Source organism: Gallinula chloropus, assembly GCF_964237585.1.
Source record: "Gallinula chloropus genome assembly, chromosome: 2".
Classification (NCBI taxonomy): domain Eukaryota; kingdom Metazoa; phylum Chordata; class Aves; order Gruiformes; family Rallidae; genus Gallinula; species Gallinula chloropus.
Genome location: NC_140086.1, coordinates 155090703 through 155162791, shown reverse-complemented (window position 1 = coordinate 155162791; position 72089 = coordinate 155090703). Strand labels below are relative to the sequence as shown.

Here is a 72089-nt window from a genome sequence, read left to right as displayed (position 1 = left end):
AGACAGGCTGAGCTGAACTATATGAGACAGCAATGAATCCACATGGAAAAGCTTGTTGGCACAACAAAGGGGGAAGGAAAGTAGATCTCACTCACTGGGCTCTGTGGGGACTTTTCTTCAGTGTGAGACGCAGCGTGTGAACCCTGGGGACAGAGCAGCCTGACCTGGCTCTGTCCTCATGAGAGCATGGGCAGGAGGAATCATGGAGCATGTACAGAGGGACACAGTGTCTGAGAGGTGAAAAGGGAGCTTTGGAAACAAAACCAGGGGAGTAATGTCTTGAGTTTGCTGATGATAACAAGCTGGGTGGTGAAGTTACTGTGCCAGAGGGACGGGGTGCCATCCAGAGAGACCTGGATAGACTGGAGAAGTCAGCCCAGGTGAATCTCATGAGGTTCAATAAAGCCAATTGCAAAGCCCTGCACCTGAGACAGGACAACCTCCATTATCCATACAGGTTAGGAGATGATTTGTTGGAAAGCAGCCATGAGGAAAATGACTTGGGAGTACTCGTGGATGAGAAGCTGGACATGAGCCACCAATGTGCATCTGCAGCCCCAAAGGCCAACCGCATCCTGTTGCTGGAAAATTTTGTCCATGCTGCAGAGGAACATCTGCTGCTGCTGAAGGAAATTTCTGGGGCTGTCCTGGATACATGGGAGTGCAGGTCCTTCAGGCCAGGCTGCGCTTTGTAGCAGGAGCACTCGTAGGAAGCACCCACAACCCACTGGCCAGCTGGTGGTGCAGCCGAGAGGAGAGGTCCAGTCTCAGGGAGAGTGACACCCGTGGGGTTTGTGGCCATTGCCAACTCTAATGATGTAAAAAACCCTTTCCCTCCTCATTATCACCTCTTCCCTGCAAAAATAATCCCAAAGATTGCCTCAGTGCAGAGACACAGCCTGAGCCAGTTGTGCCCAGTGTGTCCTTGTGTGCTGAGGCAGTCCTGCCACCATCCAGGAACACCACCACAGCAGTGTCACCATTTGCCTGACCTCCAGGAGAAACATGGGGAGGTCCAGCTTCACAGGACACATCACCGGAGGCAAAAGGGCAGGCAAAGTCCTCTCTCCAGAGGGTCCAGAGAAGAGTCCTGTGCCTGCTCACGTCCAGGAAATCCTGATGTAGGTTTTGAGTCACCTACAAGTATATCTGTGGATAGGCATCTCAGTGCAACTGTCCCCTTGGCTTCTCCATGACCAGTAGAGATTGAGTGTCACTTCAGACAAGTGACAAGTGATAGGACGAGGGGAAATGGCACTAAACTGTGCCAGGGCAGGTTCAGATTAGATGTTAGGAAAAAATTCTTCACTGAAAGAGTTGTCAGGGACTGGAACAGGCTGCCCAGGGAGGTGATTGAGTCACCATCGCTGGATGTGTTTAGAAGATGGGTAAATGAGGTACTTAGAGATGGTTTTGCATAGGACATGAACGGTTGGACTTGGTGATCTTAAAGGTCTTTTCCAACCTTGTGATTCTGTGACTCTGAGTGCCTAATCAGAACGTACACCTCACTTTCCTTTCCAGGACAGCCAGGGTGTGGGGGACAGGGTAGTCCCAGCAGCCATCGCAGGCTCAGCCCAGCACAGAGCAGCAGAGCCCGGATGCATGCATGGATTTGCAGACCCCATATCACTAATGAAACAAAGCAAATAATATTATCTGGGATAGATGTTAATGTACCCCAGGAAAAGGATTTAGCCTGGCCAATGCTTGCAACACCTTTAGTCAAGCTGGCAGGACAAAGCCAGATCACTCAAACCTGACCAGATCTTCAGCAGATCCTATTTGAGACTCTGAAGACAAACTTTGTAAATCAAATTCAGCTTTATTTTCATGTCCATTCACTAGAGACCTGCTAGCCCAGCCTGGTTCATGCTTTCACTCCAAAACTTTCCTGCATCTCCAAAGTCTGTAGGAGATGGGTTTTTTGATCTTTAGTGAGAGCAGAGCAAACTTTTGGTGTTCAACATGGCCAGAGCTGTCAAAAAGTTCTCCTAGCTCTCCAAAGTCCAGCTCTTTTGTTAAATAGATGACACCTTCCTAGCCCCATGACTTCTGAATCCACCCCTACCCCCTCCACGCCCCCCCCCCCCCAACACAACCAATGAAAACAAACAAACCCCAAACCCTCTGCGTGCTGTGTTTCTATCAAAGGGTTTGCTCAAGTGGGGCTGCTCCCGGCAGTAAGGGAAAGGGCAGCCAGCAGGGAAGGGCACCCGCTGCCAGGCAGGGCTCCTGCAAGTGAACAGCATGAAATTTTCATGCCAATTTCCCACCAGGTCCTTTTGAATAAAGCTCCAGATTTCCCTGCCCTTAATGAATAAATCAGCCAGCCTCATTAGTGGAGTCTCTGGCACAAGGGCAGCAAGTATCACATTTGCTGCTGAGTTGACCAAAGAATTAACTTACAGAATCATAGAACCATTTGGGTTGGAAAAGACCTTCCAGATCATCAAGTCCAACCGTCTCTGCAGCCCTACTAGGTCCAGCACTGGACCATGTCATTTGATGAGAGATAAATGTTGCTTGTAAACTTGTGCTGACATGAAGAACTCGCCAGCTCTTAATCTCTCACACACAGCGACGCAACGTGGGGCTAATTGAGATGTAAGTGCTGCTCAGGCACCAACTTCAGCAAGATATTATTTTACTCTTAGTAGGCTAGCAAACCATTTCCAAGCTCTGAAGCACTTTAATGTGGGTTTGGGTTTTTCTGGCTGGGTATAAGTGTTTGACAAGTCTTTTGGGAACTGGAATTTTCTTCTAGGATGGTATGTGCATCTGGGAGGAGGTTTTGCACTGACCTGCCAGTTCACAGGGGCAAGTCAGTGTCCCCATGACTGCCATATCAGGGTTGTTTAACAGTTGGAATGGTCTGGGTTTTCTGGGGTGGTGTCCCTGCTGCTGGGACGAGCCATGGTCAGCACTTCCAGTCCCAGGGGGCTGCTGTTGTTTGTGCTGTCAACATCCCAGTTCCCAACACAGATGGGATTGCTGGGTAAAAATAATACTACAGGTTTGGGCATGTGCTGGTTTGTCTGGGACAGAGATAATTTTCTTTGCAGCAGCTGGTGTAGGGCTGTGGTTTGTGTTGGTGCTGAAAACAGTGCTGATGGCACAGGGGTGTTTTCGTCACTGCTCAGCAGTGCTCACACAGAGCCAAGGCCTGTCCTGCTCCCCATCCCACCCCACCAAAGAGGAGGCTGAGGGTGCACAAGGAGTTGGAAGGGGACACAGCTGGGACAGCTGACCCCAGTGTCCAAAGGGATATCCTGTACTGTGTGATGTGTTCAGCATATAAAGCTGGGGAAGCAGAAGGAAGCGGGAATGTTCATAGTGATGCCATTTGTCTCCCCAAGTCACCGTTATGCATGATAGAGCTCTGCTGTCCTAGGGATGGCTGAGCATCTCTCTGCCATGGGAAGTGGGGAATGGATTCATGGGTTTGCTCTGCTTGTGTGTGGCTTTGGCTTTAGCTGAGAAACTGTCTGTGTCTCAGCCCAGGAGTTTTCTCACTTTTACTTTTCCAATTCTCTCTCCCTTCCCACTGGGGAGAGGGGATTGAGCAATCAGCTGCTTGGGGTTTGGTTGTTTGGTGGGGTTTACATGACAGGGAACCATTCCTGGTTTTGTGAAAGCACCAGGCTAAGATACACACTAAACTTGCCATGCTCCAGAAGTTAATGATTCATTGGAATACAAAGTCCCTCAAATGGCTAATGGAGCCCTCAGGAGCTGCTGAAGAGGAACAGTGGGCATTCAGCTGGATATCAAGTTTATTAAGACAAAGGAATGACAGAACTTGCTCTTCCTGCCCTCATGTTCTTTCACTGCTGGAATTACTCCTGATGGGACCTTTCTGCTCCTGAGCATCTTGTGCTTTCTTTCCTACAGACAACAGATCCCCAAAATGTTTACCAGGAGGTCTGGCTCTGCCAGGAGCCAAAGGGATGCTGAAGTTGACTCCTGCTTGCTGCACCCAAACTTTCTCCCCTTTTTCCACCTCTGCCAGCCTGCAAAGATGGAACAAGAGATGTGGCCTGTGAGGTCTTGGGGACATCTCAACAGGGACAGAAGCCACAGCAAATCCAGCTCAGTTTAAAGTGGGAGCTGGTGCTCTGCCTGTGGGCCATCCTTCCCTACACGCAAAACCACTTCATCTTGGTTTCCATGAGAGCAGATGAATGAGATATTCATCCAGAAACTGAAGAATATTTTACAGCTGTGAATCACGATTGTGTGAGACAGATAATTAGGCAATTAGGACAATTAAATGTTAAAAAGACACCATGCCTAGAAATGAGGGCGAAGAAGAAGAGAAGACAGGAAAATTCTTTCAAGTTTGGTTTGGTTTTTTTCTCTAGAAGTTTTTCAAATGGTAGTGACATGGGAGCACACAGCTGGAGAGGAGAGAGGCAGATGGGACACTGAGCTGTGGGCTGTAAGTTTTCTTGGGCAGGACATCCAAAAATTAAGAGTTGCCCCAGTGAATTTAAGGTAGGGTTTCCTAGCTGGTTGATTCTACTCATCAAAATCATCAATCAAAAACCCACAGAGAAAACCAATTACACATTATTTGGGCTTTGGGGCCATTAAGTGCCGTTTTGCAACATCAACATTTTGATACAGTGGTGAACCAGAGTCGCTGTTCAGAGCATGGCCTTGCCTCCAGGCATCTCCCCAGGGAGCTGCGTTCCCTATCAGGCTGCAACAGCTCTTCTTCTTTGGGGGGATAAAATTTGCTTTATCTGCCTGAGGCTTTTGTGTCTCTCATGTCTCATAGGTGGCTGACCAAGATGTGCTCTTATCAGCACTGGGTAAAACTGATCACAGAGTCATTTCTCGCCTTTGGTTTTTCCAAGCTGTTAATCTGCTCATTCACACAAGAGCTTCAAGGTGAACCTTGGCTTGGAACAAACCTCAGTCTGCCACATCAAGAAAGGATTTAGAACCCTAGAATGTCCTGAGTTGGAAGGAACCCATAAGGATCGAGTCCAACCTCCTGGCTCCACACAGGGCCAGCCAAGTCAGAGCATGGGACTGAGGGCATCGTCCAGATGCTTCCTGAACTCAGTCAGGCTCAGTACTGTGACCCCTTCCCTGGGGACCCTGTCCCAGTGCCTGACCACCCTCTCAGTATAGAACCTCTTCCTGACATCCAACCTAAACCTCCCCTGTTGCAGCTTCATGCCATTGCCTTGGGTTCTATCCCTGGTCACCAAAGAGGGGAGATCAGTGCCTGTCCCTTCAGTCCACCTCATCAGGAAGCCACAGACCACCATGAGGTCTCTCCACAGCTTCCTCCAAGCTGAACAAACCAAGGGACTTCAGCCTCTGTGGGTGGTTATAGCTGGGTACAGTGGTGTGCTGGTGGGACTGCAGAGAGGTCCTCCTGGAAACAAGACAGCATAAGTACTCCTTCCCTTAGGAAGGAGCCAACATTTTAGGTACACCAACCAAGAGAAGGTGCATTTTCAGGGCTAAAGAACTTCTGAAGCTGAACACAGCAAACACCACACAGCCAGCTCTACAACTGCCCTGCCAGTCAGCTTCCCAGAAACCACTCTGCTCTTATCTCAAGGATTAGATTGGGTAGAAGTACAGAGAAGGGGCAGTGACTCTCCAGACTGCAACTGAGAGATGTTCAAAGACTGCCCCAGCTCTCTGGTTGGGGGCTTGATTTGTCAGACTTGCTATCTGGAAAATTACATCCAGAAATATGGAGCTAAGGGTTGTTTTTGGGGTTGGAAATCAGGTGCATCTTATAGTTCTCCTTCCAGATTTTTGGATGTACTTGACCACTTTCTGGCTTGTCCAGGCACTGGTGCCCACAGATGTGGAAAGCAGTACTGATTCTCCTTGTTAGAGCCCATCAAGCAAAACCACATCAGCACAGGCTGACATTCCTTTCCTCTTGTAGCAGCAGTACAAGAAATCTCACATGGCTGAATCTGATGCTACAGGCTTTTTCCAGCATTTCTCTCTCTCCAACCTCCCACCACCCAGTGCTGAAGACTGGGCACCTTCCCAGCCTTCTCACCCCGCACCACATCTCCACTTGTGCCTTCTAATGTTGCCTCACCTCCACCTGCCCCTGCCTCCACATCCCTCACTCACCTCTGCCCTGTTGCCTTGTTGACCCAGACTTTCCCAGCTCTTTGTAACACACTCAATGGAAGGAGAATAAAGCAACTTTTAAGTGCCAAGGGGCTTTTCTGGTTTTCATAGGCTCTGTTGGGTTTTGCCCTGGAAGAATCCCTGATGCTTGGGAAGGGGCTGGACTCAGCCTTTGTGTCAGCAGCACTTCCCTGCTGATGGGACTGCAGTGCACCATGCTTCAACGCTCATCTGTCCTGCCACCCTATCAGCCTCCAGGGTCAGCTGAAATAATCCCCTCTTAACCCAGCAGGCAGCCAGAAAACCATTACGAAGATCTGCTTCCCACCTTCTGTGCTTGCCAGCAGAGCAAAGGGGATGTGCAGGGCAGCTCTTCTCTTCCCACCCTGTGCCTGCTCCCCAGCCCCTCCTGCGACTGACCTTGTTTGCATGTGACCTTCTCTCTTTTGCACTGAGCTGAAACTCACTTTTCACTTTGATTTTCAAAAACTCCACAGTACCTTTCGATGAGTGCTTGCCAGCCTTTCAGGGGCATCACATCTCCTGAGCAAATCTGCCTGTCCCTTTCTCCCCAGAACACAATTCAAATCCTGGCCAAATCTCACCACGTGACATTAGACACCCTCCATGAGATATATGCCCCTTTACTGCTACCACTACACACAAGTGCCAGCCATGTCACGGTTTCCCATGGGATTCCTTGCCACCATCAGATTCTGCAGTGGTGTAATCCTTTCCCAGGTGCCCATTAACACACTTCTTTCAGTGGTTGAGGTACCTGTGCTGCAAACACTGTAAAAAGCTACTTTATTTATCCAAATTAGACTTGGAATGGAATTTCAAATCCCCAAATGATGATGTTTCAACCTCACTAAAGCAGCAAACAGGAGTTTTGGTCCTGCTGTCAGCCAAGTCAGAGTTTCACCTGGAATTTGAGCAAGGGAGCTCAGGTGAGCCAATAGTAAAATCAAGAGGGCTGGGAAAGCTGGATCTGTGATCCCAGCCCGAACCCCGCCTCCCCACAAAGGCTGCACTGCTGCTCTGCCTCTAATCTCTGCAGGAATAGCCCTCTTTCTGTCTATGTTTTCTGTGATTCCATTACTGAGTGGAGGATGCTTGTGATACAAAGGAAAGGATAAAAAAACCCCAACACCAAAACCCACACGTATCATCCCGCGTTGTGCACTTATGAAATGAGAAGGTTATTATAGCAGAGAGGAATTAAGCTACAGTGCTGATGCTCTGCCTCGCTGAGGGTTTACAGAGTGGTAATTAAGAGCAGCGCTCTCTGCATAAGAGAGCTCTTCTGCTGCAGAGGAAGAAACAACATTTCTCCTCATTTTAATCAGGCGCTGACGGATGGCGTGAATCAGTGACGATAACGTGTCAGCATCTCCCTTGTGCTACGGCTCCACAGAGCTCCCAGAGCTGCTGGGTACCCCCAGCATGCTCACATGCAGCCTGGACTGCAGCCCATGTCACTGGGGCAACACACAGCAGCTTCAGGAGGCACTGAATGCGGCCCTTGTGGGGCCTGTGAGGACAGGCAGCCACCAAACCCACCAATTATTTCTTTACTTAAACATCTCCAGCATGGCACTGACATCCCTGCTGCTTCACAGACATTAAACTCTGCCATGTGTGCAGATGTGAGCAAAGGAAAAACCCTCCCCACAGGGGAGGTTGCTTCTTCCCATCTCTGGATGGGATGCCATCCAGAGGGACAGGCTGGAGAAATGGGACCAGGTGAGCCTCATGAGGTTCAATAAGCCAAGTGTAGGTGCCTGCACCTGAGACAGGACAACCCCTGTTATCCATACAGGTTAGGAGATGATGTGCTGGAAAGCAGCCATGAGGAAAAGGACTTGGGAGTGCTTGTGGATGAGAAGCTGGACATGAGCCACCAATGGGCATCTACAGCCAAGGCGGCCACCTGCATCCTGGACTGTGTCAAAAGAAGTGCAGCCAGCACATCGATGGAGGGGATTCTGCTCCTCTGCTCTGGTGAGACCTCACGTGGAGGGCTGTGTCCAGCTTTGGAGCCCTCAACACAAGAAGGACATGGACCTGTTGGAGTGTGTCCAGAAGAGGCCACGAAAATGATCAAAGGCCTGGAGCACCTCTCCTATGAAGATAGGCTGGGAGAGTAGGGCTTGTTCAGCCTGGAGAACAGAAGGTTCTGAGGGGACCTTATAATGCCCTGCCAGTACCTGAACAGTGCCTATAAGAGAGCTGAGGAAGAGCTGTTCCTGAGGGCATGGAGCAGTAGGACAAGGGGTAATGATTTTAAACTAGAAAAGGGGAGATTTAGTTTGGGTATTAGGAAAAAGTTGAGGGTGGTGGATCACTGGAACAGGTTGCCCAGAGATGTAGTGGAGCTCCCATCCCTGGAGACATTCAAGTTCAGGCTTGATGGGGCTCTGAGCCACCTGATCTAGTGAAGATGTCCCTGCTTACTGCAGGGGGGGTTGGACTAGGTGACCTTTAAAGGTCCCTTCCAACCTAAACCATTCTGTGATCTATTTTGTTCTTTCCAGCTGCCAACAGAAAAGCAGTGGAAACACAAAGCTGGTGTCTTCCAACACAGTCAGCATGCTGTCCCCAACATGGAGCTGTGCAGGAAAATGCAGCTTTTTTTGGGATAACTGAACCATCCGTACCAAGTGACAACGCTGCACATGTGTCCTCCCCAGGGACAAGGGATGGAGGAAGAAGAAGGAGTCACATTTATCAGATTTTTAACAGTCTGTTGCAAAGTATTCCAATGCAAAAGGTACAAAGACTACAACCTTGAAGCATGAGAACAGCTGAGAACATCCTTTGCTTTCACATAAAGTGTAAGCAAAAAACAAACCCAAAACACCCTTTAGAAAAGCAGCAGCAAACAAATCCAAGGTTACTGGCCAATACACACAATTTCAAAGGCTGAATTTCTGACTCTTCCTTTTTCCTTTCTAAACCAAGGTTGAATCTCTCTCAGAGTTATTGTTTAGATTACAGCCCTGCTCTGAAACAGGATATATCTACCTTTCTGTGCCAGCAACAAAAAATGTTGCTATTCACATCTCATTGGAAGTGCTAGAAGAAAGTAAGAGCTGCCTGTAAATAAGCTGCCTCAATAATTAATTGCCAGCAGAGCCAGCACAATAGAAAAGCTCCAGAAATAAGTTATGGCAAATACAATTTCAAGCTAGCAGTGCATGAATAGCTTTTGAAAAAGCCTCCACAAAGCAGATCCTGAGCTTCAGAGATAGGTAAAACGCCAGTGATCAACTTGTCTCTCCTTCTGAATGGGAGGTCTCAGCCTATTTGACTTCAGGTGAGGCAGCACATTGCCCAGAAATGAGATCCCACCACCCTGGTCAGCAGCCCCTGGTTGGCAAAGAAAAAGGGGCTCAAGTTAGCAGGGATGAGCAAGCAGTGACATGGTGATAGGGAGCAGAGAAAAGAAGCAAGAAGTGTGGTGGGTGGGGATGAACGGATGGATGTGGTGGGTCAGCCCCAAGCAGTGGCTGAGCACCACACACCACTCACTCATTCCCAGAGGAGAAACACATAGAGCCTCCATGGGTTGGGATAAGGCCAGTTTACTGACAAAAGCACCATGAAAGGGAACAATAACAGCCCACAGCAAATTTCACTCACACACCGTGATAACACAGAGTGCCTTACTGACCTGACAGTTACAGAGGGCTGCACAACAGGAGAAGCAACCTGACACTCAAACTGCTCTGAAAACACCCAACCAGCCCCTTTTATGGGGAGTGATGTCAGGTAGTGTGGAAACAGCCAGGACTGACACAGCTCACGTGGGCTGGCTGCTGGGGAGGGTGACTCTGGCCTGGCTGGAACCAGGATAGGGGGCTGGGGGCAGGGATGGATGGATGGATGGATGGATGGATGGATGGATGGATGGATGGATGGATGGATGGATGGATGGGTAGGTGGGTGGGTGAGTGGATAGATGGGTGAAATGGATGGATGTGGCCCATGAGCATGGTCAATGCTACACCATGGTACAGAGAGAGAAGCCATATGACAGCCACAGGTATCTTCTGCCTGGGAAAGTTTCATCCAGCAGCAATGGGAAGAAGAGGAGGGTGAGGAAGGCAGCAGCTCTTTAGTCCCTGTCAGGGAGCATGGACATTATCTGCACCCTTCCTTGAAAAGCACAAAGCATGAGGCACATGGAGATGACAAGTTTTAATGGGGCTGGACTACTGCAAATGTGACCTCACCCAAGGAACATCTCAAGTGTCTGTCCCTCAAACTGTGCAACCACAGGCACACCCCAAGCTGTCTGGAGACCAGATGGGCATGGGCTGAGGATACACTTTGGCACAGATTCTGTGCACAGCAAGGCACTGGCATGGTTACACACACAGCTCTGTGCACATCCCCCCAAAAGCCAGAATCTTAGAGAAGAGGTACAGAAGAGAAAGATGGGGTGGTTGATGCCCTGAGCCTGTCAGTGTCTAAGAGTCTTTTGGACAATGCCCTTAATATTATATTGTACTTCAACTTTTGGTCAGCCCTGAAGTGGTCAGGCAGTTGGACTAGATGATCGCTATAGGTCCTTTGCAACTGGAATAGTCTAGAATATTCCATTCAATTCTCCTCTATTGTCCTCTATTTAGAACAATTCAAAACTCACTTGAAGATATCATTAGCAAGCAGGGGAGGGATAACAGAGAAAGGAAGCAGGGAGGAGAAGTTGCAAATAGAAAAGGAAGGAAAAAAATATACATCCAAGTGAAATTTATAATTCCCATATAAATGAAAGGAGAAGTAATGATGCAGATCTAACTAATGAAATTATCCTGCAAAGTGACTACTAGCTAATGAAATTGCTTACTTAGCATACATTAACTGAGCTGCAACTGGCATCTCACTGCATTCACATTAGCCAAAACTCTTCTCGTCAGCAGCAAGGAAACTGCCACAGGGGTAGGGCAAGCCAGCTTTATGTTACCCTATACCCACCACGAAGTGCAAGCAGCTTCAGAGGTTAGCCAAGGTGAGGGGTCAGCTGCAGGGGAGGCTGAGGCTCAGCTCTGGATTTCCAGCACTCCTGGGTCAGGCGTGCTCTGACTGTGAACCAAGGAAAACATTCTTCTAATCTGACAACCCTGCTCATGAGAGCTGGAGCACAGAAGTCAAATCAAATTTCTTCTGGTTCACGGGTAACCGAGCAAGACTATTTTGTGGCTGGAGATTCATTATTTAGCAATTTTGCTGAGAACAGTTAAGCTGTGTTAAGATACAGTTGCTCCACAGCTGCATGCTAATAGCTCTAAGACAACAGACCCACACACCTCTCTGTGCACACACCCCCCATGCCCAAGGTGCTTTCCTTACCATTAAAGTCTGATGGACTCCAGACAAGAATCACAGAATATTTAAGGATGGAAAGGACCTCTAAGATCAAGTCCGACTGTTTGTCTAATACCACCATGTCAACTAAACCATGTCCTGGAGTGCCACATCTACATGGTGTTTGAACACCTCCAAGGATGGTGACTTCACCACCCCTCTGGACAGCCTCTTCCAATGCCTCACCAAGAAGTTAACATACTTCAGGTTTTAAACAGTTACAAGTGTGCTTGTTGGGGTTTTATTTCCTTGGAAACAAAATGTCAGAGGTGGGCATTACCCACAGATCTCACAAGACAGTTTGAATCAGGAAGAGGAGGTGGCCAGTGGCCAGCCATGCTGGGAAGCAATCCCAAGGAGTTGAAGAAACTGTCCTGTGGTACATCCCATTTTACATCCTACTAGAGTAGGTCTGTTCTCCCATCTCTCTCTGATAAGGCTAAAAGCAAGCGTGCTGAGTGAAGCCACATCTGGTTTTTTCCCCTTCTGGAAATAACAACTAAATAACACCAACTACAGAGTGGCACCATTCAGATGGGCAGAAGGCCCTTCCTAAGGCCTTCAGAGAGCAACTCCCCCAATGGCAATTACTGCTTTTTAGAAAAGGATTAGATGTTAATGGCAGAGAAGTACCCACACAGGAGCTCAGAGCTGCTGGTATGGAAAACTCTCTCCCTGGTTTGCTTCAGTTCGGTTTTAAGGAGCCTTTGGGAGCACGATGCTGTCACTGTGCTGAAGTTCAGCTGTAGGTAAGTGCAGCATCACAGCAAATGCTTCACTTCAAAGTAAACCTCACTCCAGATTTAAGACACAGATGGGATTAGATTATTTTTTTTCTGGATTTTAATACACACATTCCCTTATCAAATGATGCAAGTTTCAATCAATAGTTTAAAGTTTTAAAGTATGTAAATGCATTGTATTTGGGGGGATATTTTTCCGTGCTTTGCAGCTAAATTGCAAACAGCAAGAAAACTTGACTGAAAAGTTCTCCATCGTGCATTTTTGGCCCTCTAAATATTGAGATTCCAGATAAAACTTTGAGAGAAGTTCAGCTAGGTGTACAACACAATGAAAAATCTCAGGCAGTCCATAAATCATGATCCTACCACACTCCTCCCCTAAAAGGGTATCTTGCAGGGAGTGATTATCACATTGGGGTTCAGCAGGTGTACCTCCAGAACAGACACCTGAATGGACCCCTCAATGATCCACAGGAAGGGTCATCCCAGTTTCCCTGCCATGGTTTTATATCTCTCTAGGTAAAGTTCCTAAAAACGCCTTTCACTAACCCCAGGGTGGTCTCTTCCATGTTACCCAACCATTTCTGAACAATCACCCTGAATTTACTGCATTTTCCAGGTGGAGAAAACAACCCTCACCCATAAACCCCAAGGGATAAGAGCTGCAACATCACACTGCGAGGCTCATGAGTCAAAGCTCCGCTCCAGCGACTCACTGAAGCATTGCACAGCAAGAGGAACACTCTCCACTTCCCACAGATCCAACGTCTCTTCAATCCAACTCCTGAAGGTCAGTCAAAGTGCTCCAAACATACTTGATAAAAGTTGTGCAGCTTTAGCTCCTGCCTCTCTGGGGCCCCAGCTCATCTGAATAGCGTGCTGTAACCTTCAGCCTGTCCTGATGTCTGATTCCCTGCTTGGATCCTATTATCATTACTCACTGGGGACGCCAGGTAGGTTTGAAGGAAGCCAAGTCTTCCAGCTTGTCAGCTCTGAAATATGTTGCCTCGGGCTGCCCAGGCTCTTGTTATTCCTTGTTCAGTGTGTGGGCTAAGGCCACCTGCAGCTTTCAGCCCCTTTGCTGTGCAGATGGATTTCTCTTTTGACCGCTTTTGCCATTTGCAAAAAGGGGAGAGATGTCTGTGATGTCAGACACAAGCAGCCTTTACCTGTATGAAACACAATGTTCTTCAGGACTGTGGTACCTCAGAAGTGACAGAGGGAGTGTTGCCCAGTGAAATCTGGCAGTGAAGCCTGTTCAGGTTCACTGCTGGTCTGCAGCTGGACATGCCTCTCAAATTCATGCCAATTCATTTATTTTTCATCTTCAGCCATCCATTTGTCACTCCTCTCACAGCACATCCCTAAGAAAAGGAGGTCTACTGTCTAATGAAAGTGTCTCCACCCACATCCTTACCCCACACCACCACGTGTCCTCCTGACGGTGGGGAAACAGGTCTGGGATTCAGCAGCCTTGTGTCTGCATCTCTGCAACAGGCCCCTGAGACACACACCGCCAGGCACGATCATCAACACCAGGATGCCTCTGCATATGGACATGTTGGGACTTCAGAGTACAAGCTGACATGCGGCTAAGAGCAGGGTTGGGAGACATGGAGGCAGGGTCTGCCAGCAAAGGGCAGTTTTTCTGGCACCCTCTTCCACCCTTGTTGGCACTGGCCACTCCAGAAGGGACAACGAGGGAGATGGACCCCAGCAGGGACACAGTCTGGCACTCTGACCCACAGTGTAGGGCTGTGCAGGCCACAGCCACGTGAGGTCATTGTGCTCTGGTGAATGCCTGTGTGCATTTGGTGGGCTGAAGCCAGGACAGAGGATATGTGTGATCCAGGTAGTCAGGCCCCCAAGTAACAGCCCTGGAAGCATGTCTGGTCTCCCTCGTCCAGGTAGATGCCTTGCCTGCAGCCAGGCACCACGCTGGAGGGACATGTGGGTGCTGTCACCCTCTCCAGTACCATACAGACTCAATGAGAAGCAGCATTTGGACACCTGAGGTCTAGGATTCCCTGCCTGGCCCCCTCTTGCCCTGGCTGCCTCTGCATGAGGGGGTACAAATGGGTGACATCTGTTCATGCTGCAATTTGAGTGAACTCAGAGGTTCCAGTTGGTGGCAAGATGCTCTCATGAACATGCAGGTGCCAAAAGCCCAGCAAGGCCCAGGGCGGCACAGGGTTTCTTTGAAGGTGATCACAAGAGTGGCGTGCCAGGCTGGGGGTACCTGCTGTAGAGGGGGTAGAGAGAGGGACACCCCAGAGGGGGATCTCTGAGGAGAGTGAGCAAGCCCAGGGACACTATACAAGGATGACACCGTCCTGTGACACAGGGCCACCAGTGCTCGTGGCTGCTCCTCCCTCAGCAGGGACTTCCAGGAAATCCCTTCATTCCAGGCTGTAGGAGGGAAGCTGCGTTTCCCTGCAAGGAAGGAGAGCTCTTCTTCACGTAGCTGGGAAATATTCCCTTTATAAAGGAGTCTCAGGAAAAGAAAATCCTCCCACGTTCGGTGTCTGCTTCCCTTGCAGCTGCTTTACAACCACATCCAAGCTGAGGTTCAGACACCACTCCATCTAGTGGAAGCCTGCAGCAAAGTGTCCTCCTCCTGCACAGGACTCCTGTGAGACCAGGCTCTGGAACACCAGTGGTGTGACACGGGGAAGGATCCAGGCAGAGACCTTCACCCTGCTGCTGGGGCCAAAGGATGCTGGCAGCCAAGCTCCAGGCTTCGTTTCCACTGCAACACCCACAAATGCTCTGGGTAGGTAAGGGAGGATGCTCAGGAGAGCTGGGAAAGACAAAGCAGGAATTTAGATCTTACTGGTGGATAGCTTTAAATGTGTTCACCACTGGACTTGAGGAGCATGTGCTCCTGGTCCATCTTGGTGCAGGCAAACTGCAAACCCTGTCTTGCTTCAGGTCAGGCAGGGATTCAAGCAAGAACATCTCCACCGTCCATGGAAGTGCTCAGTGAGCCGGGCACCACCTGCCCCTTCTGTGGATACACTGCCCTACCAAGCCTGGCCCTTCATTTTCAAAGTTCCTTTGTTTTTTGTTAAAAATGTGTGGGAAAAAAAAAAAAACAACCCAACCACAACCTAGATCAGAAAAAGTCTTTAAGCCCAGGGTAAAACCACAGTATTTCCAATTCACTGGCTGCCCTAAAACTACCCCCACCACACTAACAGCCAAACAGGTTAAAGAAGCCACAGAGTAAGAAAAATTGTCTATTCCACTAAAAATAATAAAAAAGAAGAACCGGAAGAAATGACATGGGAAAGAGAAGGAAACCAGGATAGGGGGTTACTCACGATTTTAGCTAAACAAGGCTTTGTTCTTTGCAGGTGTTAATTTTCTCATGTCTCCATCCTTTTCCCAGGCCTGACAGTTGGCATTAGTGGAGATAAAGGTCCCAAAGACACCACGCTGTGAGGTGTGCGGGAGCAGGTGCTCGGATCTACTGATAGCCTTAAATGTTCTCACCCAAAGGCCAAACTTTCACTGAGTGTCTGTGAGGGTTACACGTGAGAAAGTCCCCAGAAAGCAGGTGGTGTTTGTTCTGCTGCTCTAGAAAGCATTTCTTCCTCGTGGAGTGAGCAGAGAGGCGAGATTAGTTTTTACCTGACTAAGTAGCATCACTCTATAGTTTTAAACAGGGAGAAGTCTGACAAGCAGACCAAAACCATGGACACAAATTCATCTTGGTGTAGGATGGACGTTATAGATTTGGTTCATAAACTCCTTCTCCCCATGTCCCAGGCCTTGCACAGGTGCAAAGGCTGCTAGCTCATGGTTGGAGCTGGGCGGAGCTGAGGCTTAACATAAAAGGTTCAAATTCAGTGACAGCTCATGTGGTGTCCAGCATTCTGGCGTGGAGGTTGGTGTCAGTGCTTTGAAAGAGGTTTCTAACCTCAGGATGCTGCAGTGCTGTTGGTGGAGAACTGTGTGAGGACAGCAGAAGTGACTTAGCCATCATCTCTGTCTGTTCTTTGTGATTATAAAATAAGACACTTTCCTCAAGGAGCCTCACACACATTAATGAGGGGAGTCTCACACCAACCCTCCATGGGAAGCATTGGGGAGCCCTTTGTGGCTGCTGGGAAAACCCATGGAGATACACCAGTGGGTGAGAAGTCCCAGCTGCAGTGTGAGCAGGGCTGTGCAGCTGGGATGGGGACAGGATCCAGTCCCTGGGCTCCCACTTCACTCTTGCATCGTCAAAGGCAGAGGCTGTGCCAGCAGCTCTTGGAAGGCAGTTCAGCCTGCTCAGCTGATGGGTCTGCACTTCAGTGGGGACCCTCTTCCAAAACACAGCTCCTTCTCAGCATGCTGCCCTGGCAAGGCTGTAGCTGGAAGCATCACTTGGTGGAAGCATGAGAAGGAGTTGGGGGGTTTTTGTTTGTTTGGGGTTTTTTCAGCTTCACAATTGGCCTGGACTTTTTTATTTCCCCATGAAGAAACGGCTCGGGCAGTCCAAGCCCGCTGCCTCGCAGGGTGGCCGGGCAGAGGTGGCCTTCCACAGGCCGCTGCTGAGCTCTCCCTCGGAAGGGCTGAGCTGGAAATAACCCGGGGAGCTGGCGCTTGGAGGGGGAGAAGAGTTGGGTAACACCGGTTTTCCCGCTTTACCCCTTAGGGGTAGATCGGGTGGGCCGACCCCGTCCCTAACTGCGGCCGAGCCCGTCCCGGAGCGGGAGCCGAGCCCGTCCCTGAGTGCAGCCGAGCCTGCTCCTGAGTGCAGCCGAGCCTGCTCCTGAGTGCAGCCGAGCCCGTCCCGGAGTGCAGCCGAGCCCGTCCCTGAGCGCAGCCGAGCCCGTCCCGCAGCGCGGCCGGGTCGGCAAGCGGCGGCAGGTGGCGGCAGAGGCCGCGCAGAGCGGCCGCCGGGCAGCGCTGGGCTCCGGAGCGCTCCCGGCACCGCGTTTGCCTTTCTGGCCCCGCTAGAAGGTTCCTCCGGGACAGGCAGCAGGTCCAGCGGGCAGCACACAGCTGGGGAGCACTTTGTCACTGGGGAATGGGGCGGAAGGGGCTGGGGGGTGTCTCCTTTTTTCTTTTTCCCATTTTCATTTCATGGGTGTATTTTGTCAGGAGATTCTGTCCTTGGGGATCTCAGCATCCTTACAGTTCCAAATCCGCTTTTTCGAAGCAGAACAGTTACAAGTTTTAAACACACAGCTTAAGGAAACCTTAATGTGACCTGCAGCATCTCCATAAAAGACTAAGAGCAACCTGTGAAGCACTGTGGCAGTGCATTGGTACAAGTAAAACCACACACAAGTATGTTCTTACCATAGCTGCCGCGTACTCCTAAATTGTAGGGTACATATTATGTGACAAGACATAATTGGGAACACTATTTATTTTAATATAAGGTGTATTATTGGACATAGTACTCCAAACCCCCAGAGGTGCAGGTCTCTAAAGGAATGCATGCAAAGCAGCCTCTTCTCGCATGAGAAATCTGCTTCATGTGCTGCCTCTCCTGCGGGAAACATACTCACAGAGTAAGTAACTACCTCTTGTGAGTGCTTAGAAATGCTGCTGTGCTGGTGAACATGAGCAGGAGAGCTTTGAGGGGGTAATCTTGTTGTATCTCAAGGGTTGAATACGTGGCAGCGGAGTTTCTCAGCTCCTGACCTAACCCCTGATGACGGTGAACAAGTTTTGCTCTGCTGCTGACCCGGCTACCAGGAGATGTGTGGCTTGTCCCTTTGGATGCATGTTCCCTGTAAGTGAAGAGGGGTTTTTTTCAGTGTTCCTTTCCCAGGCTGGGAGGACGTGGTTGTGTCCACACATCTTTCACCGGTGTCAAACTGAACTTCTGTCTTACATAGAGCTGAGCTCAATGCCATCACCTGCAGCAGGGCGACACCGTAAATGGTGCATTTCATGTTTCCTGCTGTTCCCAGCCAAACAGAAAAGCAGATAAAGGAAGAACTTCAGACCCCCAAAATCTACACAGCCACTCACATCTGGCTTTCCACCTACAAATCCCGCCCTGGATGCTGCTCCCCTGTGATCAGGGTCTCAGGAGACATCTCCAGGGCTAGCAGCATCTGCTCTGCCCATCCTGTGGCCTCAAGTGGCTTCATGGTGCCCAGGCTGCTCTCAGCAGCTGCTGGGACAAGAGCAGCCAAAGTACCCAGCACAAGGCATCTCCTCAGGTAACACCACTTCTCTATAAAATGGCAGCATAAGGCCAGCTTGGGTAAGATGTCATCTGCAGGGAAATGCAGGAGCTGCAACCTAGAGAATCTGTGGTTCTGTGAATTTCAGCTCATGCTTCTGCCTGTGATTAAGCCCATGCAAGAAGATGGCACCAGTGGTGCTGTCTGCAGAGGCAACTCAGGTTCGTGTTAGCAGGAGAAGGAGAGGAGAGGGGAAGGTTACAGCACACTCCAGGGGTGTCCTTCACAATTATCTCCTGTGCTCTTGGAGCACATGGAAGCAGCATCAAATGAGCTCCTCTTTGGGTTGCTGTAATGACAGACAGAGTGCAATCCCAGCCCAGTACCGCTGCAGCAGCCTGTGACATGGTCTCTGGTGTTGCTTTATGGGTGGGAAAGGAGGAGCTGCCAAGAGCAACCACTGAGTTGTCATTTTTCTTGCATTTTCATGTCTGTAGTTACTGTTTTCTTGCAAACATGGACACTGAGGGGTCAGGCTAACCAGTCTAGTGTGAAGTCTCCCCACACCAGACACATGATCTTGTGTTATCTTGACTCCCTCACCTTTAAAAGCCCATCTGGTTAATTGGACTCAGAAACCACAGGTGTCTACCAGGTAGGTGCCAGCGCCTGGGAGGGAGCCTCGGCTGGATGCAGGTCGAAGCAAGGTGATCGTCAGAGGCATCCTTGAGTAAAACAAACAGTAAAGCACAGCAGACAAGCTGTTCTCCAGGAGTGCAGCAGTAGCTCAGCCTGGGCAGCTCTGAATTGTGTGAGGGGTTGCAAAGGGTCAGCAACAAACACTGTCAGGGCACAAGCTGGTGGGAGCAGGGATTTGTCCCTGGGACTATCCAAAGGTAGGAACAAAGCCCAGAGAAAAGTGATCTGGTAAATACGAATTATTTTCTGTGACAGGCTGAGACGTTTACCTTCAGTTCATTCCACCTTTATTAATGCTAAAACAGGAGAAAAGATGCTTAAGTGGCCCTGATAAAGTGCTGCCAAAACTATGAAGAGCGGAGTTGACACCATTTCCCATAGCATTCTGCTTGAGAAACTGGCTACCACTGGCCCGGACAGACACAGCCTCTGCTGGTTAAAACACTGGCTGGGCCCAAAGAGTTGTGCTTAATGGAGCTAAATTCACCTGGAGGCTGGTCACAAGTGGTGTCCCTCAGGGCTCAGTCCTGGGTCCAGTTTTGTTCAACATCTTTATCAATGACCTGGATGAAGGGATTGGATGCTCCCTCAGTAAGTTTGCAGATGACACTAAACTAGGAGGAAGTGTTGATCTGCCTGAGGGTAGGGAGGCTCTTCAGAGGGATCTGAACAGACTGGACCAATGGGCTGAGCCCAATGGGATAAAGTTTAACATGGCCAAGCGTAGAGTACTGCACATGGGACAGAACAACCCCATGCAGTGCTACAGGCTTGGGGGAGACTGGCTGGAGAGCTGTCAGGCAGAGAAGGACCTGGGGGTGTTGGTTGACTGCAGACTGAGTATGAGCCAGCAGTGTGCCCAGGTGGCTAGGAAAGCCAATGGCATCCTGGCTGGTATCAAAAATAGTGTGGCCAGTAGGTCTGAGGAGGTGATTGTGCTCCTGTACTGGGCACTGGTGAGGCTGCACCTCGAATGCTGTGTCCAGTTCTGGGCTCCTCACTAGAAGAAGGACATTGAGGTCCTGGAGTGTGTCCAGAGAAGGGCAACCAGGCTGGTGAAGGGGCTGGAGAGCAAATCATATGAGGAGTGGCTGAGGGAGCTGGGGATGTTTAGCCTTTAGAAGAGGAGGCTGAGGGGAGACCTTGTCACTGCCTATAATTACCTGAAAGGAGGTTGTAGAGAGGTGGGCGATGGTCTCTTCACCCAAGCAACAGGTGACAGGATGAGGGGGAATCTTTTCCAACCTGGTCATTCTGTGATTCTGTGATTCTATCCCTGCTTTTTCTTAAGGGTGTTTCCAGGGCGAGGTTAGTGCCAGGGATCCCACGGGGGGAGGCTGCTCCTCAGCTCCCTGTCTCCCAGCCTCTGGGGTGAGCTGTTCTCTCTCTCAATCTCCTCCCCTAACAAAGGGACTAAAATCAATTGCATTGAAAAAGGCAAGTCAAATGAACGCTGTCTGTGTTAATGGGCTGCTTATTAAACGGAGAGGAAAGCCTTTTCACAGCAACCTACGCACACGCACACATCCACAATTATCTCTTTAAATTCTAAATCAAAGCAAATTAGCAGCCTAGTGCCGAGCAGTAAACATGATTTGATTAGGCATTTCATACCCAGGGCACATGAGGATTTTTTGGAAGAACTCACTTACACCACGAATCTGTCTCTCTGTGCTGTGCAGAGCTCACCACCCAGAAACCTGATCCCATGCACTGAGCTGTGGTTTCTCTCTGCAAAGGCTGGCATCTCTGCAGCCTGGGCCTTGGGTGACACTTCTGCTTTCAACTAAAGTCCCAGCTCCTGGAGTTGCCAAGTGCAAGGTCCTGCACATGGGTCAGGGCATCCCAAGCACAACAGTACAGGCTGGGCAGAGAAGGGATGGAGAGCAGCTCTGAGGGGAAGGACTTGGGGTACTGATTGATTTAAAACTCAACATGAGGCAGCAGTGTGTGCTTGAGCCCAGAAAGCCAACTGTGTCCTGGGCTGCATCAAAAGCAATGGACCAGTGGGTTGAGAGAGGGGATTCTGCCCCTCTGCTCTGGTGAGACCTCACCTGCAGTACTGCATGCAGCTCTGGGGTCCCCAGTACAGGAAAGACATGGAGCTGTTGGAGTGAGTCCAGAGGAGGCCACAAAGATGATCTGAGGGCTGAAGCACCTCTGCTGTGAAGACTGGCTGAGAGTTGAGGTTTTTCAGCCTGGAGAAGAGAAGGCTCCAGGGAGACCTTCTAGTAGCCTGCCAGTACCTAAAGGTGCTACAGGAAATCTGGGGAGGGACTTTTTAGAAGGGCATGGAGTGATAGGACAAGGGGGGATGGTTTTACATTGGTAGAGGTTAGATTTACACTGGATATTAGGAAGAAATTCTTCCCTGTGAGGGTGGTCAGGCCCTGGTACAGGCTGCCCAGAGAAGCTGTGGCTGCCCCCTCCCTGGCAGTGTTCAAGGCCAGGTTGGATGCAGCCTTGAGCAGCTGGGTCTAATGAGGGTGTCCCTGCCCATGGCAGGGAGGGTAGAACTTGGTGATCTTTAAGGTCCCTCCCAGCCCTGACTATTCTCTGACTCGCTGATTTTCCTAGCTCCAGCAACACTCAGGATTGAGTGCTGGAGTGAGTTGCCATGAAGGGCTCCTGGGCTGCACTTCATCCAGGTGAGACAGCAAAACTTCACTGCAGACCCAAGAAAGCCATCTGAGTTCACATCTGTCATGGTCTCAGGGAACACAGCCCAGTAACCCCAGCCCAGCCACCAGCATCGTTTGGAAAACCAAATTCTTCTCTCCTCTTCTTTCTCCTTTGGAAGTACTTTACTTATTGCTTTATCAGAACATGGCCAAGTCTGAGCAGGTTTGAAATACTCCTGTCTCTTGGCCGGTGTTATCACTGGGCTCCTCATCCTTTCCCTGCTCCAGGCTGGCCTCCAGAGGCTGGTATCTCCAGTTGTTTTGGGCCCTGTGGGTTAACCCTGACCTCCCAAACATAGCCAGCATGCAAAGCCATTTATCTTCTCTCACAGTCTCTTTGTGCAGCAGGCAGCAGGGCTTGTAGGATGTGGTTGGTGTCCACAAAAAGCTGCGAGTTTATTGAATTTAAATGTCAAATTCCAAAAGCTGAGAAAATAGCTCAGCAAAATACTTTCAGAGTCTGGAAACAGAAAGGACCGTGTGATTTCCCAGAACCCCACCACCCAGAAGTGTGTGACATCAAGTGAGGATCAGTCCTTTAAAGCCACAGAGAGCAGGGAAGAAGCCCTCAGTGCAGTGTCCCTTCTCTTTGGTGCTGTCGCTCCCTTTTCAGAGTGTTTTGACATGCTAACAAAACGTGGCTGCTTCAGCTTAAAACAGGTTTGTTCTTTTCGTTTTGGCCCAGCTTCCTATGAGGAAGCACCCTAGGCAGGCCTGTTCGAAGCTGTGTCCCATCTGCCTGTGTAGGGTGGCCCCCCAGCCCACCGTGCTTCCCCCCTGGCAGACACAGCCTGCGCTCCTGCCCTGCTCAGGGACCAGAGACAGACCATGTCAACAAGGGTGGGAATATTGTTCCGAGTGTCACTCACTCATCACAACTGCCTGTATCTGTACCCCGTAGGTTAAAATTCCCTTGGCAGAGCTCCAAGCATCTCCCAAGGGCTCACTCAGTCACTCTCCACTCGCTTCCTCTGGGGAAAGCACCTATATCCCAAGAGGAAGCTTTTCAAGCATGCCTTTCCCTCGAGAGGGACCTTGGCCTTCCAGACACTGGCTTGCTCTCTCAAAAGAAAAGGAAGGCACTTTCCCAACCCCCCTGCCCCGTGCTAGCATAACCTGCTCCACCCTGGACAGCCCCTACCTGGATGGCGTTCCCTCTTATGAAGAGCTTGGGTGGCTCCAAGCTGAGCATGTTGACACTGTGTTGGAATGAAACAAGCTGTGTTGGCACTGTTTGCATCAGCCCATACTTGCCCCAGGACAAGCCAGGGTCAGAGTCCCTTGGGAGCCATATCTACTAGAAGTATATTTTCCTGAACACTAGTGTGGGTCATGAAGATGATGAAGGTAACAGGAAGGAAGCACCTGTGCTGCTTCCTGCACCAGGAATCGAGCAAAAGGGCTGTTCTGGAGGTAGCCTCTCCCAATCTCACAGCCTCACAGGGAAAACACAACACATCTGCAACCCCCTTATTAATAAGTCTGTGGATCCATTACTGCTACTGCATAGAAATTCTAGGAAATCTTCCCCCCATTAAACCCCGGAGTCATTTGTGAGAGCTTTTCCCCTGAGGGGTCAGCCTCTGTGTCTCTTTCCTCCTCTCAATTTGGGTGCTGCTCCTTTGCTCCACTGCTCAGGCATTCCTTTATTCGTGCTGCCAGCAGCGCAGGACAGCAGCAGGCAGGACAAAGGGACAGTCCTTTGGCTGGCTTCAAGTTGTGAACTTTGGGTATACCTCACCTGGGGTTCACCCTCCCTGCTTCGCCACTCCCAGTGCACATTTCTCTCCATCTCAATTTCCATCCATAAAAAGCCTGATTCCTCCCTAACACACATTAGCCTGTCAAACCTCCCAGCACCCTGTGAGGCATCATGATATTTAAGCCTAAAATATGGCAGCAAAGCTGCCACCTTGTCTACCCTTTTGCCTTGAGGTAGGTAGGGCAAACTAACCACACCACGCTTCGAAAACGTTTGATGAATTTTTAATGGGAGAGCTGCATGAAGATGAAAGATGCAGAGCCCCCCTGAACACATCCTTCTGGTGCTTATCTGCCCCACTCAGGGGTTCCACACGTCTCGAACTGTGCAGCTGATTTTTCATTCAGTATCTCAGCCCAAGCTGACACTGGCACCAGGTGTGAAAGGCAGCACGAAAGGTGTCTGTAGATACATCAGGAGCAAAAGGAAAGGAAAAGAAACATCCGCTGCTCAATGAGGGAAAGGACTTAGTGATGAAAGACACTCAGTACCCCTTTTCAGTTTGGGGCTCCCCCATGCAGTAAGACAGGTGCAGCAGAAGAGCATCAAGATGGTTAGGGGGTGTCAGAATGCAATGCACAAGGAGAGGCCAGGAGATGAGAGCTCAGCCTTAAAAACAGAAGGTTGTACTGTTGTCTGCAACTACCTACCAGGTGGGGAGAAACAGAACAAGAACCACTTGGAGGTGCATTGGGGTGAAATCAGGGTCAACATCCAGTTATGGAACAGTGGACTTTCTGATTAGATATGAGGACAGGGCCACCAGGTAAGGACATCGAGCTGTTGGAGTGAGTCCAGAGGAGGCCACGAAGATGACCAGAGTGCTGGAGCATCTCTCCTGTGAAGACCAGCTGAGAGTTGTGGTTGTTCAGCCTGGAGAAGGCTCAGGGGAGACCTTATAGGCAGCTTCCAGTACCTGAAGGGGCTACAAGAAAGCTGGGGAGGGACTTTTTCGAAGGGCACGGAGTGATAGGATGAAGGGGAAAGGTTTTAAATTGGAAGGGGGTAGTATTAGGAAGAAAGTATTCAATATGAGGGTGGGGAGGCCCTGGCACACGTTGCCCAGGGAGGTTGCGGAAGCCCCATCCCTGGAGGTGTTCAGGGCCAGGCTGGATGGGGCTTTGGGCAACCTGGGCTAGTGAGAAGTGTCCCTGCCCATGGCAGGGATGGGAGTAGATGGGCTTTGATGTCCCTTCCAGCCCAACACATCCTATGAGTCTGTGGTTTATTTACTCGAGGGTACAAAAATACAGATACGGGGTGCCAACAGAGGCTGTGGGATCTCCATCCTTTGAGATACCGAAAACCTGACCAGACCTCCAGCAGCACAGTCCTCTTCTACAGTTCTACTTTACCACTCACAGCAAAGAAAAGCTGCATGTCTCCCTGACCTCCAGCTGATCCCTAACTGATGGAACGTCTCTGCTAGTACAGGTGTAGCCTATATTTATCTTGAAATAAACTGCTGCATCAGGACAGATTGGCTACATTACAGTCCCGATGCTTCTGCAAGCAACTAAGCAACAACAGGAAAGGTATTTGCTTTTTCATGAGCAAAGGAGACAGGATCAAATAACACTGAAGTATCATAACCTGCCACTAAAAGAAAAGCAAGTCGCTAACAGCAATCTAGCATCAGCGTACCTCATCAAGCCTTCTATCAGCAACCACATGCACAGTAACATCTGTGCAAGCCAGTTGGCTCTGGACAGCTCCTGTGGTTCCTGAAAGACTATTTCTTGGCAGGTTCTGGTTTTTTACTCTAATTGAAAGGTTAATCAAATCAGTCATACGTGTATGTTGGCTAAATAAACACACTGTCTCCACTGATGATGAAACAGATGCATTGCCGCTCCCGTTTCCCACGGGCTTCATTTGTTCCATGATCGCATTCAGTTTCCTTCAAGCTCCTCTGTGCCTACCTGACAGCATCCCAGATAGTTTTCATAAGGAAATTTACCTTTCAGATGCTATCGCGTTCACGTGTCTCTTAACTCTAGCAGGCTTTGGCAAAGGCATTACACATCCCCAGCACTGCTTGCTTGGGGGAAAACGTAGAAGTTAGTCCTAAAAAAGGTGAGAACTCTTCTTGAGGCACAAAGGCACTGCCTTTTCTCTCTGCCCCTCCTCTCTGCGTTCAGTTTTGCCCCACAGAAAAGCTGTTTTAGCCATTCTCATGACCTTCTAGAGCCCAGCCCTGCAAATTCACATGCCTCATGTTTGCCTCCACGCAGAGCTGAACGGCGCTGCTGACTCGTTACACCTGTTTCTCTCTCTCTGAAACCAGCCCTGACATTTGGTACAGCAATTCCTCCTTCGTGAGGCACACAGATGATACACCACGTAACAGGTAGAAAGTATTTATTAAAAAAGGTTTGGGTATCACAACATTTTCAGAAGTCCTAAAGCGACAATGGGTATCTGTTCTAAAGGGAAATGCATCCAAATGCTTTCTGCAACCTGGTACCTAGTATGATGAAAGAAGTCTCACATCATACAGAGATTAACAGAGATTGAGACAATTCCAGCATCACACATTCCAGAGTGTACTTGAAGGGGAAAAAAAAAAAAAGTCTACTTTTTTCTACATTAAAAAGATAGTATTTGTAAAGCACATCTCTGAAGTCCTTTAGGGTGGGATCCATCTCACTGATTTTCTGTGTTCTAGAAGATGCAGACAGCTAGTTTACTAGGCTGTGAAGATATGCACTCCTTGCGGGGTCTTTCCCCAATCAGGCTTTGGTGATATCCCCTCCTTCCCTCCCCTGACAGTAAAGGGAGACCAGACTTGCCAGGTAGGTCTACATGTCAAGAGCTGTTTAAGTCATCTGCAGAACGATTCATTAGCCAACAATTAACTCTCACTGTATTCCTTTGGTTTTTGTTCACTATTTTTAACAATTAAAGCATCAAATCATGTCATCAACTTCCAACCGTTAAAGACTCTTCCTTACTCTGTCCTTTAATGCAAAGGCAACTGCGTTATGGAGAGCTGAACATCACACCAAGACAATGTGTCCAACTGCCGCCACCTGTGAGTGGCACTTGGGTACCATTTGCTCCCACGCTGTTATCATCACACCTTTTTAACTTCTGATGCCCCTAAAACCATCCTCAGCCCAAGTATAACATTCTCATTTACTACACTTTGTCCCCTTACCAAAAGTGATGCTGATAGGAACATTACTGTTCTCATCACTATCATCTAACCCCGTTGCTTCTTACACCAAACACAGGAATACATCAGGACAGCTGAAGAACCCAGACCCAGCAAAACCAGGCATCATGCAGAGCACTGACCTGCCTGGGGCTTCACTCATCTCACTATTTACTGACGCTGTGTTCTTATGGCTTCTATCTGTTCCCATAAGCACATTGCTGAACTGAAGTGTGGGAAGAAAGGCAACAGAAACAGCAGTCAAGTAACAGGTGGGTTTACCTTTTAAACCACAGCACAAAAGAATGATTTGAAATTAGTAATCTCTCTGTAGAAAGCATTGTGTAAGCTAAAAATAGCAGCTCACCTCAGTTTAATGATACTGCATTTGTAAAAGCTTCTTTGTAAAACAGTTCTGCATAAAAAATACATAATATTGGGGGGGGGGGAAGCATAACAAGTTGTTGTTCAAAGGATTAATCTTGCATCTTGAATTGTTCTGTGAGCTGTTCACAAGGTGATGAGGTACAGAGAAGTGGGTGTCTGCAATCCCAAGCAGAAGTTTAATGGCTTGCTGAGCAAAGAATCAATATTTTTAGGCCGACTTTTTTCATCTGCTAAAATCTAAACTGATAAAAATGGTAATGTCAGATTATCAGAACTGAGTGTTAGGAAATACAATTGAAAATAGATTTGGGAGGCTGGTTTTTTTTAATATTTATTTAGTAAAACTCACTATACAAACAAAAGTTATCGCAACAGCGTAATATGTGGGTTTAGAGTCTCTCCTTCCTTCAAGCTGTTTGTAGAAACACATATATACATTTACAATGATTTCCCTTTAAAGCATTGGGATTTAATATATTAAAACATACCTGGTAAAATAAGCTTAAAATAATTTTACATTGCTTGGAAAAAGATCTGAGTAATTTACTCTTACCAGAGTGCCAGTGTTGCACAGTATTCAAAGAAATGAACCACCACTAAAATATAGAGTAAAACATTTAAAAGTACATTTATTTAAAATGTGGGCAAAATATCAATATAAAAGAAAATAGAGTATAAGAAATAAAAATAAAGTACAAAACATTTTCATCTTCAACATCCATAATTTAATAGATAGCAAGCCCTTTTATTTTACACCCAAATTACACCTGTTGCTGAAGTACCATCATTTACCTTAAAATGTTTAAAAAAGGGCTAAATGTAATAGCTAAAGTGGGCTCTTTTAAAATGGTAGTATAATACAAAACATAGTAAATTATGTTTCAGCATAATAAAATTACACATCCTAAAAAAGATGCAGTTTATAGTTTTGCTTTCCTGCTTTAAACTGCTCATCATCCCTAGGAAAACAGCTGGAAAACAGCATCCACAGGAAGTTTTAGTTGTTTTGTACAATGGCTGAACAGCTAGATTTAATGCTCCAAGGATTCCGAAGCAGTAAGGCATTTCACCATCCATCAAGTAAATTTATATGTAAGCTTGTTAAGAAAGAACAACTTTAAAAAACAGAACTTAGATGCAGAAGGAGACAGAACTCTTAGTGGTCCCCCTGCTGCATTTATCAAACAGGGTTTATAATCTTCAATAAAAAGCTACTTTCCTCACCTGTAAGTAACTCGTGACAAGTATTTTCCTTAGTGACGAGTTTTTGTCTTATTGCTACATATTCTACACCGCTGCTTTCTGACAACCCCACCTCCCACCTCCACTCAAGTATTTCCTATCAGAAAGTAATTCCTCTTTCAACTGAAACTCTGTTCCTGGGTGTTAAACTAAGCTCCTATCAAGTGTAACATTATAAAATTATACAAAATAGTTCCTAATTAAGAGAAACTTCCATCAAACCACACTTCCCAAAGCAGCAGGTGACCTTCACACAAAAAAAGGATATGATTCATAATCCAGTGTTTGTGTCAGCACCCCAGTCAGGACAAACTCAGCGTTGTGGACATCTGGAAATAGCAAAGACATACACATAGTTGACAACCTATGTGGACATCCTTCCTAATTCTGCATGAGGAGAGGCTGGTCATCACCTTTCTGCTCTTCACACAAAGGTGTAAGGGAGCACTGCCCACTGCTACCCACTAGCCGTCTCGCCGGGCACTTTGTTAGTAAATACAGCATGGATTAGAAACAGCCAAAGTGAACCCCCCCCAATCTGGAACTAGCTTGATGAATACCAAGTCAGGAACCTTGCCTAACACAGCACCAAAGCCCCAAGTTTGCACCTACCCCATCCAGGGATTTACTGTGACCTGGTTATAAAATACCTCAAGCACAAACACCTAGCAAACAGCTGGCTTGGATTTCTCCATGGTTTGAGGACAGATCATGTGTTCCTCTGTTGTTATCTGAAAGCCTCAAAATACATCCCCACTTGGAAAATAATAGTAGTAACTTTAAAAAAAATCAAATTAACAGCTGTACCATTCAAATTACACCAACAGCTTACACCTACCTATGCCTCTTGCGAAATACTCTCGACATAAGTGAAGGTCGTTTTCACAGGAAATCAAGATTATCTCTGGCAAACTCTAAAGGAAAGAAATGACTTGTAAGCTTAGAGTAACACAGTAGGATGCTACTAGTAAATTTTAGAAAGCAGGGTTCTACACACTTTATTCTGCTTATGCTCCATGAGTTTTCGAAAAGAGGGCTGTTTAGCTAAGACTTTTCCTCCTGCACACTCCACAATAGCTTTCATGGTGGAAAGACTGGGACAAATGCCAGGTGTAATGTAAAAATATTTTCCCTAAAAAAAAGAGAAAAGAAAGAAAAAGAGAACACATTATTTTGTTAACCCATTTCTGTAATGCATTGAGTTTTATTATCAGAGTCATGGGGCAGCTTTGTAAGCTGGTGTTAGATACCACAGCAAATGGTAACAAATGCATGAGATGATGAATTGCCCTTAAATCCCACAATTTGGGGAGGGGTAAACCCACTATTCTGATAAATTTCAACTCTTGTAAAGTAACAACCAGGAAAGCCTCAAATGACCACTGGTTAAACTATGATTAGAGAAAGAAAGAAAAAGAAAATTAAAAATTAGAAAAAAGGCAAAAAAAAATCAAAGTAAAAAAGCAAAAGGAAGATGAAAGAAACTGAAGAAGATGAGACTGACTACAACTGCCTGAGGCTGAAGTGCAAGCTTGCTCTCAGGTGAAACACAAAAAGGTCCCTTCCATCAGTGGCATTCAACAAATAACAAAACAAAGTTCTGAATTTTGTAAGGGAACAAATAGCGTTAAAGACACTGAGTGTATACAGAGCAGGTTTTGTCACACGTAGGGGACCCAGTCACTCAGAGGGCTGAGATTCATTCCAGTGACATGACAGACTAGTCTGTTTTCTTGCCCTTGGCTACAAAAAGCCATGGTGCCGATGTTGAAAAAATTAAGTTGAAGAGCTTCAAGTATTTAAACATCCTCTTACACCACATACCTTGAACAGGGGAGCTACTTGTGCTCTCTTCAGAGACTCCTCTAAACTGAAGCAGAACAGCACCTCAGCTTCAGCATCTCTGAGCATGAAGTTCTGCTCATCTGAAAAATAAAGTCTGATGATGGAATGCACGAGACATGAACATCCACATCACCCAGGATCCAATCTAATCACTGAACAGTGGTAAATCACTGAACGGTAGTTCTGCACCAATCTGCAGAAGAACTTTTTCACAGTGAGGGTGACAGAGCCCTGGGACAGGCTGCCCAGAGGGGTTGTGGAGTCTCCTTCTCTGGAGATATTCAAGACCTGTCTGGACGCTTCCCTGTGCGACCCGTCCCAGGGAACCTGCTTTGGCAGGGGGGTTGGACTCGATCTCTGGAGGTCCCTTCCAACCCCTAAAATTCTGTGATTTGGTGACTTTGTGACTCGAAATGCTAAGCACTCACTAATTTTAACATGATTATAATACTGCCATTGATGAGGTAGGTGCCTTACAAGGATGACCCACAATTAATTGAAGAATAAAACTGCGTACTTTACTCTTGTGTATCTAGAAAAAAACCCACTCTCCTATAAAGTCCCTTTTTCTAACTTACTGGAGGAATTTGCAAACGTCTATTTGTTGATCCTCTACAAAAAGGAGCAGAACAATGAAGTTTAAAGTTCAAATCACCATGACAACCTATGGAAATTGTCTTCCACTCCTCAAGCACCAAATTTTCCACCTGTCCTTTGTCCTGCTATTCAGCTGAGTTTTCATGTTTATGTTTTATAAGTGATGGACTTTCAGTCTTAACTTCATCTTTCCACAAAAAAAAAAATGTCAAACGTATTTCTAAATACAGAAAACCTACATTTAAAGAACAAAAAAATATTATATGGAGAACACATTGGTCTTTCTAAGGACAGTTTTGACAACATGCAAGAGGCAGTGTTACTATTATTCCATAAAAAAGGAAATTGTGTGACAACTTTTCTGAACAACTGTTGGATCTTCTATCATTGCACTACGTACAGGAACAAAAGCAGTCCTTCAGCTACAAATCTACTAAGTCCAGTAGACAAATACAGTACTTCAAGTCCTACATTAAAAGAATCACCCTTTTAATTCCCCAGACCTACTTTACCTTCTAATAGCTTTCAAATGGACCGATTTCTCAGTTTGCTGATGCTGAGCCAAGCAAGCACCCTTCTCCAGATTCCTAAAATACTTTCTGGGTTATTGGTTAATTAATTATCCACAGATGTAAGTCTCTGTGATTGCTATGCAGCTATGGTAGATATTTGCTCCTTACAAATTGTATAAAAAGCATAAAACAATCATAAACCCAACAATCAGCCTTTGGGAAGATTTTCTTCAGGCCCAACACCCTTGTCAAACATACCAAACCCATGATGGTAGATCACTGGAACAGGTTGCCAAGAGAGGTGGTGGAGCTCCCATCCCTGGAGACATTCAAGGTCAGGCTTGATGGGGCTCTGAGCAACCTGATCTACTGAAGATGTCCCTGCTTACTGCAGAGGGAATGGACTAGATTCTAAAAGTCCCTTCCAACCTAAAACATTCTGTGATTTATTTTGTTCTTTTCAGCTGTCAACAGAGAAGCAGTGTAAACACAAAGCTGGTATCTTCCAACACACATGAAGCCTCGAAATCACACAGTACTGGACTAACTGACTTTTATTACTGAAATGCATTTTTGTATGATTTGGTTTGTCTGGTTTTCTTTTCCCTCCCTTCCCCCAAATCCCCCCTACTCCCTCTTCAAGAGTGAGTGGCTGCATGGTGCCCGGCTCTCGGCTGGGGCAAAACGACGACTTTCCCATCTCCTTGAGATGGAGGGGTTGTCTTTTTCCCTGCGTGTCCAAAGGCAACAGAAGTTATGTTTACTGTAGAAGTTGAAACCAGCTTAACTTACCAACAAACTTCTGGCATTTGAAACACTCTTCTAGCCACTCTGGAGTTACTATGTGCTTCACTACAGAAATTGCTGTCAGGAACTTGACGGTTCGGGTCACTTTACTGGCAATAAGATGGGTGCATTTCTGGGCAGACTCTGCTACTTCACCTCCAAGGATATACAGTTTCTGAAAGTTGTACAAAACAAGTTCAGATTGGAAAAGAGCTTTAAAAATTGAGCAGAAAAAATAAGCAATTATAGTTCCACTATTAAATAAAACTAGGCTCCTAATGAAACAGTAGATATAGGAGACATCTATGTTACAGTCATTCCTAAAGCTGAATAGGAGTTTAGAGCCACTGAAAATCCAGGTATTTGCTGACATAAATTCCATCTGGGAAGGCTGAAAGCTACATGCCACTCCTGCAGTTTTTTGGGTTTGGGTTATGGGGTTTTATTAAGCACGGAAATAAACATTTTAATTTGGATCTCATGGTTAAGTGAAACATGCCACTACATTTAAGCAAGCAGAAAATTTAGTAATTTTGCTCTTTCTCTAGAAGGTGTAACATTCAGCGTAGCTACAGTACACTTACTCTTGCTAGTCCTTTCTTCAAAAAGCAACATATCTCATGAAAGCACAAATTCTTTAAGGGCACCAGTTCCACGTGTATTTTTCGTGATACTGAACAACTATCCCTTTTTTTCCCCTTAGTTTAAACTACCAAACTCAAACTAAGTCATCACAGTTGCTATCTTGTCAGTTAAGATACAACTTGTTATCTAAAGGGACTTTAGTATCAACGTACCACAGATTTTCCATTTTCTTGTGCAAGCAAATAAAAACCCCACCAGTATGCTCAAGTGGAAATATTTACACTACTAGGGTGATTTTATTACATCAGATGCAGAAAGGCCTTCTGGGTGTTTTTGTAAGAAACTCTAAAAGATCTCTGACATCCCTCTGTACGCTACTGTTCTGATAATAAGGAACAAGCAGCACAGACAGGGACAACATTTTCAACTTTTCTTTACTGTGCTGGCTGATTGGCTGCATAGAAACAATACCCAAAGGCATTATTCATTGGCACTGGAGCTCCCTGCTATTGAATTCCTTCAGGCTACAAGTAAGCACGCTGTGAATAGTACACCTGTACACTTGCGAAAGGCAAAGGCTGTTATTTTCACAGTTAATAGGTATTCACCTCCAACACTGCGCACCTATGACTGCAGATCTTGCAAGACCTCTGTTCTGATGCTTGAGGAACCCTTTGGGCACACAGGAAAGACTACCCCTCTACCTCAAGAAGATGAAGTGCCCAGTCTCAGGTAGGTATCCAGACTCTGAAAGTCCCTGATGGTATCATCATTGCCACGCTGAGATTCAACTTTTCAAGCCTTGAGGCTTGCAAAGTTTTTCTATTTGTTTAAATTTGTGAGCCATAGCTGTTATCAAAACACTCTCTGCATAATTAACCCCGTACCAATTTGACAGAAAATAAAAAACTGACACTGCAACTTTATGGGACATATTAAATGACATCCAAAATATTTAATACCTAGTTTCAAATGCAAACACTGCAAGGGAAAAAAGCTCTGAAATCCAACTACTTTAAAAGCAAGTTTAGGTATACTGAAGAAGATACTGGGTACTTCTGAGCAGACTGATATTTCTAAGGAATGTAGTGGACTCCCATTAGGCCTCATTTACTTTTGGTGATCTGGAGCAGGCATCAGTGACAGGACCTTTCACGCACTACTGAGGTTGAGCAGTAAAAATAACACCGTGTCTCAAACCTCAGCCAACATGAAGAACAACATAAAAGTTCTTTTGGAACAAATATTTAGTAATTATTAAGGTTCAAGGAACAACTGGATTTTTAACTGTTACAAGAATGTTATAAATTATTCATAGTGACTTTGGGGACAGCTTTATTGGGGAACAGAACAAAATCTCCATGGGAACTATCATCTCACACCTGCCACAAGCTTTGTCATCAGCTTTCTTTGAAACCTTTGGTATTACAGACAGCAACTACATTAGAAGAATCTTGGGTCTCATCCAGTACAACCATCACTACTTTTCTTACCTAAACTTGGTCATCAAGTTTCCTGATTTATAAAACAAACAGGGAAGAGGCTTTCTTGGTTTTTAAAACAATCATATGGAAAGAAAAAACAAGTAGCAGAGAAGCATGAAGCAGTCACCTACAGCAGAACAGTGACCAAATATAACTCAGTTCACATAACCTCAGCCCCAGCACATATGGGCTTTTATCCACTAGATATACACTAATCAATCTCTGATAGCAAAAATTCCACATCAAGAAAGAAGTTATCAGATGTTTCAAAGTACTTCATAAGAGATAAGCATGAAAGTCACCTTAATGTACTGCTGAACTTGCATAGGTTCAAATCCTGTGAAGAGCACCATTGGCGTCAGCTCTGGGGTGAGCTTCTTAGTAGGTGGTGGTAGGTCTTCGATCCTACATAAAACATGAAGCGCAGCAGAAGGTGAAGCTTGGGCTCAAAACTGTATCATCATTATTTTAAAACTAGACAAGCAGACTCTTGCAATTTTTACCAAGAAGAACTCAGATGAATGAGAATTAGGTAGGACTGATCATCTGAAGAAAAAAACCTCTATGCAGAGAAGAGGTCATAGTCTCCCATTTCTGTTCTCTCCCAATTAGCTTGCTACTTCACTCTCCATTATTTTATTCCTACCAGTTGAATAGCCAGCATACTGCAAAAACCTACAGCTTGTTACTTACAGGGCACAGGATGGAACTTCTGTAGGAAAGGACTACCTGCACCGATTGCTTGCTATTCTTACCTTGCTCTTTTGGAAGCTGGCTGAAGACTCGATTCATTTTGCTTTGGTTTCAAAGGCAACCTCACACCCTGAAATGAGACCAGCTACACATTTATATCTGAACTGAGCAGGGAAAGCAACATATTAAGACGGAAACAGTTCAGAAGACAAGTTGTTGTTTCCAGCACCACTCTTATATCTGTCTCAATGTTTGCATGTTTCATAGAATACACCACCTAACAGCAACTAAATGTTTTATATCATTTTTCAGGTACACTCTGTCTCCTTACTGTTCTTTATTTACACTGCTGTTATGTCCAGGATTATCAACTACATTTTTTTAAGCATGATTTATTTTTACCTTATAAAATGTATCGCATCATGCCCATGGTTTTAGTTCTTAGAATACTTAAAAGAATGGTATTAAGTAGTTGCACCCTTAATTTAATTATCCATCCCATTTATTCAGTATTTTAACAAAATTCTTACAGACATTGGGTGCCCTGCCTTAAAAACTCTTACATGACCTGATTTTCAAATACTGTTAGGTACTGCCTCAAACAAAAAATACTAAGCCCTCTCTGAAGGTCTGATGTAAACACTGAAGAGCACAACACTAGCCTGAGATGTCTCAAAAATACATTTTGAGTACCACATTGCAGTTTTTTAGCTCTGCAAAAGATTATTTCTCAGATTTCTTGAAATACAATAGAGTGCTAGCAGAAGTACAGCCCGGAAGTTCATTACAGGTCTGTGTAAGTACTCTGTCATGTTGCTGACACCACATAAACATGTTCATAGATTAAAAACACTGCAGGGTAATCTTATTTTAAAGAGCTATATATATATGCAGTAATTCAACATACCATTAAAAGTTCTGGTGATACCTTCAATGGGACTCTCCAAGCATCTAGGACATGAAGAACGAAACAAAAATGAAACTACTGCAAAGTTATGCATAAGAAAAGACATAATGTTCTGTTGATTAAGCAGGTACATACATAAATGCTACAGAACAGAGGGTTTGGGGACTGAAATTCTTACCCAGAAGGTTTAGAACTAGATGTTGACTAGGAGAAAGTGGATCTTGAAGATTGAATACTGTATACCGACTGTGCTGTATCTGCCGCAAAGCTTCAAAGTTTCCCAGCAGTATGTCACAGAGCCACTGTGCATTCACACAGGGTATTCTCCACTCTTTAGCCTTCTCATACTTCAGGCCACTGGGCCTTATTGTTCAGAGATAAAGAAAAAAAAATGCATTTCAATTAAAGAGGTAAAACTGCAATTTCTAACAATCAGCCTGAAGTTTCTATGTCGGCCTGTTATCTATTCTAACTTTGGCAAAAGTTGATACTCTGGAAAAATACTTTTACTTTATATCTTGTCAATTAGGGGAGTGTTTCTGTCCAAATGGAATCAAGTTAGACCTGGATTTAGGTTAATTTTCCCTTCTCCAGTGTTTCAAAACAGTAATTAAATTATTTTTTAGAAAAGAAACACCACTACTAAGATAAGCAGGAAAAAAAAGATAAACCACTTACTCTTTACAGATGAGAACTGTATTGCTGCGACATAGGTAGCCTGTGTATTTGGCACCTGATAGGTAGGCCATTAGTTTGAGGTCATCTCTGTCACTATCAACAAATCCTGTCACGGAGATTATCTACAAACAGAAAGAGACAGCTACAAATACCTGAACACAGGCAGCAATTGCAAAGCACTCCTGTTGAAAGTATTTTTCTGGGCTTTTTTTTTTTTAATGTTACAATGAAATATACAGGATCAGAGCTACGGCACACAGGCACTTAATTAAAACATGTCTTGTAGGATACACAAGGTAGAATTTAAAAGTGATTTGTTCATACTTTAAAGTTCCAGGTTTCTAATATTAGTTCGAACTCCAGAAGAATAATTTTCATCTTGCTGGTGAGCATTTCTCATGTACAAAACTACGTAGAACCCTAGAATCTCCTGAGTTGGAAGGGACCCATAAGGATCATCAAGTCCAACTCCTGGCTCCACACAGGGCCAGCCAAGTCAGAGCATGGGACTGAGGGCATCATCCAGATGCTTCTTGACCTCAGCCCGGCTCAGTGCTGTGACCACTTCCCTGGGGAGCCTTTCCAGTGCCCGACCACCCTCTCAGTATACAATCTCTTCCTAACATCCAACCTAAACATCTTGGTTTGTTCTCCACAGTGTTATTTCAAGATGCATCTGTTTCAACTGCAAGTTTATCTTTCAGCCCCGCAAAAAGCACCTTCCCCAGTGCTCCTTACTGCAGAGGCAACTGGAATTCTGACCTCCTATTCTCTGATTAACAGCACAGATTTCTGATATTTGCTAGGTATTGACCCAGAAAAAAAAAAACAACCCTCAAAAAATCCCCTTAAAATATTGAGTGAAGTAAGTGTATCCTGTTAGACATGCTGTTAGTAAACATCTACAGAGTCTGGACACCTGACATCTTGCTATGTAGAACTTGTAATGTTTGTACCTCTAAGAGAACAGTTCACAAACATGGGTGCTACTCCTTACCACTCAGAACTCAGGAAGATTTGCAAAGCATTCTTAAGCACTACATAGTATGTATCACATCACACGGGACCTTAAGATTAACAGAAGCTTTTCTTCTGAGACAAAATAAATGTGTATTTTGTTTTCAGTAAGCATTTTCTAGCTGTCTTTTTATACTGCTCATGTAATTAATTTGTTAGAAGTAAGCTTTTTCTTCTTACGTGTTGAGAGCATGGCTTTCCTCCTGGTGGAAATGCCACTGGAAAATGAAGGGCTCGATGAGGTGGGACCATTTTCTTCTTCTTCAAGATTGAGCTCAGCCAATGTGCAGTAATGCATCTCTTCCTTTCTCTTAAAGCCTATGAATACATATATAAACAGCTTTTAAAAATCAAAATGCGTCTTTATTTTAACCTTTTTCTACAATACGAAGCTTCAACTTTAATAGTTTGGTTTTCTCTACATTTTCAGGATCCTTCTCACAGCACCCTCAATGTTCTCTGGCACAAATCTACCCACATGCATTATGAAAGTTTGTTAGACCATAAACCACAAATCTTAAATCAGCACATCCTGAAATGATGTGATTTTATACTTACAACCTCAGCATGGAGTACACACTTTTCCAGTAATGAAATGAAAGCCCATGTGAATGCATGTGTTGCTTACCTGAGCATACATGTTACTGACTTGGCTTTCACAAAGAAGATGTGTACATCTGCTTGTAAGGGTAGCATCTACTGTCCCACCGTGTGCTTGAATGATCTGGTAAGAGAACAAACCCAGAACTTCTAATATATATATTTATTTATGTATCAAATTTGATTTTAAAATTACCCTAAGAAACAAACAGTCTGAAATGAAAGTCTGCTCTTTAGGACACTGCTACCATCAACACCATTTCACTGAAGAGTTACCCTCCCAAAAAGAAAAAAAAAAAAGGTTTACTATCTAGCTTAAGAACACTTAAATTAAAAAAATAAAACCAGAGACAACAAAATTAAATATGCACCTTTTCACTGAGCTACAAAACTCTATTCTTTTATAATTTAAAAAACCCCAAATATAGAAAAACAAAAGTAACCCTTCTCACGTTTTTCATTTTTTAATTTTTGCAGTATAACTATTAAATAGTTTTTCATGAACTATTCAAATCTATCTCAGAAATAAACACAAGTGCTGTTAAAAATGTCAACAGCTTACTTGATTATGCAAAATTGTAGGGAAAATTCAACTATAAAATCCATCAGAAGTTTCTGAAGAACATCAAAGTCCTGTCATTTAGGAAAGGATACAATCAGATTTTTCTGAAAAATAGAAGTTGGCAAAAAAATAGAAACACTCTGCTCCTCCATCTTATTCACTCAGGTGGATACCTCACAGGCTACTAAATGCCCAAATTATATGCAAAAAAAATGAGTCTTTTTAAACAACCAGATAGATAGCAATGCTGTATTACACTTGTTCCACTACAGCTGCCTATTTAAAAGCATAAACAGTCAGGAAATGGTTAAGGTTGTAAGTTATTTAGCCAATATCCTGAGCAAAGACCTAATTCGCTGCACATTGTAAGCATTTTTATTACTTTTTCTGGTCTGTTGCAGTTGAATAAAGGTTTTTTGGTTGTATCACAAATAGGACATAAAAGATGCCTACAGAAAAGCAAACAGTGCTGAAATACTGACAGCCATTTCTTTTAAGAGTTTAGTTACTATCACATTACGTTCTCAGTGTTTTTAAAAAATACAGGGGACTCTTACCCGTTTCCAGGTTGCTAACAGCTGTTTGTCAGACATCTGCTCGGGGTAATCAGCAATTGCAAAGACACAGCCCAGTAGGAAATACTCTTCTGGAACTGGAATAGTTTGGCACATAAAAGAACACAAAAATTAAATACTTACAAGTCTGAAGAGTTCACCTCAGAACATACTTGCTACATGTGCTACTCTCTCCTATCACCAGTTATAAACATCATTCCAGATTCCAAAGCTGACAGCCACAGCTAAAGGCACACTTCAGCTCAGAGTTTGGTTTTCTCCTCTTTTGTTGGGTTTTTTGTTTTTTCCCTGGAGGAAGAGGGACTAAAGGGGTAGAAGGGAAGTGGCACCAAAAAGAATACACAAGACAGCAACATACTCTTTTATATAGATCAGCCATGAATAGGCAAAACAATTTAAAAGTTTTCAGTTCTACTAGAATGGGCAGAATTCAAAGCAAGGTGACAGCATTCTATCTGTTACTGAATCCTCATTAATTTCTTATTATTTCCAAAATTTAAGCTGTCTTTCCAGTTTTCATCCTTTTTGAAGGCCCCTCCTTTCCTCTTTTTTTTTTTTTCCTTTGGAAGAGAGATAAATTAAAAACATATGGTAAGCATAGACTAACACTGCTATGCCAGTGGCACGAAGTATGCACTTGGCAAGAGAAAGTTCTCAGTGCTCCCAGGCTTTTCAGCTTCCTGGATCATCTCTAGTTATAATTTAAATCTTTTAAATTTAACGTTTCCTTAAAAGTGAGTAAAATGGGTCCTGAGCCATTCTAAGTCTTAGAATCCCACACCATGAGCACAGCACTATGCATTGGTACTCTCACCAACATTATGTCATGCCATTAGCCACTTTTTTCCCAGGATCAGAAAGCAACAATTACTAACTCTCCACTGATGGATCGTGTCCAAAAAGCGGCTGCTGTTGCAGTTGTTGCTGTTGCTGCTGGTGGTGTTGTGGCTGCTGGGCTGCCACTTGATGCTGTAGTGCTTGAGGTGTCTGAGTTAGGTGATGTGTTGCCTGATTCTGCATTTGCTGTTGCTGATGCTGTTGGTGTAATCGCTGTAAGTGCTGCTGCTGCAACTGCTGCTGCTGCATCTGCTGCTGCTGATGTTGTAGCTGCTGCTGCTGCAGGTTCTGTTGCTGTAGCTGCTGCAGTTGTTGCTGCTGCAGCTGCTGCTGCTGCAACTGATGAAGCTGCTGTTGTAAAGCATGCTGCTGTTGGAACTGGAGCTGTTGCTGAGGCCGGTGCAGCTGCTGTTGGGCATGTAACTGCTGCTGTGGAAACTGAAGCTGCTGTTGGGCGAACTGGTGCTGCTGATGAACTTGCTGCTGCTGTTGTGAGAACTGGTGGGGCTGTTGCTGCTGGAAAGACTGCTGGGAAATCTGGGGTTGTTGCTGCTGCTGCTGTTGTAGCTGCATAAGTTGTTGAGGTTGAAGGTGTAAAAGAGGATGGTGCTGTTGTTGCTGTGCTTGATGTGACTGCTGTAATAAATGTGTCTCTGGTGTTAGTTTCACTTGACTAAAGAGCACCGCATTTGGATGTCCCTGTTGGCTATGATTTACTTGTTGCTCTAAACTTTTTGTAGGTGCTGAAAGTGATTGTAGTATCTAGAAAACAAAGATTAGTTTTGTGACCTTTTTTGTTGTCATTCAGTTTTTAAAATATTTAAAGAACTACTGGGAAAATACAGTTGTCTAAAGAACTAATCTTATGCTTAAATACACCGTGAGCTAAACAAAATCTTTAACTTGAGAACCAAATGGAAAAGCCTGAGGACAAACGTGGCTCCTAACATAAGGCAATACACCTTTTAGCAAAATTTAAGATTAAAATCCATCTCTATATTATGGTTGATATCGCCAACAGTACAATGACTATTAAAACTATATTAATAATTACACTGATCAACATGATCCACTGTAATATTCACTTCACAATCCTGTTGGCACATTAAGTTCAAAGTTTAGTTCCATAGTCTTACTCTAACTTAAAAATTACTATCAATGCCTTTGCTAATTAGTCCTGTTTGAAACATGGGAATTTAATACCACCTTGCTTTCTTTTGAACCAAATCAGCAAAATCTAGCTCCAATTTTTAAACTCAATCCCAAAATGCAAAACCACTGATCTGCTGAGAACTAATAGATTCTTGGGGAAAAAAAAGCAACCCCCCCCCCCCCCAAAAAAACACCCCACCCTAAACAACTCATACTTAAGAATAATAGATTTTAGGTTTATACAGAGTGCTGCAGTAAACTAGAGTTTCATTTCACTTTTAGATGTATAGCTCACTGTTAAGGGAAAAACAATTTCCCACTAATCAGACAGAAGTTAGGTAGAGTTTTCAAAGCATCAGAACAGGGAAAATGAGGCAAGTTCCTAATGGATTAGGATGAGTTCTAAATATTTATTAAAATATTTTAATATAAACTACCTTTTAAAAATGAGAAGGAGTAATAGGATACTCTAGAGTTGCCATTCATAAAGTCTTTTAAACAGGAAATCAGCTTTGGTGAATCCTGCAAACCCTGTTTCCTTCATCCAGACTATTTCATCACCCACAGCTTAAACTCCAGTGGTACTTGTGTGTGTGAGAGGAATCAAAGCACATCCATAAAGCACAAAGCCCATTAGTTGCATCCCCTCAATGAGATGTCCATCAGGTCTTCATCAGACGTGGCTCAAGGGTATTTTACAATGCACTTAGATGTTTTCATCCAAGTAATTTTGATATAGTTGGTACAGCATACATTCACAGCCACGATTATCAATGCATCTCCTATCACTAATGTCTAGACAGGACCACAGCGTAAACACGCAGTAGCTAAAAAGAGTGTGGACAAGAGGAATGTTTCTGTGGTTCAATATGAGGAGAAATCTTAATGCTGCTCCCCAGAAAAAGCCCCAAAAGTCAAAATTACAGAAGTTTCAGGACATGTATTTAAAATTAAAGGGATAAAACTTTCAAAAGCATCCTAAGGCTATATTCATAAAGTAATTTTCTATCTGCAAAATGCCTTATTATTATAGATCTTGCCGTTCAGCAGAAAGCCGAGGTTCAAATTAAACATTAACTTTCCAAGCTTCTGCACCAGAAAAGGAACCCACCCAAGGAGGATACAAAGTTAGAAAGAAGTTAAAAGGAAGTTAGAAAGAAGAAGGTAGAACTGGCATTCCTTCCTCTAGGAAGCAGATTCACAATTTTGAGACATGAAGCTTTTTCCCACATGCTGGAGTGAGCACAGCAACCTAAGCAGCCACCTGCTAGCCTCCTTGAGACCAGCCCTTAGCCAAGTCCCTGGTCTGACCAGCTTCTGGAGATCAATGCCTATCTGAAGGATGATCTTATCAACTCCCCTGCAGCTCTGAGTACTGTTTACAGAAAAATACTTCCATGGGGATGCTGCTATAGAGTATTGGATTATACAGTGTCTGATGTGCAGAAGGCATGGTGTTCACACACAAAAGCATTGTCCAACCTAGCAGCACCACCCAACTGACCAGGACGTTGGCAGTTCTGCTCAGCCCTTACCTGAAGTCTCAGTCCTTGAAGAACTCAAGGCACTGAGAAGAGGAACCTAAGATTGTGTTTTAAAATGAAACCTTGTTTCCTTTTCATTCTCCAAAGATGCATAAACAACAAAGAAACAACATTTCTGAGGGACTCCACTTTTTCTGTTTAAGCACTAACTGCAAGCATCTACATTGCTCAGGCACCTTTGAAAGTTTTACCATCAGATTAACAGCCAAAAAAACATACCAGTGCAATTATTTAAGTAAAAGATGTCTAACATTTACCAGCACCTATTGGTCTCACGTTCCCTTCCCATTAATATCTTAGAATTTCAAGGCCTCAAGTTATTTCAGTGCATGCTCACTCGCTTCTAAAAATAAATTCAATACACTATTTCAACTATACGAGTGGAGTAAGTACTTGTAAGTTAGGACTTCTGCATCATAATCCTGACTGTGCTGTAAAACAACTTAATAATACCCACAACAACACAGTGTAGAACTGAACCTACCGTGAGAACAATCAATTTCAGTTTTATGTGTTGATAGCACACATAACTCTCTGCACTGAATAAAAAGCTTGAAGGGTATGAAATCAACTTTCCTGAACTAGCTAAAAAATTCTAAATTAATGATTTTTTTTAGTATTTTTTTTCTCTTACCAAAAAATCAATAGTGAAACCCTAAACTGCACTCTAGTTAAACACAGCTTTACTCTTCCAAGCATTTTTTTCCAAATCAATTCCTGCTTCTGTGAACTTGCTAGGAATGAAGTTACTTATTACAGGGAGGTTACTAATTTGGCCACAACTTCTACATAATATGGAGAACTTTTAAACCTATGTACATATAAAGAAGAATAAATGGAAACTGAGGTTCCTGGATACGACAGTTCCTAAGAGAAAGTCCAGTATCTTATAAATTAAAAACCCAACACTTACATGTGCTACATTTGATGGTCTATTAATCTGCTGAATATCAGCACTATTAGTAATATTCCTTAATGTCCGCACGGCTGGACTCCACGTAGCCATCATCTCCTGTCGATCAGAACTTTGGGCACCTTGTACTGAAGCCATTAGGTTGCCTCTCATATCTGGAGGCAAAATATTACCTGGCACAGGTGGGACATTGGCACATAAATTAATTAATCCAGAGTCTTTCCCCTGAGGCAACCTACGCTTTGCTGCAGATGCCTGTGGGACTTCAGCTGGTGTCCAGTTCAAATTCCTTTCTTGCTTTTCTGGAGAGGAATCTGAAGAATCATCAAACATCAGTTCCCCTTTTGCCTTATCAGCAGGAGTAGTTTTTGGTGAAAAAACTTGGTCACCCAAAGGTGAACCTTCTCGAGAAGACGCTGGACTTGATAATTTTTCATCGGTGCTGGCTTCATTTTGAGAATCTTGTTCTTCATGTTCTGCTTCCTCCTCCTCTTCCTCCTCCTCCTCTTCTTCCTCCTCGTATATAATTAAACGAGGGTGATAAGGAGTCTCTTCTTTTTTAGTCTTATCAGCTATAGAATCCAGCACCCAGTCTGGTGTCACAATTTTAATTCTGTCCCGTTTACAAGCACATTCATATTTTTCCTGAGGAGGAAAAAAAGAGAAACAACTTATTAAAGGCAAATATCCCAAATAACATTTCTGAGGGCAGGGCTAGGGCACTGAGAGGCAGATCACAAGATGCTGTAACAGAAAATGATCTCTCCCAGAACCTACAGGATAGACTCCACTGCTTCGTAACAACGAATTTCAAGAGACTTAAAATGAACCCTCAACATTTACAATATGAAGGACTCAGAAGGCATAACTGCAGAATATTAGGCTTTCACTTGAAAAAACACACTACCCAAATCACCAGAGCATTTGAAAATCAAGAAATTCAGCTCTGAAAAAGCCCTCAGAACTCCAGCAGGTATGAACATCACGTCCTACTAAGATGCAGTTGATTATTAGGTGGACATTCAGGTAAGTGTAAATACAGTTTATACTTATATTTTCTCTACTGAGAATAAACAAAACCCAAACCAAAAAGCACTTGGGGAAAAGTCAGGATTTCAGAATAAAGTAGAAAGAAATAGTTACAAGACAATCCCTAAAAAAACCCAGCACTTAATAGGAATGAAAATCAGGAACTGGTCAGGTATTTCCATACACTTTCTCTGAAGCTGCTAACTGAAAGGATGCCCTCAACTTTGCAGTTATACTTCTGCCCAAGTATTCCTTAAATCCATTTCAATAAGAGGTTACAAGGCTGGTAAAGAAGGGAACTTTCTCTCTCCTTATCACTTGAAGGTATATATAAACAGTAAAACTTCAATGTTTCCTTTCCCAAGAAACAGAAACAGACACAGCATCAGTGGTCTGTTTATTTGAACATCCTCTTTGATGGAAACCCCCTCACAAATCAAGATGTTGGCAAAAACCCCAACTTTCTTTAGAAGACATAAAACTAATTTCAGCATCTAATATTTAAAAGTGATTGAACTGGGATTTTCTTTGTATGTCAAACAATATAAACTAACAACCAGCACATTCAGAGGAAATTAATTTCATTTAATGATTCTCTAGAGTTATTTCCTACCACGAAACTGTCATTCATACACAATAAAGAGATTACAGATGAAACCAAGTTTATTTGCAGATATGGAGTTTTCATTCTTTCTCTGTGGTGAGAATTATTAAGCATCTTGTTTTATCATCTTGTGTCTAATCGAAGCAATCATTTAAGTTTTCACCAGTGTCAAAACTATTTTCATTACAAACTGCTGCAGATTCCCTTGTAATAGTATGTCAGAGCAGCAGGACTAGAAACATTTTCAGTAATCATCCTATAAAATTGCTCCCATTCAATGATTACATAAATAAAACAAGGTATTTATTTTACCTACAGACAGGAAATGCTAAGGTGATTTGTTCAGTTTCTGGACTGGCAAGCTCAAGACAACATCCTTTGCTCTCAAAAGACTATTTTCTTTTTTGTTGGGGTTTTATTGTTGGTTTGTTTTTTTTTTTTCTTTTCCTAAGGAAAGAGAACTCTCAAAAATCCCTCCAGTCACTCTCTTAAAGAGAGATGGTAGGATAAACATCACACCCCCTCCTAACATCAAAGGGTATTTTACAGAATTTATCAATTTTGTCCTTCATTCTTCTTCACTGATTCTGTACCTACAGATTCACAAATCACAGTCACTAACGATAGTGAGAGGTCAAAATTAGGTTAAGACAAACAGAATAAAGAGTAAAATGCTTTATTCAACCAGATATACCAGTATGAAATTGGACACCTTTTGAATTAATTAATCAGGCTGACAGTCAGGAAGAAAATAAATATGAACCAAATGGATGTCATGTTTGAATTTACCTGTTCAAGACTAACAAACAGTCTTAAGACTCCTAAATTCAGGGAGCTGGAAAATCTCTTGACTATTCAAAAGCAAATGATAGCTATAAGAAGAAGAATTGTACATGTAATAAACTCTTACCCCCTTTGGCTCAGGCACAATCAAGTGAGTACACTTATTATTGAGGCTCAGCTGGCAATTCCCTCCATAAAAAGTAATCAAAGCCCACAGCGTGCTTCGGTCTTCAGATGAAACCTAAAAGGGAGGAGGCAAAGGAGACTTTTAATTCTATGCAATTGGTGCCCTCAGCTTGAAGAATTTTAGTACCATCCATGACATACCATTTACAAGCCTGGCTAACATATGACCCATCACTTTTAAATACCACATTAGCACAGAAGTTACAGAGAAAAAAGGATGACAAAGAGACGCAACACAACAACATATTAAATAATCATTTTTAACCTGAACAGAAAAAAAGAAACATTCTTCCCTCCTGTAAAACTCAACACTAACTTGTTCACCCTCCACAAGAGAAAACAGTTAATTAACAAGCAAACAATTTATGTCATGGCAGCATCCCCCTTCCCCTGCTGAGAAAGCCACCCATGTTTCAGTTACTGCCATCCAGAGCTAGTGACACTATTACACGAGTCATTTGTTTAAAAGCCTAAAGCACATAGAATCATAGAATGACCTGGGTTGGAAGAGATCCTTCATATCATTGAGTCCAACCACAGCCTAACCCTGACTAGCCCACCTCTAGATCATGTCCTCAAGCACTTCACCTACACACCTGTTAAATCCCTCCCTGGGCAGCCTGTTCCAATGCCTGACAACACTTTCAGTAAAGAAATTCTTCCTGATATCGAATCTAAATCTCCACTTGTGCAATTTCAAGCCATTCCCTCTTGTCCTATCGCTTGTCACCTGAGAGAACAGACCAACCAGACATCTCTGCAACCACCTTGTAGGTAGTTGTAGAGAGCACTAAGGTGCCTCCTTTTCTCAAGACTAAAAAGCCCCAGCTCGCTCAGCAGCTCCTCATAGGACTTGTGCTCCAGACTCTTCACCAGCTTTGTCACCCTCCTCTGGACACGCCCCAGCATCTCAACATCCTTCCTGTAGTGAGGGGACCAAAACTGGACACAGCACTTGAAGGGTGGCCTCACCAGAGCATATACTCCTTTAGCACCCAGGGCCCTCTCCTGTGCACACACACACACTGGTCACCAGCAGGCTACTCGCAGATCTACGGGCCCCTGAAGCACCAGCTTTGCACTCCCTTTACTCACTGGCACCCTTGTTAAGGCCGCAGTACATTAAGCTGGTAAAACATGTTGACTGAATAGTTTGTTAATGCAGACATAGAGGAACAGGAGCAAGTTATAACGTCATGTACTCTGCAATTCAGAACCACTGCATGGCTGAATACAAGATAAATTACTAACTGAATGTTCACAGTTTGAAATGTCCATGCCCCCACATTCAGAGAAACACTGGTTTAGATAGTAATTTGCTTAATATACGGGGGGGGTGGGGAAAGTCACGGTACAACAGAAAAACTAGTGTCTCTCCTCAAAACAACCCAAAGCATCACACACATACTGTATATTAGAGCAGATTAGAATATGGTTCACTTCTTACCTGAGAGAGACAAGCAGTGACTCCAAAGAAGATCTGACAAGATTCTGGAGAAAAGCCGTTTACACTGGAAAGCAGGTGTCAAGGATGCAAAGTAACTGAAGTGAGAATTTCCTCAGGGACATTAGAAGAAAATTCAATAGTGTGTACAGTATTTCCCAGATACTATCAGTTATCTGATCACTGAAAAACTTTTAACTTTAAAAGCGTATTGTCTGTTTCCGATCCAAGTTGTATGGGTCAGGAACAAACTGAGGGGCAAGACGAAACTTTTGGCTACAGTCAACAAGAGACAATATAGAAGGAACATGATGCACAAAAAATTTGATAAAACAAGTCAGAAGCTAAGAGCAGCCACCTGTAGAATGTCACAGTGCCTTTATGAATGGCAACCCAGTGGACGACTTCATTAAAAACCTGTAAGAAATAAAAGCAGAGAAGTAAAAAACCAAAAAGGGGGTGGTCAGAAGCTTCAAAAAATGGCAAAGTGTGGTAACCACATCGTAAAATTTTTGGCTGAAGAGACCTTTGGAACCTAACCTGTCCTTTGCAGCACAAGAAAAGAAGGACCATTTTCCTAGCATCCAGCATGGTTATTAAGTCCACAAAAGGCACTGAACAACAAAGAAATCCAGGAACAAGCTCATTAATCAAGAAAAACAACCACCCAAAATATTATCTACAACCAGTAGTAGGCAAGTCAGTATAAGCAAGTATCAAATTCTGCAGCTGATTTTTTTCCTCCCGAGGTGTAACACTGCACTGGAAGTTAGCTAGGCAACAGATGCAGGGAGGAGGAGAGGAATCCAGGAGCTACTGTGAAACACAAACTGCGAAAGCATCACACTGGGCTATCAAAACAGAAACAGAGCCTGAAACTAATATATGATCCTATGATTCTGCGCACACCGTGTTGGGAAAAAGGACTGCAGAAACACACGTGGGCTGTGTTACACGCTGAGAGTTCTGCACTGAAACAGGACTGGTTTCCCCATGCTGCTTGCAGATGCACCAGCAATACTTAAATTTTGAGACCCAGAAGAGACAAACACACTGACAACAAAGCCCAGAGCATTTTCAAACCGACACACACATTCCTGCCATTATCCAGAATACTTTAAGTTCAAGTCTGATGAATGCTCTAAATTTCACAGCATTGCTCAGTGTCTCATCTAAGTGAGGTAGAAATTCAGTGCTGGATCTTTCAGAAGCATACAGCTGTCTACCTCCTGCCTTAACATCTGCTCCTAGCAAGTAAAGCAACAACAGCTCAGTATTTAACTTTTAAGAGGTCCATCAGTTTGACTGCAGCTTGTGCTCTCTAAAGAATAGGAGTGAAATACACCCTCTTAAAACAGTTACAAGCACCACAACAATACGGTTCCAAGTGTATCTGGGTGGGGGGGGGGGGGGGGGGGAGAGGGAATGCAATAAAACTTTTTTTCTTGCTTCCAGCAACAAAAATTCAGAAGTGCAGTGACCGTCTTTCATCTGTACCAGACCATGGAAAACCAATCCTTCCTCATTCTTGCTTTTGTTGCTATCAAGAGAATGAAGAAAGACACCACCAGCTCTCTTTATGGCATTATAACTGAGGCTTTCACACATGAAACACACGTATTTCCTTCTTCAGAAAGGCTGCTTCCAGCTTCATTTTTCTGTTACTTCCCTTCAACTGGAGCTTAGTCCAGTTGTGCTACCAGCTTTCAGCAGTGAACAGAACACTCTGCCCTCTGAAGTTCCCCTGATGAACACAACTTTCACAGTGGAACATTAAAATGTAGTTATAAGAAATAGCCAAAATTATTACACTTCTATACTGCATTAAAACTTTCTACATTAAACTCTGCCTTTAACAACTGACAGGCAAATTCCTGTCAAATAAGTATCAGAATTGGTAAGCAAACATAAAATCTTCAAACTTTTATTAGATCCACATATCTAACGACAAAAGATGTTTCTTGGACAACTTTGAGTATTGCACTTCCAAATTAAAACATAAACAAGAGGCCAATGCAGCCTGAAACTGCTGTCTAAACAGCATCCCAAACCATTCAACTGCAAGGAGTAAGCTTCTAGATTAATTAAGGATTTTTCCTTACGCTAGTACCTAAAACCCTGACGAGATGCCAGGTGTCACTGCATTAGAAATCACAAAGAGACTGAAACAGAACAAAGTTAAGACTTAACAACCCGTTTCAGTGAGCGCTGTAAGGCTCAATAAAATGTACAGCCACCAGGTTCTAAGGACATGAAGTGCTAGGAAGAAGAAAGATGCATGGACACATTTACTGCTCACAGGTGTGCACAACTTCCTCCTTCTGTGCAAGCCAAGAACATGGTACTACCGAGACCTGGTCTTTTCATCTGGCCATTCCTACATACCCACTATAAAGACCTCCTGAGCAATAGCCATTCGGGGCCACATTCACACATTTATTGCTACAATTTAGCTACAGACTGCGTCATTCTGTGGTCTTATCTGTTGAATTCTCTTTGGGGTATGTAATAACATCAGCTCTTAGAGCATCCTTTTAAAAAAAAAAAAAAAAACAACAATCCGGTTTCAGACAGATGACCAGTTTTCTAATAGTGCAACTTCTCCATGGGAAAGACCACCACTAATGACAGTGTACTGGGGTCAGAGCTCATTTTCCCTGTAGCGCTGTGCTGGGCATTGGTAGCAGCAAGGTGCTGGCAACACACCAGGGTTTTGGCTGCTGCTGAGCAGCACTGGCACAGCACCAAAGCTGCCTCTCCAACATTCCCCTAACCAAGGCTTGGGAGGGGACACAGCAGAGACAGGGGGCCCAGGCTGACCAAAGGGATATTCCATACCAGAGCACGGCTGTTCAGAAATAAAAGCTGAGAGAAAGGGGTGGGAAGGGTGGTATTCGTCATTTATGATGTTCATCTTCCAGAGCAATCTCCAGGCATACTGAAGCCCTGCTTCCTGGGAAGTGGCCAGACATCAGCTGCTGATGGGAAGTAGAGAATAAATCTTTTGTTTTCCCTTTGCTTCTGCACATGACCTTTGCATCTGCTTTATTATACTGCCTCTATCTTGACCCATGAGGTTTTCTGCATCTTATTTTCTCCCGCCCCATCTTGCCCACCAAGTAGCATGGTGGGCACCTGCAAGCCAGCCAAGGTCAACCCACTACAAGTGCAATGCAAGATTAGCTCAGTCTGAAAATGTAGCTAATTCCAAGGCATTTTATTTTTAAAACCAGTCCTCAGAACAGGAAGAAGGCTTACAGACGTGTGACATAAGCAACGATACACTTCCATCCTGATGATGACAGGGTGATAAACCCATTCACTATTTCCAGATGCAAAACACAAAAATCACCAGCCTAGATCACATCACAACAATCAAATTATTAATACAGGAGTAGCACTGCTAATTGGGGTTTTCCCATGTAACACCTGGTGTTATTTTTCCATTTGGAAGGTAAGTCATTCATGGCACACTGTAACCATGACTATTGCAGGTGTGTCACACTCACTGCTGAATCCTACCTGAGATATAGATTATTGCCATCAATACAACCTGCACAAAGGCCTCACTACATCACTAGCTGATGAATTTAATGCTTTCCTCTTCCTATAGTTCACTCTCTGAGCGGAGTGGGGAGGCAGAGGACATACAGCCTATTTCCAAACCAGTTAAGACACAGCATGGTGCAAAGGCACATAGCTTGAAATTCTGGGTATAAAACATTCATTCTGAACCACTAAAGCACATTAAGACCTGAATTCCTAACACAAGCACCTGGATTCTTGCATCTACCACCTCTTGTTTTCCATTATAGACATGACCACCTGCTAACCTCATTCCAAAATGAGATCTCATGCCTGACAGCATATATCCCTAGTCCTGCCATTGTTAGTTGCCACCATCTGCTTGTATCTTTACCAAAATTTATTGTTCCACTTCAGCTTCTCCATATACAGAATCTTTATGGTGAATGGTCTGAGAAAAAGATCCACGACTTTCTTCCTGCAATAGCAGCTATTGTCACCATTCCTATGATCCAAAGAACAAACTGAGGAGAATGTAAAAATGAAACAGTAATAACTGACAAGAAGAGAAAGGAATATGCCATCCATATGCAAGAATACATGCTCCAAGCACGTTAAGAACCACAAAGCTAGCATCACATGAACAAGGGTCTACCAAAGATGAGAACAGACTATACCACAAATGGAAATACTAACGCTGTCTGTTAATAAAGTGTTATTTATAATACAGTGCTGGTGTGAATTATTGTATCTTTATCCCTTACTTCATGCTGTTGCTAGAAAAGGCAGTGCCTAGTAAGCATCCAAAATCACTAGTGTGACAGGAAAACTGAAGTACGCCAAAGAAGCTCCAAGCATGCTGCAATCCTGGCAAATGAAACACATCCTATCATTTTAAAAACGTATGCTTACATACCTGAAGCAGTCTTTAAACCCTCAGTGGTATCGATTTTAACATGTTTCTTAGAAAATTTATGCAAATTTGAACTTAAAGGATACGGCAGGAGAGTGCCACAGCGAACAGACAAGATCACCCAGGAAGGCTGAAAAATAAAAACAAGATGTTAAAAACCTTGGTCTGCACATGCAAAATACAAATTACCTGCTAAGTTCATAATACAGATAGTTTTGATATGCATCTCCAAGCTTTGAAGGCCTAAGTGTTTCACACTCATTGCACTTGGGCCTTTACAGGAAAAGACTGTTCTGCCTTATTTCTAAGACTTAATACACAGACTGCTCACAGGTCATACAGCAATATGGGAGCAAGACCCCTTACTCCTGTGCTTCTATTGTGCCAGGAAATCCATTCATCCTCTCCCTTCTTTCAGTTTTCCATGCTCTAAAAGGCAATCCCCTACCTTACACTCACCACCAAGGAGGCAGGAACCATAACCTCACACAGAAAGTTTCTGAAGACAGAGTGATGAGGGTTGCTAAGCCCATAGGTGATGGCCCCTAACAGACAGTATTCCGGGACAGTATTCCTTGCTCTGGGAGAGGGAGGAAGGTGGTGAAGGGAAGATATGTAGGACAGTGGTCCCAATGCAGGATGTAAGGAAGAATGAAGAGAAAGAGTGGCATCACATTCAGTATGAATGACTTTTCCTCAAGAAACAAATATGTTGTGGTAACTTTGCGCATGATGTTCTGATTCCTGTTATTCTCCTTCCCTCAGAAAAAGGCATAAAAATTAACTAAAACCATCCAATTCATAACACCTCAATCTTCTGGAAAGAACTGGGAGATTTTTCTACCTTGATTTTTTTTTCTTTCCTATTCTCTATGCTTTTTCTCTTGACAACAAGCTACCTTTGTCTCTGACTTCCATTTCCTTAATACTTAGTCTAATCTTCTTCATTATAGATCATACGCTGTGATGTTTTCAGGTCAAACTAAGTGACATTACTCAAAGACTTGTTCTCATTTGGCAAATGAAAAATTTTAGCTAGTAGCAGTTATGAAGAAAATTAAATTATTTAAGTAAATGACATTAGAAAGCAGAAAGCACGATGCAGATGTCCTTCCTTCACAAGAGAACAGCAGCAGTTGTCTTGTTTGTAAGATTAAAATTATGCCACAGACACTTCAGAAGAATGAATTAAAAACTAATCAGCACACCCACTAAAACCATAAGGTTTCTAGCTAAGCACCTTTTAGTTTATGGAATTAATACTTCTACATTGTCAGGTGAATTCTCACAACATAAACTGTCAAAATTCTCTACTGTCACTGGCAACCATAGGGAAAAAAATAACCCCAAATCATGTACCCAAAAGTACTGGCACTGAAATGCTGATGTTTTTTTCTTCTAATCGCTCTCATAACTTCCAGAGTGACAGTTTTCAAACATGAGGCCCAGAATCCTTCACTAGAAAAATAACACAGGAAGATAGTAACAAAATACCAGCAATTCCAGTATAAGAAAAAAAGAAAGGAGAAAAAAAAAGGGGGAAGAAATTGAAAACTACAATAAAGAAAACCAGTACTTTTTCTACAACATCTTATTTTTTAAAATCAGTGTAGCACTGATACGCAGAATCAACAAAATCATTTTGCACGTTGCCAATTATTATGTGTTTTAAAAACCCTCAGCAGTCCACTATTTATTCTAAATTGAGGTTTTCCATTGTCAGAACCTTCTAAGAACCTTCCCATGAGAAACATTTCTAAAGTACAGGTAACAGAACACCATCTCACAGATGGGGAATCTGTGAAAAAAATTTTTAAAAAATCAAAACCAAAACACCCAGTGATACAGAGCAACAAGAGAGAAAAAAAGAATTGTAGAAGTAGTCTACCAGCCAGGATAAAAGTTTGTGTGACAGAAGATTTTTAAAGACAGGTTTCACTTGGTCATCATCCAAAAATGAGTATTTTCTGTTGTAATAAAGGAATATCCACATCACTACTTTGACAGTTTCATGGATGAGTTGTTCACCTTTACCACGGGGAGATCAAAAACTTCACGAGATTCTCCAACTTCTGGATTGTCACCATCTTCTGCAATAATATGTGAAGCCAGTGCATTGTAAGAAACTTCCTTTGCTTTCCCAGCTTTCAGGAGCTGAATAACCTAAACCCAAAAGAGAACAGGGAGAAGTCAACAACTTTTGGCACCTTTTATTTCAGAAAAATCTTAATGCACGAACACACTAACCCAGGAGAGGAAGGATTATGACTTTCTCTCTTGACTATCCTCCTGAAATTGGATCCTTTTTGAAGATCCCATCTAAAACCTGAACACCAAGAGTTTACACCTCTGCCAAATCTTAATCATTCAAGTGAATACTTACTTTCCAAAATAATTCAGGCTGGGACAGAAAGCTGCAAAGTGTCAAAATTTTTCCAAAACATGTACTCTCCAAAAAACACCTCAATTTTCTCTCAGGCAGGGTAAGAAAACCCTTCTCTCCTTGGTGTCTGGTTTTCTATACGGTAGCTTTGGAAGCATCTGGATATACTTCAGAAGAAGAGCTTGAAGTTTAAAAAAAGGTAATCCAACAGCTACCTTCGAAAAGGTGACATCCTGACTGCACAGTCTTCATAGGAATTCTTCCAGATTTGGCCAGTTATTTACTCAGACATAGAAAAAAAATACATTTAAGCAGCTAAGAAAAGAATTCCACCTCTACCAATCATGTTTGGTTCCAGTATTTCTGGATCCAATCAATATACTTCATCCAAGAGCGTATGACCAAGTCTGAAGATGATGTGCAGCTGCTCCAAAGCAACTCAGCCAGACAGAACAACCATGAAGAGAACATGTCAAATACCCTTTTGGTATTAGAAGGATCTGCTAGTAAATGCACGTTATAACCACTGCCTTGAGAGGGAAAACATTCTAACAAAGAGTTGATGTATTGGGAAAAGAAGTGATGAAGGGCTAAAAGTGATTGAGAGAAATAAGAAGAAAAAAAAAGGACACAAGACCCCTAAGTTGTTAGTACCTTCAGGAGACAGAATTGAAATGTCCAGCTCTGCCACTGTCCTCAGAAAACACCTCACAACACGTCTTACACCTATTTTTGTTAAGGCCCATATAGAAGGTGTTGGTTTAAGAATTCAGCATTTTCTCAGCTCAGTTGTAGAGATCTGTGCAATGAAACCGTCTCCCTGCTCCCTAAAATGAGACTCACTTTTCTATGAAAGAAAGTAACAGAGAAGGCAGCGGGGTGTAGAAGGAAGAAATAGAAAAAAAAACATATTACAACTGTAAGATCTAGAGTTCAGACACTGACAATGCCACTCAAAATTATTCTTTGCCTATTTCCTTCTATTATGCAGAAATTAAAGTTTCTCTTCATAATGAATTTGCAGAACCAAACTGGTATGACGTACATCCTCTTAAAAGCTGCTATGGACAGAGATCTATCCCTCAAACCTGCTGGGTTTGTCACAAAATGCTGTCCCTGCAACAGTGAACAGCAGAGAGCATGGCACACCACTCCTGTAAAAGACTATTGAGTACCATCACAGAATCACAGACTGGTTGGGTTGGAAGGGACCTCAAAGCCCATCCAGTCCCACCTCCTGACATGGGCAGGGACATCCTCCACTAGCCCAGGCTGCCCAAAGCCCCATCCAACCTGGCCTTGAACACTGGCAGGGAGGGGGCAGCCACAGCTTCTCTGGGCAACCTGTGCCACCCCCATAGGGAAGAATTTCTTCCTTATGTCTAATCTAAATCTCCCCACCTTCAGTTTAAAGCCACATCCCTCGTCCTGTCACTCCCTACCCTTGTAACCAGTCCCTCTCCTGCTTTTCTGTAGCCCCTTTAGCAGGGGCGCAGGCTGCTATACGGTCCCACTGGAGCCTTCTCTTCTCCAGGCTGAACAAACCCAACTCTCTCAGCCTGTCCTCACAGCAGAGGTGCTCCAGCCCTCTGGTCATCTTCATGGCCTCCTCTGGACTCAATCCAACAGCTCCATGTCTTTCCCGTATTGGGGACCCCAGAGCTGGGCGCAGCACTGCAGGTCAGGTCTCACATGAATCTCTCCCCTCGACCTGCCGGTCATGCTGCTTCTGATGTGGCCCAGGACACAACTGGCTTCCTGGACTGCCAGCTCATGTTCAGCTTCTCACTGACCACCCCCCCCAATTCATCCTCAGGGTTGCTCTCAATCCACTCATTCCCCAGTCTATACCGATACTGGGGATTGCCCCAACCCATGTGCAGGACCATGTACTTGGCCTTGCTGAAAAACATGTGATTCACCCTGGCCTACCTCTCGAACCTGTCAAGGTCCCTCAGGATAACATCCCTTCCCTCCAGCATGTTAACTGCAGCATAGAGCTTGGTGTCACTGGGAAGCTTTGCTGAGGGAGCACTTGATCCTACTGTCCATGTCGCCAACAAAGACCTTAAACAGTAATTGGTCCTTAAGCCATTACGCCCTACCCCACGCCCCAAACAGGACAGGGCACTGAAGAGAGACACTTTCATGGCTGTCACAAAGCACCCACACTAAGGAGAAAAATAAGCACAGGAAGGTTGCAACTCAGCAAGGAGACAATTCTGGCACCTTCTGACTGAGGTTTTAAAAAACTCCACCTATTTTCCTGCAATGGAGGAGTATGTGATACTATCAAATTACAGAAGAATACTCTAAAATAACCAAGAAAATTCATCGCAAGCTTGCTGTTCTTGCCTCCACATGGGAACAAGTGAGAGTATTTCCATTTTACACACCCTGCTCCTAAATCACAGGCTCCCTTCCTGCATGAAATTCAGCTCACTGTAAGGTAACATGAGATGCTACAATTCCAGTGGGAAAAGCTAAATCAAAATACAGACCTTTTGAAAGTAGCAAGTATTTAAGAACAGCTCCACTACCAGGTGTTAAAGTAAAATAGTTTAATACAAACAGTATGTTATAGTTACTTATTATTGCGAAGGAATAAGATTAAGGATATGGTATTTACAGCTATGTAATCACAGGTGTTTTCAAAGAACAATGTCCTGGTTCTGGTCAGGCCAGAGTCACCCTTCCCCAGCAGCTAGCCAACTGGGCACTGCCCCCTCCTCCAGAACCCAGCCACACAAAACTACAACAAATCTGTTCTAATCACATTAAGCTGCCTCAGTGTCCCACGTATAGCTCTTTCCATGGAGGAGTTAAGTCCTCAGCAGAGTTAATCAGTAGATAGTTATAAATGAAGGATTGACTAGGGTAGGTGCACATATGTAACAGAAATGATTGAGTAACATATTTCAGTTTAAGGGAAGAATAAGGTATTGTATGGTTAAGGAGAGTTTTAAGAACTTAAATGCTTAACATATAATATTAAGATCTTGAGAAAGATGAAGAGCAGACAGTGACCTCAAAGATGGCTCAGCAGAACCTAAGATCCAAAGCAGAACTGAGGCTAAGTAATCACCGATACCTGAACAGAAGTGAACAAAGGCAAACTATGGACTTTAGGCCAACCAAAATGGGGGACTTACATACTCTTTTAACACAATTACATAGTAGACTAAGATCATAGACCTAACACTTGGGTTGCCACTCCCCAATGTGATGGCCCAACTCTGAGTTGTTAATAAAAGCAAGCCTAGAGTAGCCCAAAGTCTAGTGAAATTCTTTATGCCAGGCTCCTTGTCTTGCACAGCTCTCACTCAGTTATGAGCCCCATTCAGTGGTTTGGGAAGGCTAAAAGCAGGAGTGAATGTAATGAAAACTGAGCAGCCATATCTGACTGTGAGGAAAAGGTTACACGTAATAAGCTAGAACTATCATTTTTTTTATAGTGAAACAATACTGCATTAAAGAGTCTGACTATGGAAAACAGTTACAGTAGTTCTGGGTAGCAAGTTTGACCACTATAAATATGACAAAGTAACTTCACAGGATTATTTAAAGGGGTATGAAACAGACTCTTCCTAATTTAGCTCTTGTCAACATCCAGGCTCCTCTCAGAACACCTGACTTCTTCAGTTTAAATAGTGCCTGGACTGAAAACTTGAACTGGCACAATTAAAGAACATCACCTATGCTACTATCAACCATATATACCTGTCACCAGAAATAAAACACTGAAAAGCTCCAATATTATCATTCTAAAAATCCCACACTTCAGACGTTAGCCTGAACCCATTAAAAAAAAATTCTTTTTTTTTTGGGGTGGGGGGGGTACAAACTTTATCTTTGTTCTCTCCCACTGAGAGCTGTGTTGGAAAAAAAACAGAGAAAAAGTTCAAATCTAGGAAGACAATGGGCATAAAAATTAAAATAATAAACCAAGAGATAACCAGAAACCAAATATCCTGCTCAAAGTCCTTATACTGAATTGCATTACTTTTATCTCTTTCTTTATGAAATAGTGATTTTTATCTGGTGATGGTTTGGGTTTCCATCTTTTAGGAAAGCAAGAAAAGCATTTATTTAAAAAAAAATAATAGCTGATGTCTACTCCTCACCCACCCATAAGGTGTGAGCAGCCAAGTGCACATCCCAATGGAATAGATTTAAAGTTGAGAGCCAGCAGCCTGATTCTCCCTCATTTGCCAAAGAACATCTAGGCACAATTCCAGACTCTTGTTTCCCTTCGTTTTTGCTGCATATGTTTTAACAGGTAGTGGGTACACAGTTATCCACCTGAATGTGTTCCTGCTTCTCTTCTCTTTTTTTTTTTTTTTTTTTTTGTTCTTACTGTTGGCTCGGTTTTGTCTGGAGTGCTCACTTGTGCTGGGCTGTTTTAAATATTTCTTAAGATAATGGGTCTTCCATAAAACCATCTGGAAAGCTAAGCTGATCAAAGCATGCACCTCCCTAAAAAGATGGTAACTTCTTTTCAAGAATCAAGCTAGTGTCTGTTTGTATACCAAGAAGTAGAAAACTTCAAATATAACTAAGTTTTGTATTCACAATGGAGCAACACTTCATTCTAAGAGCTGTGTTTAAAATCTATTTCTAGAGCTCAGTTTACAATTTCACCTCTCTGCCTTGGTTCAAATCACAACCAGTCAGTAGTCCTCTTGTCTGGGTTGTTCCCAGGGTACCGCAAAGGGCACCTGTAGGAGGGAGCACAAAGGCACCATGAAGAACCGGCCCCAAGCATGGCACAACACACTTCCGTGCTCTGAGGTGGCTCTGCGACCCAACTCCCGCGAGACTCTGCCCTCCCTGCGCCTCGTGCTCCCAAGGGTTCACCAGTGCAGGCACCGGAACGAGCCCTGGCCTTTGTAACACTGTGCCACGCCAGCAAGTCATTTCAGGATCCAGAGCACCAGAGAGAACAGTGTTCAAATGGACCAGCTGTCTGCAGAAACAACTCAAGATGCGCGGGGTTTCCTCAACTGGGGCATCATTCATCTGAGAAATTGGCTGGACTGCTTGCAGCACAACCCCATCTTGGAAGAAGCGAACCCACTTCTCTGCCTGACCTTGCGAACTCTGCCAGAGACACCTTCGGTGTCTGCCTGCCACCCAGCGAAGGCATCCCACAAAGAGAGGAGAACTTAGTGTACCTAAGCGAGGAGAAATCAAAGCCTTAAGACAATGGTTTTAACTGCTAAGAATAATAAAACTTGAAATAAGAAAACTAGCTTAAGAGAAGGTTTGTTTGCTCACTCTGTGGGAATACTGCTGATTGTCTTGCTATGCCAACACGCAACTAACTACATGCCTTTCGGGACACCACTTAGAGATAAATGAAATACAAGAGTGCTATTCCTTTTCCACTAATCTTCATACACATAATATTGTTGCTATAGGTTGTTTTTTTTTTTAATATGGGAATTGTTACTCAAGCTCTAACACTATAAACGTAAGTTTTTTGACAAAGATCTTGGATTTTATTCCTCACTCTTTAACTATATTCCAAGACTGCCTTTCTTTTAGTGTATAACCCTATCCCTACAAATAAAAACCATCTCAACAGCTCAGTTCTTGTATCTAAAGTTCATATGAAGGCCTAGCCTACAAGCCCCAGTGAACGCCAGGACATGGTGCTGATCAAAGTTTCAACCGCAACAACTCCCAAGACTTTTATTTCGGAGTGAAACCTGCAGGAATTTGCTAGCACAAAGGTGATGTCCCAAAAGTAGATAGCATGCAGCTGGGATGCTTGTCTAGTTGGGCATGACACAGAAACTTTTTTATAACTGCTTCAGCCAACACGGCTGGGGGCTCTCAGCTGCAAGGCCGGCTGCATCACCTTGGGTACTACCCTAGGCCGGGGCAGGACAGCTTTGCCATCCCACCTAAGTACCCAGGCTGGGCAGCTAGTGGGGAGATTGTTTGGCGGCACCTTCTGCTCCTCGTGCCCCCCGCAGCCGGACGGCGAAACCACAGCGGCGACGCCTCAAGCGCATCGCCACCCCAGCGCGCCCGAGCCGGGGCGAGCACCGGAGCCACGGGGGTCCTGGGCTGCGCCCACCGCCGAGGCGGGAGGGGAGCGGGCCGGCCGGCACGTCGGCGGTGGGAGGGGGGAGGGGGGGGTAAGAAGCGCCGGCCAAGCGCGCTGGCCAAGCGCGCAGTCTCCCGGCGGCGAGAGCGGCCTGTCACCGTCCCCGTCCTGTATACAGCGGCGGGGCGGGGACGGGAGGGGCCGGGGCCGGCACAGCGGGGCGCTGAAGGCGGGCCGGCGGGGGGGGGGAAGGGAGGGAGAGACAGAGCGCGGCCTGCGGAGCGCCCCGCGGCCGGCCCGGAGGAGCGGCACCGAGCCGCTGCCCCGCACCGCCGCCGGTTCCCCGCGCGGGCCGGGCCGTAACAGGAAGTCCCTTCGCCCGCCCCTCCTCCGCTCGGGCGGCTGCAGGGCCTGCGCGCCGGGGCCGCCGGTGGCTCCCATGGCGTGTGGCGACCGCCGACCCCGCGCACGGCCGTTACCGGCCGTTACCCCGCCCCCCGCCCCGCACTCCCTCCGGCGCGCGCCTTCCCCAGGGGGCGGCACAGGGCGCGTGCTGCGAAACAGCGCGTGAGCCTCGAGCCCGCGCGGGAAGTGTGTGTGTGTGGGGAGGGGGGGGGGAGGGTTTTGGGGTACAGGGGCTGGGCGATGCCACGGCGCCCCCGGGGGGAGGGGAGGCAGGAGGGAGCGGAGGGAAGGGCCGAGGGGTTGGGTGACCCGGTACCTTGGGGTCGATGTCTCCCACCACGAAGAACTTGACATCTTTGAACATCTCCTCCGGGACTTTCAGCTCCTCCTCGTCCGCCGACATGGTCCCGGCCGCCAGCACCGCAGCCCCCCTATCCCTGGCGCCCACTCCCTGATATCCCCACAGTCGCTGTGAGAAGCCACCGGGGCCCGGGTCTCCCGTCCCCTCCCCCCGCCTATCCGCCGAACCGCGCGAGCAAGGCGCGCGCTGCGGGACACACCATCCCCCGCCGGGACGCAGGGGGGGTGAAAGGGGGAGGGGAGAGCCGCCGGGACAAAGCGGCTCCCCCCGCCCGATCAGCCACCCCCTCCGCCGCAGGAGAGCGCCCGCTTCTGATCCACGGGCGCTACCGCTGCTCCTCCCTCTCTCTCCGAACCGGACCGGGAGGCAGCATCCGGGTCCGAAGCTACCCCCCCGTACGGAACGCAATGGACTCGCCCCTACCGACAGAGGCGGGCAGCGGGGATACCCGGACCCGCCCATTGGCAAACAGGGAGCGAAGGGGGGAAGGGAGCGCGCCGCTCTGCAGACCCGCCTCTCAGGGCGGCCCCGGCGCCCCGCCCCGGACCCCGCCGCCCGCGCGATGGAGGCGGTCGTTTCGGCCCGCTGAACCGCTGCCGTCCGCGTCCGCACCGGCTCCGTCTCGCCTCCCCCCGCGCGCCGTACGCGGGCACCCCGCAGCGGGCCCAGGGGAGGGCAGGGGAGCGGCGGGGGCGACCAGCGGCCTCTCTTAGGCGGCGGGTTTCCGCGCGCCCCGGCGCTGGGCCTTGCGCGGCGCTGAGGGCCGGAGCGAGGCAGACGCCGCGCTCCTGCTCCAGCCCGCGGTGGAAGCCGAGCCAGGCTTGCGGGGCGCCTGTGCCCTCCCGGGCCCCGCGCTTGGGTCGCTGTTGGTGGCGGGAGGTGGCGCGATGGCCGGTGGCTCGCCGCTGCAGGCAGCCGCGGGCGATGCGCGATACACGCCGCACACCAGGCTACGAACTGACTCCGCGCTAAGCATTTCCAAGAGCCTTTCCGTCGGGAACCTTGAAACATTTCGCTCCTTTCCCAAAACACGCGTTAGCCTTTCCAGGTGGGAGCCTGCAAATCCACCGGCGGCGATCTGTATTCCTGCATCCAGCTCGTTAATGAACATACCGCCACCAAAACCAGCTGTTTTCCCTCAGAAGCCGTCTCAAAGCATCCTTCCGCGGGCACAGTAAGCCATCCAAACCTGGAGGGGGATGCATCTAGCCCAACTTTGGATAACTGCTCAGAAAACTGAAACAATAGCTTTAAGTCACCTTTATAGTCAACAACGATAAATGAGCACTTCCAGAGCCTGGTTCATCTGGTGTACTTAAACATCCATGTACTGTCAGGACAATCTGCCTCTGCAGTATGCTTTCCAAAGGGATCTTGGACTCCTCATGCTACTTTTACGTGGACAGTATTTCCCCTCCATACTTAAAAGGAATGTTATGAGATGGCATCAAAAGGCTTGCTGAAATGAAAACGCAGGGCACCTACTGTCTGCCTCTTATCTACAAGGCCTGTCACATTTTCACAGGAGAAAATGAAGGTTTCTTTGCTCACAGTGATTCTTGAAACATACCTGGTAGAAACTAGTAATCTGTTCACAAGCAATTTAGTATTTTTCAAGTATATTGGAGGGAGTTGAAGTGAAATTTATGGTATATGAGTTCCTAACTTCCTTATCGTCCTTTTTCAAGGAAGATGCTTCATTTGCTTTTCTTCTGGATCCCCAGATCACATCTACCCCTTTCTACTCCAGCTATGTAAGGAACACCCAACCTATCTCCTTTTCCTACTCCACAAAAATATCTTACCTCTGTTTTGCCGACCCCCCCCAATTTATAATTTACTTTTTTTAAAAGTAAACCCCTTAAACTTTTTTATTAAATGCTTTTTTTTTATAGGGGGAAAAAAGGAGAAATAATAATCTGCTTTCAAATCTGTTTTTCCCTTTTATCCCATAAATCATATTCTAATCTCACTTTCTGTCTTCTAATGACTCTTGTTTAGGGTCATTTTCTTCTGCCCCAACTATTTCCCAGACTGTCTTTGAAAAACAGTTTTCTGAGCCATTTATCCCTTTATATTTGCTGTCCAGACCCCCAAGTCCACCCCTTGTTTCCTCTGCTCCCTAATGTTCACTCTTTCCAACTCCCATTTTTCATCCATTTTGACTTCTTCCCACTAAATTAGAACTACTTTGACCAAAATCTTCCTTCACCTGCAGCGAAATATTTTGTCTTACTCTTCTTGATCTACCAGATGCCGTTAACAATATTGCTTCCTGAGTTCCCTTTTGGGTTTCAGTGCCTGGGTAATCATCTGCATCTTCCAGCACCGGTAATTCTCACCTCTTTTCTTTCATAAATATCGCTGTCTCTTAGGTCTCTGTTCCATGGTTTTCTCCCCAGTTCTTTTCATGATGTCATTCATTACTTAGCTTCATCTTCTTTCTCAGTGTGATTGCTAAATTGCCCCTTCTCACAAGAGTCCTTCTATCTAATCTCATATGCTATTGCATATTCCCACTCCACACAAAGAAAGCCTAAGCGATTTGTCCTCCTGATTTCTCTGCTCAGCCTATTTTCTTTGGTACTCTAATGAGTTCCCCTGGCCTTCCTATGCTTTGGATTTACCACAGCCACGTTAGTTTCAGTTCTTCACACAACTCCAAGATCACAGTTACTTCACATCAGGCACTATGCTAATACTGACAGCGTAATGCAAACAACCAGCACACTATGAGTGTGAATTTTAATAACGATGCTGCGTCCCAAACCTCCAGATCAAATTGTGCTACAGCAGCACCAGGTGGGGCCACTTTGGAATTTCTGTCTGTTCAGCTACCCAAATGAGAAGAATATGAGATAAAATTGGCATTTTCAATCCTAGCAATTTGAAAATCCTCTACAACATACCGTGTATTAGCAGTGCAATATCAGAGTACTGCATTAAATCACTGGAATTCATTGCAAAAGAAGATTGCCACAAAAAGATACCCGTTAATAAGGTGTCAACCTTAACCAGAATTGTTCTTTTTTGACTAATTATGACAGAAATCCAGTAATAAATTTTAATTCCATCCACAGTTTGAAGGTGTAATGTGTCTAGTTTCAGCTGAGATGGAGTTGATTTTCCCAGCAGCTGCTGTAGTGCTGTGGCTTGGATTTAGGATGAGAATCATGTAGATCACACAGTGATGGTTTTAGTTGATGCCAGGTGGTCAAGGACTTTTCTGCTTTGCATGCTGCCCTGCCAGTGAGTAGGTGGGGGCACAACCACAGACATCCAGGACAGCTGACCCAAACTGGCCAAAGGAAATTCCGTTCTGTATACAAGTGGTGTTGGCCAGGAGAGGGCACGGCTCAGGAACTGGCTGAGCATCAGACTCACAGAGTCATGCAGGCTGGAAAAGAACTCCAAAACCATCTGGTTCAACTGTCCCCCTACCACCTGTATTACTAAGTAAACCATGTCACTAAGCACATCATCCAGCCCTTCCTTAAACACCCTGAGGGAAGGTGACTCCACCAGCTCCCTGGGCAACCTGTACCAATGCCCAACCACTCTTTCTGAGAAGAAATTTCTCCTGATTCCTAACCTGAACCTCCCCTAGCACAACTCACTGCCATTCCTTATGTCCTATCACTATTTATCTGCAAGAAGACGCTGACCCCCAGCTCACCACAACCTCCTTTGAGGTAGTTGCAGAGAGCAATAATGTCTCCCCTGAGCCTTTTTGTCTTCAGGCTCAACAGTCCCAGTTCCCTCAGCTACTCCTCATAAGACTTGTGTTCCAGCCCCTTCACCAGCTTCATTGCCCTTCTCTGGACTTGCTTTGCATCCCTTTTCCATATTTTCTATCATTATTGTTATTATTGGTTTTGTTATTCTCCTCCTTTTCTGTCCTATCAAACTGTCTTTATCTCAGCCCACAAGTTTTGTCACTTTTACTCTCCCGATTCTCTCCCCCCATACCACTGGGGGAAGTGAGCAAGCAGCTGCTGCCTGGGGTTAAACCACAAGATAATGCAACGTGTAAAAAAAAAAAAAGGCGGTTAAGAAATCACTAAAATAGCTTTACTGAAAGGAACTTGTTCTATAAATTCAGACCTGTAAAGCAAAGATGAAGTTGTTGGACCTGTGATGTGGGTCATGGACATTTGGGTTGTCCTCCTCTCCACTGAGGCACAAGGTAGGCATGGCCGCTGGATGCCAACAGCCTCCCTGTGTTCTTTAACCACAGAGGTTTTGATGAAAATGAGAAGAATGAGACCTTCACATCCTTCTTCCACCAAACGTGTAAGCCCTGGAAGCAGCTTCTGGAGAGAACCTCATCACTGCTTGGTGAAGGAACAAAAACTTGGACGACTTAGCCTGAGCTTGAGCAGGTGTCAGGTAGATAACCAGCTGTACACACAGCCAAAGCAAAGGTGTTTCTGTATCTGCCATGAACCAATGCACAGCAACGTGTCTGCAGAGCACTTGCTGGGTAGCAGTTCAGATGGGCCCTCTGAAGTAGTTTTGCACATCTTAGTGCTGGACTTTGTGTCACATGGAGCAGCTGTTGCATTATCAGCAGTGATAACTCACCTTCTCCACACTCAAGTGTCTTTTCTTTGTTTACCCACAGATCTGTTGGCTTCAAGATGACCACTCCCAGGAGAAAAGCGTACTCACCCGACTCACAAATTCTCCCCCTTTAATTATCTTCTAAATAAGTAGTAGAATTAAATTAATGAACAAATTTTTTACTTCATTATGTATTTAATGAGTCACCAGTGAACAAGTTATTTAAATTCCAGTAATTAGAGTATTTCTAACGAAAAAGGAATAGCTCCAATTTCTGCATCGTGTGTGCGATCTAGTTAACAAAGCAGAAGAACAGAAAACTAGATTAAGAATGTCTGTTGCTGAACAAGATAAATATCCCCTGTGTTTGCCAGAAATAAATTTGGGTTCTGCTTGAAGGTCAGCATGCAGAACCAAGTCAGATCAGCCGCTGGTCCCACTGCTTAGTCACAGCAAGGTGTGGAACAAGGTGCTCACCTGTAGGGTGAACCCAATAAGGGTTCCTTAGGTTACTGGCAAAGCTCATCTGCATGAACACACAGAGACAGTGGCAGGAGGGGGAGCCCAAATACTGGGCCAGGCTGCTCCCAGGACCATCAGCCATAGGCTGTCTGCACAAGGAGAGGGACACAGGGGCAGACTGATAGGTGGGAAGCCAAACTAGGGTACCACCACTTTGTCTGGGCCCTTCCAGGGCTGTCCCACCAGACTCATCACCCCAGGTCAGTCTGGACCAGGTGAAGAGGTGAAGTGTCTGGTGCTGTACCTGGGGCTTGTATGTCCAGATGGCTGGAACTGGGGAGATTGGGATCAAGGGGCTAGCTGCTGGGCAGACTGAGTGTCTGAGAGCAGCTGCTGAAGGGATCTACTGTGTGTATGTACTGACATGTATCCTCACTTATGGCCTTCCACACCATGCAGAGGAGGAGCAGGAGAAGGCCATTGGTGATGTCCGTGTCCATGAGTGCTCTGTGTCTGTCATGTGTCTGGCTGGGCACGTATGTATGTATGTATGTAATGTATATATGTGTGCTTGTGTCAGTGTGCTGGCTGGGAATATGTGTTCAGCCTTGCTGTGGGTTGGACCTGGAGACACAAGCAATAGCAGCAGCCTACTCTCTCTGGGGCTGCAGGATCTGGAATGATACATGTTCTTCCACCAATATTTATCCTCCCTGTTCATTTCATCCCCTTTCAGCAGGGCTTGCAGCCTTTTCCTGTTACATCACTGGATTTGTGCCCATCATGTAACATGGGATACCCAGTGACATGGTGGCACGCTCGTGTGTCAAGCCGAGCCACTATTAGGTCTGATCACAGCACACAAAGCTGAGACCGATGCAGCCACAGCAGTGTAACTGTATGGGAGCAGCCACTTGCAGAGAGCAATTACACCTTAATACCAGCTTATTTCTGGGCTTAGTTACTCCAGCAAATCGACTGCACGGAGATCGTCCACATCACCACAGCCCACAGTGACATAACCAGCACATTATCTGCACTATCAATGCACCAAGCACAGTATCCAATGTCTTAACTACCAGGGTTCTGTACATAAAAGCTTTTGACCATGTTTCCAGAAAAAACGATCTTTATTTTGCCTGGGTCTTGCTAGCACATAGTGAAAGCCCACCCAGTTGACAAGATTTGTGCAGACCATTAGTCTTTGCTTACATAAACCCCTTATTTGTGTGCACAAATGATTATATGAAAAATTCATATGCACGTACAATATCATCTTTAGGCATAATTGCTTGTGAAAAAACAACAGTTTGCTTTTTTTCTTGCAGTTAATTAAATTCAGGGCTTAGTTTAACTTGTATATTTGCTTTACTCCAGTGAGCAGAAGGCTTTCCGACTCCTTTGTTAATAATACATATGCTTTTGGTAGCAGCTGGCTCTCTAGATGTTACTTTTCCAATAAAATATATCTTCACAATCCACCCAGGGTTTTCCACAGAAAGCTGATGCCAATTTCAATGAGTTTGCAAAGTTGTTGAGACGTTGCAGGTCTGCGTCCTGCATTGTCACCATACCAATTTTGTAATGTAAGAGTCTGGTTTTCTGATCTGAACCAAAATAGGCAAAACAAGGACGTAGAGGGCTCTGCTCTGGTTTGGACTGTCCATGCATATTCCTCTTTCCTTCAATGGGACTACTTGCAATGGCAAATATGTTCTATAGTTAAAAACTCTCCCTTTATCTGCACTGTGCCACTGAATCCTAAAATGATCTCCTGGAACTGATACTTAGATTTCCGACTCCCTTGCACTGAGAATGCCTTGCTGTTTGTTAGAAGGTTTTCTTTTTCAACATAATAGTTACAAAATGTTTTGCAAGTGCCAAGTTACCAGGTGTACCTCTACTATAACCACCCATAAATGCACCAGGGAGGAGAACGCTCTCACTCGCACCTCTAACGTAAGGGCATTTTTTATGAGGAGTGAGACATCGTGTTAGAGGAGGAGATGCCCCCCTTTCTGTTTTCTGGCATATTAGCCCACAGGGAGAGGTGAGCGACATGTTGTGTGTCACGTTGCAAGGATAAAAACCCAGCCCTAAGTTGGATCTGTGTGTGCTTTCATCAAAATATAGCTAGCAGGACAGTACACAGTGTAACTGCACTGGTCATACTTGTCTAAAGCCACTCCTGCTCCAAGACCCTCTCCAAAAAAGGGTACCATCACACCACAGTGTTCCAGGGCTCGCTTGAAGTTGGTCTGCTGGGAGGGCTGCAGGGTAGGTAGGTGTCAGCTGGGCTCTTCAGCACCACAGAGCCTCCGCACATACAGCTGAAGAGAGCTGCCAGCATGGATGGGGCAGAGCTGGAGGAACCCCTAGTTAATCCCTCCTTCAAAACTTTGGTGAGAACATGAACGCAACCTTCCCTATACCATGTCCTGGTGATGTAAAAATTCCTTATGGTGAGACAGTCTTCCCTAATACCTTGTGTAGATCCAGGCCGGGGAGGGGTGGAACTCTGAGATCCTTGGGGTGCCTTCCAACCCAGACCATCCTATGATCCTATGATAATACCTGATCTAAATCTTCTCTTCTGTAAGTGAGGCTGATTTTATTTCTGTCTTTCCCTCAGACCCTCTCTATATAAATTTTCTAAATACATAGATACACATATACAAATAAGATATAATACTCTCTTAATGAGTTCAGGATGTGATTGTAATGCACCAAGAAAGAAGAATCCAAGTCATCCCCATGCTCTGGGTAAAAAACACTAATTTGTCACAAATTAGTAATTTCCAGGCTCCGGTCTTTGAGTCTCAAGAGAAATCTTTAATTCTGCTCTTACTAAGGGGTAGAGCTTCTGAGTTTCTGAAGAATATTTGTGAAAAGTAGCAGGTAATTCTCCCTATAGCCCTTCCTTGGAGCTTGTCAAGATTTCCTTCATTTACAGGCTTTCCATTTGGGTAAATTAGTCTCAGCCAAACAGGACAGAAGAGATTTTTCCTTTAAGGCTGCACTTTCATTCATGCAGGCTTGAAAATAAATAAAATTGATGAAACATGGAGTTACTGAGATGATTTTTTTCCAGAAAGGAACCAACTTGGCATTGTTTGTTCCCAATCTTTGTTATGTAAAGCAAAGGGTGCAAACACTTGTATTTATTTTTATGTTGTTTCTGCATAATTGCAGCAAGCAACTGAAGTTGGTGGCATTCCAGAGCGTGTTACAGAACAGTGCAAAGAGTGAACTTCCCCAAGATGAGCTCCATTATTCATTTATGACTTTGTGTTTGTGACTAAAAACCCGAATTTATGCTGATGAAACCTTTCTCTCATCTCACTCTCTTTCTGTATGTTTTCCAGAAAGTTAAATGTTTGTTTTGCTCATCCAGAAAGAGGAATGGGGAGAAGACAGTTGCCTGGGCATGTGGCATCCCATCGCAGCTGTGCTGTTCGGCTGGTGTGCTGCTGCTGCAAAGAGGGGCAGGTCTCCTCGCTCCTTTCCCTGGCAGCCTGGACGGTTGGGCTCTGCCATACTTCTGCTGCTCCTCTCAAACAGCTTGTGACTCTTTCCTGACCAACACAGAGCCAAACTCACTGAAAGCTGATCATCTGGGCTAGTTCCTCATGCCTGGATTTACACAAGTGCTGAAGCAGCATGGAGAGGTCCATGCTGCTGAGATGGGAGGAACTGGCTGCTGCTAACTTAGATCCTCCAACCTGCAATCTCACTTAAGTTGACTTAAACCACCCCAAGACCTCCCCTGGTTCTGGTCTCTGATTTCAGCCCCCACACTTCTTTCCAGCTCTACGCTCACCTAAAAGGTTGGGTGCCTCGGTGGTGACCCATGCTGACCTTGCTGAAAACAACCTATTAGAAATGGTTGGTTTTTTGGAAGGTCATTTCCCTGACATGGTTATCCTCCCTCCTAGATAACCATGTTTTGGTTGGCCCTGCTTGGCCTGGGCAGTGACTCAGGGTTCCCACAATGCCCAATGGAGGGCAGATGCTACTCAAGCCCATCCTGCCTCCTCTGCCACCAGAGAAATCCCCACAGAGCCATGGGGTCTCAGTGCGAAAACCAACAAAAAATATCTCTGCCAGGGAACCTTTCCCTGCCTGATGTAAATTCACAGCAACTCTCATCTTGGAGCAGCTCCTCCAGCTTGCTGAGTGTAAGGCTAGCAGATCTTAGGTTCAGCAAGACTCAGACAGGCTGGAGAGCTGGGCAGGTAAAAGTTTAATTAGATTTAACAAGGGCAAGTGTAGGGTCTTGCATCTGGGGAAAACAACCCCAGGTACCAGTACAGGCTGGGGACTGGCCTGTTGGAGAGCAGCGTAGCTGAGAGGGACATGGGGGTCCTGGGGCACAGCAGGATGGCCATGAGCCAGCAATGGGCCCTCATGGCTAAGAAGCCCAATGGCATCCTGGGGTGTATTAGAAGGGGGGTGGTTAGTAGGTCAAGAGAGGTCCTTCTACCCATCTACTCTGTCCTGGTGAGACCACACCTGGAATATTGTGTCCAGTTCTGGGTCCCTCAGTTCAAGAAGGACACAGAGCTTCTTGAAAGTGTCCACTGCAGGGCCACCAAGATGATGAAGGGAGTGCAACACCTTCCTTATGAGGAGAGGCTGAGGGAGCTGGGCCTCTTTAGCTTGGAGGAGACTGAGGGGTGACCTTATTAATGTTTATAAATATGTAAAGGGAGAGTCAGGAGGACAGAGCCAGGCTCTTCTCAGTGATGGCCAGCGATAGGACAAGGGGTAACGGGTGCAGCTGGAGCAGAGGAAGTTCCATGTGAATGTAAGGAGGAACTTTTTCACTGTGAGGGTGACAGAGCACTGGGACAGGCTGCCCAGAGAGGTTGTGGAGTCTCCTTCTCTGGAGACATTTAAACCCACCTGGATGTGTTCCTGTGTGATTTAGTCTGTGTGATCCTGCTCTGGCAGGGGGGTTGGATTAGATGATCTTTCAAGGTCCCTTCCAACTCCTGACATTCTGTGATTAACCTCTCATGTGGCGTACAGGGAGGAGAGCTTAGCACTCTGTTGCTCTTCTCCAAACCCATCCTGGTCTGGGAGCATGTTTCTGCTTTCTGGCCTTCCCAAGCACTAAAGCTGTGAGCAGCATTTCCAGGGCAGCCCAAAGACACGTGCCTGCACATCCGTAAACATGGGCACAGAGGTGTAGAGTCTTCTCTGCCTGTGCCATGGGACAAATGGAGAGCTGGCTGTGCTTGTCACACACTCGGGAGGCTCCCCATACTTATACAGGGTGTTACTGTACCACGCAGACAAGTAGTTATTGTTGCCAGGTTGCGTCACCGCTTGCTTTTTCTGCAGAAGGAACCTGGTTTCTATTTCTCATGTCTTTTCAAACGAAACAAAGAATTTACTCCGTTATTCTTGAAAAAATATGTTCTGATGGCATTCTGGTAACATCCTTGAGGCCAGAAGAAGCCAGTAGATCTTCTGATCAGCCTTTCTTGTAATTTGATCTCAAATTTCACCCAAAATACTCCTGCTCTGAGCAGAGTATCTTGGCTAGTCAAAGTAGGACTTCCTCAAAGATACTGAATCTTAGTCTGAAGACTTCAAGAGATGCAGAATCTACTGCTGCTCTTAGCTGATCAATAATTTTAACGTGACCTCAGAGCCAGCTTAATTAATTAGAGGTTGATATCTAGAACTCTCTGGCTCTTCAGTATGCCAAGCAGAAAACATGATGAAGTAACATGTTCATTACTGAAGTCCCTAATTGTCTGCCACTCTTTAATTAAAAAAAAAAAAA

The 72089-nt window shown here is 45.1% G+C and overlaps 1 protein-coding gene across 1 annotated transcript; it reads right to left on the bottom strand.

The window, feature by feature from the left end:
• Positions 1–28544: 28544 nt before the first annotated feature.
• On the bottom strand, positions 28545–61379 carry PAXIP1 (PAX interacting protein 1; the record flags this gene model as incomplete). The annotated part of the gene is made up of 20 exons (XM_084280081.1): positions 61226–61379; positions 54095–54229; positions 52153–52196; positions 47632–47695; positions 46126–46239; positions 43583–44227; positions 40012–40735; positions 39119–39213; positions 38028–38123; positions 37580–37717; positions 36383–36504; positions 35883–36067; positions 35705–35748; positions 34860–34927; positions 34407–34509; positions 32042–32210; positions 30120–30220; positions 29293–29427; positions 29134–29209; positions 28545–28624 (listed from the first exon to the last, which is right to left on the bottom strand). Exons 1-20 carry the CDS (start codon positions 61310–61312, stop codon positions 28545–28547), a joined length of 3225 nt encoding a protein of 1074 aa, XP_084136207.1. The 5' UTR covers positions 61313–61379.
• Between the last annotated feature and the right edge of the window lie 10710 nt (positions 61380–72089).